This window comes from Octopus sinensis, linkage group LG8 (genome assembly GCF_006345805.1).
Source record: "Octopus sinensis linkage group LG8, ASM634580v1, whole genome shotgun sequence".
Lineage (NCBI taxonomy): Eukaryota > Metazoa > Mollusca > Cephalopoda > Octopoda > Octopodidae > Octopus > Octopus sinensis.
In genome coordinates this window covers 72,349,935-72,422,023 of record NC_043004.1, presented here as the reverse complement: position 1 = coordinate 72,422,023, position 72,089 = coordinate 72,349,935, and the positions used below count along the sequence as shown (strand labels likewise).

The window sequence follows — 72,089 nt, the reverse complement described above, 5'->3', positions numbered from 1 at the left end:
ATAATTCACCTTTGAAAACATGGGTTGTTCGTTCAACATCCTTAAACAATCCTTATTCAGGGACCTTTTGAGCGTGATGGGTTACTCGACCAGAGGAAAATTCTAACTGGGCCCGACCTGCAAGGTCATGTGCTGTTTATCTTGATACGAGATCACCATGTCGCGCACATATGGTTGTGATGCATATGCCTGGTGTACCCTTATCAGACGGGTAGTCATGATGAGTATACTGGACTTCGTATATTTTACCCCAGTGTCACTTTGATAGCATGCTCTGCTCTCTCACTTAATAATAATAATAAAATAACCATTGGATAGAATTTATAAGCATTTAATGCATCACTATGCGCGATTCCACCAAGCACACGTCTCTGAAGATCACAGTTCGTATTCCTAGAATGGTTATAGTGCAGTTGCTTAAACTTCACACAAGTAAAAAAGAATAAATACCCTCTGTTGTACAGCCATTACTGTGATATCGTACGAAGAAATGAATCAATGAAGATGATCAACGCGATACTCACGGATACTACGGTCTGCATTGTAATCATTCCGGGAATACAGACTATGATCTTAGGAGACATGTGGTTTGTGGAAACATGCGTAGCAAGGGATTAAGATATTTATAAATTCCACCCAAGTGTTATTGTTATTATTATTATTATTATTATTATTATTATTATTATTATTGAGTGAGAGAGCAGTTCATGCCATCAAAGTGACACTGGGGTAAAATATACGAAGCCCATATACCCATCATGACTACCCGTCTGATAAGGGTACACCAGGCACATGCATCACAATCATATGTGCGCGACATGGTGATCTCATATCAAGATAAACAGCACATGACCTTGCAGGTGGAGCCCCGTTAGAATTTTCTTCAGGTTGAGTAGCCCATCCCGCTCAAAAGGTCCCTGAATAAGGGTTGTTTAAGGATGTTGAAAGAACCACCCATGTTTCCAGAGGTGAATTATTCAAACCCCAAAGAATTCCTCTCAACACATGGCTATGATGCTCCCCCACTACTTCTGCTCGTGATCAGAGATGCACATAACGTCAGCCACTAAGGGACATGGTCAACTGGTTAAGGTCAAACAACTGACAAGCAAATCTGTGGTATAGAGCAGAATATTTGCTGTAGCCCATCTTTTATACCAAGACAAAACAATATGCATGATAACACTTCCAATCAGTTAAGATCAGAAGCCATGAGAGCCACTGCTGGTACTGCATCAGGGCATTTATTATTATTATTATTATTATTATTATTATATTTATCCTACATTATATCGACACCTGTCGATGTAACCCATTAAACTGTGGGCAACATAGAAGCTTTATTTGAATATTCAATACATTTCCCGTAAAAAAATTTAAAAAGTATAAATATATGTGTGAGTGTGTGTGTGTGTGTGTGGTGTGTGTGTGTGTGTGTGTGTGCGTGTGCATGTGTCTATTTATGTATATGTGCGTGTATACTTCAACATATATACGTTTACGGTATGTGATGTATATATAAAATCTATATAAGTTTGGATTAAATATTTGTTTGTTTAGTTACCTAACTAATTAGTCCACCTAATAAATAGTGGTTTTGTATGATTTATTTATCGTAGATAAATAATCATGAATTACTTCCCTTCGCTCAATATGGTTTAAAAAAATATAAATTAAGAGTAACACTAAATAACTATTAAATATATCGGTTAATAGATATTCAAATGAATAGAGAGATACTTTTGTAGAATTAATTAATAAATTGTTGGATAATTAAGTGATAATAAAATATTATATGGATTTATACAGTATACACATACAGAAAAAATAACCAGGTACCGAAAAAATATCTACGATAAATATGGTTTTAAGCATAAATGATAAGTGAAAATTTGGTCTGATATAATAAATTTTATAAGTATTTATAACGGTAATGAATGGGTTCCCAACAAAAATGTCAAGAACCGAAGACAGCGGGTTGGGAAAGGAGAAACATCGGCATCCCAGGCTCAAGGTCTTCACCCACGTAAGGTGTTGTCATCGATTTGGTGAGAGATTGAGTTCACTTTGAACTTTTAAACCCAAACCAAACGATAACAAATGAGATCTACTGCAAGGAGCTTGAGTGTCTCAAGTCAGTGCTAGAAGAAAAACGACCATCTTTGGTTTCGAGACGAAAGGTCTCCTTCCATCAGGATAAATCTCGACCATATACGAGGATGACATTCTAAGGGCTGGAACAGTTAGAATGGGAAACGATACCCACACACGCATTCCTCGAATAATGCCCCTCCTGATTATCATTTATTCCAGTCTTCAAAATCATTTCGATGATTTCTGTAGACGAGGTCAGAACAGTACTGGAGGAGTATTTTTCGTCACGGACAAGGGAATCTTGGAAGAGATGACTTGCAACTCTACAAGACAACTGGGGAGCATTGTAGAAAATGAAGGAGAGTATATTTTAATATAAAATAAACGAAAAACATGTTTATCTTAATTTTGAAAAATAAAAGAAGTCAAACAAAACGCGTTATCTAACGGATGACACAATATAGTTGGTTGGGAAGGCGGCGAGCTGGCAGAATCGTTAGCACACCGGGCGAAATGTTTAGCGCTATTTCGTCTGCCACTAAGTTCTGTGTGTTTAAATTCCGCCTAGGTCGACTTTACCTGTCAACCTTTCGGGATCGATTAAATAAATACCAGTTACGCACTGGGGTCGATATAATCGACTTAATCCGTTTGTCTATCCTTGTTTGTCCCTTTTGTGTTTATCCCCTTGTGGGTAGTAAATAAATAGGTATTTCGTCTGTCATTACGTTCTGAGTTCAAATTCCACCGAGGTCGACTTTGCCTTTCATTCTTTCGGGGTCGATAAATTAAGTACCAGTTGCGTACTAGGATCGATCTAATCGACTGGCCCCCAATCCCCAAAAATTTCGGGCCGTGTGTCTAGAGCAGAAAGGAATATAATTGATTGGGTAGACTTACTGTATATTGCTTGAGGATATATTTTCTCTTTATTCAGTCATTTGACTGAGACCATTCCGTAGCAGAGCGCCTTTGAAAGTTTTAGTCGAATAAAACGGCCGAAAAACTTTTAAAATATATAGTATTTAGTCTATCCGTCTCTTTTGCTGAGTCACTAGCTTAGTGTGACGTAAACACACCCATACCAGTTGTCAAGCGGTGGTGGGTACCAACACAGACACAAAGAGATACAAACACACACACACACCACACACACACACACACACACCACACACACATATATATATAATATATATATATATAATATATATATATATATATATATCACTTACAGGCGCAGGAGTGGCTGTGTGGTAAGTGGCTTGCTAAGCAACCACATCGTTCCGGGTTCAGTCCCATTGCATGGCATCTTGGGCAGTGTCTTCTGCTTCTGCTAGCCCCAGACCGACCAATGCCTTGTGAGTGGATTTGGTAGACGGAAACTGAAAGAAGCCTGTCGTATATATGTATATATATATATATGTGTGTGTATGTGTTTGTGTGTCTGTGTTTGTTCCCCTAGCATTGCTTGACAACCGATGCTGTGTGTTTACATCCCCGTCACTTAGCGATTCGGCAAAAGAGACCGATAGAATAAGTACTGGGCTTACAAAGAATAAGTCCCGGAGTCGATTTGCTCGACTAAAGGCGGTGCTCCAGCATGGCCGCAGTCAATGACTGAAACAAGTAAAAGAGTAAAAGAGTATATATACCTACAATTGGCGGGCTTCTAACAGTTCCGTCAACCTAATCCACTCACGTAGCTTTGTTCCACCCGAGGCTATAGCCGAAGGCACTTGTGCAGGGTGCCACGCAGTGGGACTGAACCCGAAATCATGTGGTTGGGAAGCAAACGTCTTAACACACTGCCACGCTTTTATTATAATCTCGTTTAATATGAAAGGTAAAGTCGAATACAGACTAAATATTAGCATTTAGTTTGAGATACTAAGTGATTGCCTCATCTAGTAAACCTTTTCCTAATAATAATGATTTCTAACATAAACTGAAACGAGGCAGGAGAGAGACAAAAAGAAAAGCAAAACTTTCCACTATAGGATTTGAAACCAGAATTTAAATGTACGTAACTGAATATTAAATATACTTTATAAATGGAACCATGACTTCTTCGAACCCCCCATCCTTCCTTCCGCGATCTATGGATATGGGATATGAGAATAATAAAATCAAACGTAATGAAAGTACATATCACTTACAGTATTTTTCAACACAGATTTATAGAAACTATTGCGGTTACTATCACTCATTTAATTACTAATAAAATGAATTCACTTACCTTTAAGATTTCTTGAAATTGATCAACCAGAAGTGTCCTACAGGAAACAAATCTTCTGCGTTTTCCAGTTTCGATAAACAAGATTAGTTTTTCTATCTTTTAATTCTGACGATTCAGGAAATCAGACGACGGATTAAAAACAAATATCGTCAGATGTTTTCCAACGTTTTAAAGATAGGTGAGCAACTCGAACTTACTTCCCCTCTAACTCTAGATACTGTCGTCAGACTATTTCAGCTTTCTTCAACACGTTCTTAAACTTGCGGTCGTATGCTGCTGTATTTTTTCTCTCCAGAATGCTTTGATATCAGTTTTAAGATAAGTTTCCTTTTCCAGTCTGTTTCCACTTCTATCCACCGACCTACGCAATTAAACTACTTGACACAGGTTACATACATTTATGCGCTCGGTGAACAAAAGAGCTATACTTTAACGTTGTGTTGTATTGATGGTTTTCAATTTGTTTAATTTTTAATTTGCTCTAGACAAATTATGATCAATGACATCGATAACACACAAGAGGTTGAGAATTGATTGGGGAAGGCCATGGCATGTTTTATATTTTCGTTCGAATAAAATATTGATAATCAACCCCCCCCCCCGAGAAAGGCATGGATGCCACAAATTCTCATGTTAATTAGCGAACAAACATCTGTAGAGCATTTATTGTAATCCTGCATTGTGCGTTCGGATATGGCCGAGATCACATAATTTAGCTTCGATGTTTTTATCCATATCGATCTATCCTGCAAACTTTAATCGTATTACTAGTTAAATATAGAGGAAACAGAAATTGCAGAATTAAAATTCTAAAAGGTTTTCTGAAATAACGTACAAAGGATAGATTAGATGGGGGTACAACCTGAATATTAGGAGGGGTGTCAGTGTAACAGAAGATACAGAGCTTGAAGGCTTAGCAGTCTAGTGTTCTTGTGTATCCATAGATTTCCATGAGTCTTGGTTGAGGAGTCGTTGAGTAGCTATTTTATCAAAGAAATTGTAGCCGTTATTATCTTCCTTGGGACAGTGTTCAATGGAGACCACATTTGTATAATGTGTTCATCTAAAAGGGTGAAATATGATAATATAAATATTGGAGGTAATTTCTAATAGTTTCAGAAACTGCTAAGAGGTTAGGCTCTCTCATAGATATCAACATACACAACGTAGCGTCTACAAATGTTATTTCAAGACTGAAACTGCACTCGTAATTAGTACAAAAAATCTTTAGCGTTAATATCAATTTCTTAGCGATACAGATAAGAGAGGAATCTCCGAAATAATACATTAAAACATGTAATCAGGTATGTTTCTGTATTATCAAATCTCTTTAATAAAGCATAGTCAGCACAAGCGCATTAACTATTGTGCTTTGCTCATGTATTATGAAAGCCTATATTTAACAACGTGGGGTTTATGCAGAATACTCGTATACCTATTAGAAATTTTCCAGTGATATCTCTATATATTCTGTGTATTTGAGGTATACCATCTCAGATATTACGTTCAATTCTGCAACTTGTAAGAATTTTGATCTGATATCTTTTGGATTTCTATATTTAAGCGTGTTTGGAAAAGAACTTCCAGTTATTGTAAAGCAAAGATTATGTGATTATGACAAAACTGTATTCATTTTAAAGACTAACTTTAATGATAGTTGTAGTTGTTAAGCTCCAAAGAATGCTGAAAGCATATTTTCAACAGCATAAGTTTATGTGTCCTAAGGTGGGATTTAAAAGCTAAAAGTATTTGCTGATCGAACGACCACTGGGTGACACACGCTGTTGTACTTCAGGTATAATAATTGATAATTCCTTGCGTATTATCGCTGTTTGATTAAGATATGATGTGCAGCTTTAACGGGAAAATGTTTCGGAGAACATTCTTAACCATATTTTATGGCCATGCTTTGTCTATCGAGGTAAACATTGTAATTATTGGAGTTTGGTTCGTCTGAGTAAGAAAATTTTCTATTGAAAATTGCAGTTGCATTAGCATGGTGAGTGACTGCTGTTGTAAATGTGTATATTTACACACTTACCCCCCCTACCCCCACACATATACGCGCACGCACACTCACACACACACACACACACTCACACACACACACACATATATATATAATATATATATATATATATATGCGACTCGACAATAATAGCGGATATATTTTACAAAAACATCAGACATACCAATATTTGAAGATTTACTCTAGCCATTCTTCACATATCAATTGGAACATTGGGGAACTAGTTGTTGATAAAAAAAATCAAACTTGATTTGATGAGATCAAAGGCTTCCTAAAAAGCCAGAAATTAGCCTTAAAATTTATAATGGACTTACAAAGGTGATGATGCTGGACATTACAGAAGTGAAGACACCGGGGAAAAATGAAGAAAATGCTATTCTTTTTATCAGTACACATAATCCAGGAACAACCAACATATTCCAAGTTATATAATAATCAACATTATTAAAGTTAGTAATTGATGTATAATAATAATGAGATAAATTCTATGGTATATACAGGAGAACCCCCAAAATCACAAGTGTCCATAGTTTCGAGAGTACAGATATAGAGAGCTGTGCCGTGATTATAGTGTAGTTTTTTAGTGATAGGAAAAAATAGAATATGATAGTCTGTAGATATATTCTTCAACAAATATAATAATTTTATAAATAGCAGAATGCTTAACACCTAAATAAAATATCTAATGTTTTATGTGTATAGTGCAGTTGAAAATTCGGTGTAACAATGATATTCTGATGATCTGAAGAACTAGTCTTTTATACCTGTATTTTGTAAAATGTATAATAGTACTTTGCAATTTATAGCGTAAACACAATTGCAGACATGTAAAGTAATTTATTATATTCTAAATAAAATCATCTTTGCATTATGTTAGCTTCGAAACGGCTGTCGTTTTATGGATATCGCCAGAGTAAAATAAGTACATTCATCTCATTTCTCGTGACATTCTTTAGGTTATACATACTGCTCATGAAATAATTTTCGTTCCTTGAATTTACTGGCTTTCAACTACATAATACTCCAAAGTAGACTCCTACATATTGGTTTATGATGTGGTTTGTAGCCAGGTCCAAAAAGGGGTTCTTTGAAATTATCACAGGATAATATATAAATCCAGGACTTCTCTCCGTGTATAAATCTTATACACTCATATAAAATATTTTATCTGTTATGACTGGTAATAAATCATTTTAATTTTTTACCTTTATACTTATGCAGTGAACGTTCCAATTCTGAGTTTAAATTTCCTCAGTTTAAATTTACTTACTGCTGTGCTATTCTGTCTACCCTCACACATTAAGTTGGAATCCATAATATATAAAGATGGAGCTGTCTTGCGTTTGTGTTTGCCTCGTGTTTTCTGTACGTATTACAACTACATAATAATACATTCTTTAGCGATCGTGCTGACGAGCTACATGTAGTAAATTAATTTATTTGCTCATTAATAGCGACACTCGAGTATAAGGTTAACCAATTTTTAAATTCAATCTAGTGCCTATAAGCAGCGTGTCTTAAGAATTCCATTTTTAGTGGTTTTGGGTTGTAACTGCCCTTTTTAGCATGTAAGAAGTCCTGTCAAAGGACTTGTCTCCGTATATAGATATTTATACGCTCCTAATAAATATTTAAATTCATTACCCTTAAATATATGCAATATATATATATATATATATATATATATATATATATATATATATATATATATATCGCTACTGATGTGCACATCATAGCGAGGTCCGGCGTGAGGGATGTCAATGCAGAAATACACGCAGCAAGTTTAGATGGGCTGGACACGTCGCCCGTTTCACCGATAATCGGTGGACCCGCAGTTGCCGAGTGGTACCCGCGCGAGCGGAAACGACCACTCGGAAGGCCTCCACGACGGTGGAGTTACGATTCAGAAGCAGGATTGGGATCACGTGGATTAGAAAGGCGCGATCCAGTGAGGAGTGGACAGCGTGCTGTGACCAGCAGTGTCAAATGGACGCCCTCCGGACTGGTCGGTCAAGGTGATCAAGGTGATACACACACACACATATATATTAAACAATTGAGTCAACGCAGTTGTTATTGAAATCATACAGTCAACGCAGGTGGTATTCAAATCATTTATACCTCCAACATATGTTTCAAAGAAAGCATTAGAATTATTCAGAGGGAATAAATCTCAATGCTTTCTTCCAAAAATATTTTGCATGTATGATTTCAATAACAACTGCGTTTGACTCATTTGTTAATATATATGTGGTGTGTGTGTATCACCTTGATCACCTTGACCGACCAGTCCGGCGGGCGTCCATTGACAATTTAGAAAAACTAGATAAAGCAAAACTCTCCAACACTACTTAATATACATAACGAGGCACTAAACACATGCAACTACCGCTTTTATCACAAATTTAAATTCTACCACGAATCCAAATGCCAGAATGACCGTACTGTACATTTCCGCAAATATTCTTGGGTAATCCCATTAAATTTGCACTCTAACTCATAATCCCTATCTTGTTTCTCACATATACAACCATCTGATTATATTCATATGTACGCGCATACACCCATGCGCGCGTATATATGTAAAAGTGAGGGTATGCATATATGCATGCATGTGGGTATATATAAACATATGTACACATGCAAGGTTATATATACCTCCATATGCAGGGGCGATGATACACACAGATGTGCGTATAAGTGCGGTATGAGGGCATACGCATGCGAATAAGGATTGTATATGTAACTTATCTGATATATTCATGTTTATACATCTTCCCATATATATTTTCTCAGACTACTAACACTGAACTGTTATTTCCTTAATTCTTCATATATTTGCTCACAATTAGAAGCTACTACTACACATTGGTCTTTCCTCTGCCTCTTAACCCCCGCCTCTATCTTACGCTATATACCTTTCCCCTCTTATCCCCACACCTTCTTTCAAATTACCTCCACTGACCACTGACTGATCTATATCTAATTGTTCTTTTTTCTTTAATCCCTTATTCATATCTTCAGGTTTTTATTCTTTATCTCTTTTTTTTTATTATTTGGTTATTTTTACTAATCTTCTCTATCCTTTCTCTTTCATTCTTTCTTTCTCTATTCTTTTTCTCTTTTTTTTTTCTCTTTATTTCATTCCTCTCTTCTTGTTTTCAATTTAACCATATTAATACACTCCCTATTGCTAGGTCATTTTAAATACAAACCTTGCCTCTGCAACACTGTATATAGATTCCCTTCTGGGAATGACCAAGTTTAAAAATCTGCTGGATCTCACTCATAAGGGAATCTCACATTGCTTATAAACTCTATATTTGGAAGGAGCCATATTAAACTCTGTTCGTCTTTTGGAATTTACTCAAAGGATATTGGAATATTGCATATATACAGTTACGCCTCTAAAACGGATCTACAAATTCAATACCCATACATATCCTACATCCATTTTCTTTCCTCCACCTCATTCTCTATTTTGTATGACATCGAAATTAACTATGACTTCCCTCTCACCACCGTCTTCGATGAAGGGATATTATTAATTAATATCCTAGAAATAGCTGTAAGACTTTCTATCTATAAATGCTCTAAATCTATACAGCCTTGGTTTTTATCTTATCCGCAAAAATTCTTATATATATATGAATAAATGAAGAATGGAGTCGAACGACGATTTTAACAAAATTATTTTTCTCTCGACACATGTTTCGAAGGCTGCATATTCCTAATTCCGAAGGAATAAAGGGTGCATTATGCCGCCATCTCATCAGGAAAGACAAGGACTTATGTCAGCACCATGAAGAGCAAAATGTTTAGATGACTGCCCACATGATGTCCACAGTAATAATGAGTGTTTCTTTAAAATATCCCGTTATAAGCAATGACGTCAAAGTTGGTTGGATGGAGAATGTTCTAAAGAGTTCAAGAGTTCAAATTTGGTTGGGAGGAGAAGGGGAGCTCTATAGGAAGGGGATAGAGTGCAAGCTGTATTTTATGGGGATGCGTGTGTGTATTCTATTGTTATGAGTTTGAGTGCTTGTGTGTGTGTATGTATATAACTGGATTCGTGCTGTGTGTGTGTGCGTGACTGTGTGTGTAGGTGACAATGTCAGAAACATTAGTAGTGAGGTGACAGATTTGTGTCTGTGTGTTCGATTGTGGGTATGATAGAAGAGAGAGGAATAGAGAGAGGTGGGGAGATGCAGAAAAAAAGAGAAAACATATCCCAACAAATTTAGTAGTATTCTTCATGTAATGTAGTAGAAAAAAGAAATTGTCTATGCTGGTGTTGTAGAAGTGAAACTAAATTATTAAATTCAAAGAGGTTATCTATACTAATCATCATTCATATGAGAGGAAAGTATGTCTCTGCCAATGTTTGCACTTATAGAATTTTTTCTATAATTGTGTTTACCAAGGGGAATTTGGAGAAAAGGATAAAAAGAGTTCGGAATTACAAAGCCACAGAATTTCCTGCCCTTATCAAAAGGAAAAGATACAGATAATATGGACAGTCCAGTTTGAAAGTTATATTGCTGTCCTTAAGACGCCAAACTAATTACTTAGTCCTGTAATCTGTTGTTTCTCTTATCTCGGAAAGTTGAATAATGATTGGAAATTCTCTGGGACAAACGATATATATATATATCTACATACTGTATATAAACATATACAGATATATACATACATACATGCACACACACACACACACACACACACACACACATATATATATATATATATATATATATATATATATATATATATATATATATGCAAATACTGACTTAAATCTTCCAGGAATCCACCACCTATTCCTCGAGAAAATCCTTTTCGAACTTATTAGAAATAATTAAATTCGGTAAATATAGCAACCAATTACAGAGAAATATGAAAGAAAAAAATTAAGGAAATTAAACAACTGGAATAAGATCTTCGTTAATTCTGATAAGACAAGAAACTTATGTGCACTTGATAGGGACGTTTACAAGCGTCGAATTTCGAATAGCGTCACAGATTCATACAAGAGAATAACACAAATATAGTACATGGGTGAATTTGGGAAGCATAAGAATAGCTAACAATCTTAAGATTAGCGATAGGATAGAATATCTTTCCCCAGACCCGCTTATATTACCCTAAAGACCATGAAGCCAATTTTAATAGAAAGCTCAATGTAGATTGATCATCCGGATAAAACTGAAATGGCATTATTAGCAAATATGTTTTGGATCGTATTTAACTGAGTTAGATAGTTCAATTAGATTTCAGAATTTGGAAGAATAGTAAGTCAGTTATAGAATGGTTTAAAGGGATTAACTAAAGCATAATTGCAATTTATTGACTTTTACCCATCAATATCTAGGACTTTACTCCTAAGGGCATTAGACGTCGCCATGCAGTATGTCAACATCGATAACTCGGAATTGATATTATCACCATACGAAGAAATCACTTCTTTTTTTTTTCGAGGATTCCACCTCGGTTAAGAAGAGTGAAGATTCTCTTTTCGATGTCCTTATGGGGGCATACGACGGGGTTGAGTTATGTATGCTCATGGGAGCCTATATTCTACATAATCTAAAACTAGAATTCCCGTTTATAGATGCAGGTTTATAAGGGATGACGGCCTTATAGCCACCCATAATTTGAACGGCCATGAATCAGATAAACTTAGAAAGGACCTTATTGCTTTCTTCCAAAGGATGGGCTTACGGGTTACGAGAGATACTAACCTGAAAAGTGTAGATTTTTTAGATGTAAATTGGATTTAAGTCGGGTAAATTAAAAACTTACCGTAAGCCTAATGATAGCTAACTTATATTAGCAAAGAATCAAATCATCTCCCAGTTATTCTTAGGAACTTAGTCAGCAATGTAGGTAGACGAATATCGTCAATTTTTTGATGAGGTAGCATTCCGTAGTGCTGCACCTTATTACGATAGCGCATTAAGGAATAGTGGATTCTCTGAGAAGATCCAGTATAACCAACTTAATGCTAGTAGTAATGCTGGTTCAACCCAGATTTCAATTTGGCCGTAAAAACAAACATAGGGAATTCTTGAAATTAGTCTCTAGGCATTTTCAACAGGATCATAAATTGTATAGAATATTTTATAGAAGAACTATTAAGATCAGATATTCTTGCTGCAGAAACTTCGCCTCTTTCGTTAACCAACACAACAGTTAATTTATTGATAACTAGCATTAAATACCCGTCGTTGCCGAGTCATAGTGCTAGTGCATGTATATATGAGTATATATATGTGTACATATTACATGTACATCTATATATAGACATCTACACATAAAATACAAAATACAAGTTATATCTTGATATCGCTAGTGATAACAATACTCAAAATATATAACAGACTGGAATTGTTAGCCCGTCTATTGTAATTTCGATCAATTGTATCTTGTCCTCCCTCTTGTATAGAAGTGTGGCTACAATCGAGCCCACCTCTACTTCGGGAATGGGGGGAGGGCATTTAAAATTTTTTTCCGGGACGTCCTACGTCCCAGATATAAAGGTAAAAGTAAGATATTTCCACTTTGCAAGTTCGAGTCGAGTACTCCCTTGCACTCGAACGTTGCTTCTATTGTGGCGAATTTACCGCCTCTGATTAGATATCTTTCATAGTCGCACCAAGACACTTTTCGAAGGTGCTTTCCTCCATGTTGTTTTAATTACCCACTAGGGGCGAACATAGATGGGACAATAAATCTGATGTGGGGTCAGACACACGGATGGGTTTTTAAATAAATCGAATTTAAAAATTTACATGAAATTACAAAATAGACACAAAATCGAATGATGGAACAGACCGAAGACATTACGTGGAGTGGTGCGGGTTTAGCTCGGACCCCACGAGCCCCGCCTCCCCACTGATACTTTTGGTTTCGTTTGGTTTACATTTATGTTGTATCTTTCACTCGCAACTTTCGTGCTACATCTTTCCATCGTTCTTCATACACTCTCCTAGTCAGGCATATTCTCTCCAGCCCTATCTTCCTTTTCAGGTGAAAGATGAAATAATTCATCAAATCAGGGCCGGAGATGAACTTGCCTGACTGTAGACCTTTCATTCTCGTCTTCCATATCACCTCTTTCGCAATTGCTACTACAACGAGAAAACAAAACTTACCTTCTTTCGCGAGGAAATCCGGTGGGTCAATTTTTGTAATCGACTCAGTCGACAGCTGTACTCTTCGTGTACCTGACAACAGCTGTTCGGCATAAACCCACACCTCAGACACGTCCGGACAATGAACAATAGCGTGCGGTACGGTTTCCTATCCCGCCCGCATCTTGGACATATCGGACTGTCTTGGCCACCGTGCCTTGCGAGTTTATCCGAACAGGTAGAGCTCCTCTGTAGCATTGCCATGCCAGAGATTTCTGGAAGTTGTCCAGTGTCCTCGGCTTGAACGTACGTCGGAACAGACTGGCCAGCTGATTATCGTCGAAACCTAGGGTTTCCCGCAAGTATCTTCACTTCCTCCGCCTCTACCAACCTCTATAGAAGAATGTGGTGGAACCCCCACCGCAGGCGTTGCCCGAGCGACGGAATAGCAGGAATAGCAAGTACCAAGTTTCGATCTACGATTCAGCCAGGTTTCCCATCCACCGAAACTAGTGAACTTGGGAAACATCAGTTTTGCTAGCGAAGACCACACCCGTTCACCATCCAGGTAGAGCCACAGATGTCTTAACCTCAGCGCATGTCTGCGCATCATCAGCCAAGGCATCCCTAGCCCACCCTTTAACGGTTGTTGACAGCAAGTAGAGCGTTTCACAAGTGGTTTCCGGCCCTTCCACAAGAAGTAGAAGAGCTGTCTTTCCAACTTGATCAACCACGAATCAGGGCAAGGAACGACGGAAAGCGGTAGGTGATAACGATGCGATAAACACATTGGCCAACTCCGCACTCCCTTTCAAGGATAGCCACCGCCAAGACCAGGTCTTGGCTACTGCAGCCACCTTGCTCGTTACCTCGCCCCAATTCTTCTCTATTTGGAGGTCTGGACCGAACCAGACCCCTAGCAATTTAATCGGACCCTCCGTCCAACGTCCCACGACGCTGTCAGGAGGCATCGACTTGCCTCTCCAGGTGCCGAGTTGCAAGCCGACTGACTTTTCGCGATTAACTTTTGCTCCTGTCACCGTCTCGTAAACCTCTATGACCTTGCCTACTTTATAGGTGGTCCATTTCGGTTACGATGATGGTGATGTCATCCGCGTACGCTAACACTGATTTTCCATTACCTGGCTGTCTCGGGATGCCGCTCAGTTTTCGCAGTAATGGCTCTAGAGCCATCACATACAAAAGCGGGGAGAGCGGACACCCTTGACGAACCGAGCGTTTGATTTTGAACGGCTTCGACAAGAAGCCGTTCACCCGAACTACCGAGTCGATGTTATCATAAATTTGGATAATCCACCTGAGGAAGCCAAGGCTCAGCCCGAACTGTGCCAGGCAGATACCAGGTAACGATGGTCGACCCTATCAAAAGCTTTAGATTGGTCTAAATTGACCAGTGCCCCACCCTTGCCAGAATCACTATTAAACCCCTCTATAGTGTACCGCATTAGATGGAGATTATCCTGAATGGTTCTGCCCGGAACGGCACATGTCTGTGCCTCCCCGATCAGACCATCCGCGACACGCGCCAATCTTTTCGATAACGCTTTGGCCAAAATCTTCAACTCTGTGTTTAGCAGAGTGATGGGCCTGAATTATCAATACACTCCCCCTTGCTCGGGTCCTTTCTGACGAGTGTCACTACTCCCCGGCGCACAGATCTGGGTATAAGCCCGTTCTGCTGCCAGTTCGCATAGACTCTCCGCCAGTAGGTGCCCGAACAAGTCTGGCATACTCTTATATAACTCATAGGGTAGACCATCCAAACCCGGCGCCTTGCCCGCGCCGCAGTCCGCCATTGCCTCAACCACTTCCTCAGGCGTGATTGGCCCTTCACAGCCCTCCGCATCTCGCCCCGATAAGCGCGGCAGCCCGTCGAGTAGGTCCGTCCGTAAAGGCCCTCCTCCTATCCAGTCCGCCGCACTCACCGAAAAGCTGAGCGAAGTGCTCCTGAAAGGCCTCACACATCTCCTCGGGTTCGTTTATCAACTCACCTTGTTGGTTCGTCAAAGATCGAATCGTGGCATCGTTACCATGCTGTGCTTCCACCACTCGGGCCCCTCTCACGGCGTTTTCCTTCTCATCCCATATGGAATTTCTAGCCCTGACAATGCAGCCCATGTGTTTGGCCTCGAGGTGCTGGTTTAACACCAGTCTCTTGGACGCCACCTGAGCCGCAGAGCCAGTTTTCAAGGCTTTCTCTAATTCTTAACTAGAGTAGTTTCCCTTCTAGCCTCTCTAGCCACTACTCCTATGCTATATCTAATTGACTCAAAATTGATGGCTCGTTTGAGGGCGTACCACCATTTGTTATTAATGATGGTACCAGATAGTGCCCTCTGAATTATATTCCTAATCCGGTCTTTGTACTCCTTAATCGCCAAAAGGGACGTATTAAGTTTCCAGTAACCGGATCCTCTATTTTTAACCTTATCTATGTCAAGCTTACAAGTGACCATTTTATGATCACTGTAGCTGATCGGGTAAAACTGTGGACACTTAGCTATTTTACTGTCTACTTTTCTAATTAGAATTCTATCTAAATATGACCTGGAAGATCCGTCACTGTTTGACCATGTCCACAATGGAGTGTTCGGAAATTCCAGCCTATAAGGATCTGCTAGCTCAAAGCGGCTTAGCAGATCCATGAAGCCACTGTTACCTTTTCTATCTGAACGCGAGCCAACACAATCTACATCCGCTTTGCAAATTGTGTTAAAGTCTCCTAGCACAACTAATGAATGCGAAGTACCAAGAAAGTTTTCTAGTTCACGAAAATAATCACTTTGCCCTGTATGGTTGGGTGCGTAAATTGCAACCAGTCTGATAACTTTACCATTACTGAACGTCAAATCCATGACGACCAGCCTACCTTCTGGATCTGCAAAAATTAACTTTTTCTCAGAAACCCGGTTTCTTTTTATTAGGACCAACACCCCACTTCCGCCAGTAGGACTGCCAGGAGAGAAAAAACTCTCGTAGCCGTCAACAGCGGGAGTAGACCTCTTGGCCCCTCTAACCAGGTTTCTGTAGCAACAATAACATCTAAATTACGCGACCTGATATCATGCAGGAAGCGACCTTGCTTCCAGCCTGCTCCCAGGCCGCGCACATTCAAACAACCAACATAAATGTAATCCATTACTTACCTTTATATCAGTGGTTCGGTTTTCTCTCGTTCTTCCAACTCTTTTTCTGGGCCTCGCGGGGAAGTCTGACGTAGGCCCTCGAATATATGTGGAGATGTCACCTCCAATCTAAGTGGGCCTACGTCGTGGGAGAAGTCGGATTTTATCCGCCCGTAATCCTTCCGGCCTATTCTGTAGATCACAAAGTCATTTTTCTCTTCCACTTTCTCTACCTTGGCCATAGCAGCCAACACGTTTCCTAGTCTGCTATTCGCTGCCTTTACGGCCATATATGAGTCCATTGTCTCTCTTTTCTTGCCGCAGCCGAAGCACCTCGGCCTCTTGCCCTCCACGAAAACAGTTATTTTTTCCTCTTCGCTAATTTTTACTGTTTCTGGAATTTCTTCCAGTGTTTGTGTCTCCGCCTGAATGGCTATCACTATCTTTTGTCCTTTCCAGAACTCCTCTTCTTCCACTGTGGCCTGGAGGATGTTTATTTTTTCCTCCAGGCCTACCATCACTGCTGCCACCAGACATTCTGCATCTGCCTCTGGGGGAATGTTGTTCATTGTTATTTTTGATGTCCGCTTTCCTCTATATAATGGTAATAGGACGATGTTTTCTGCTTTGAAAGTCTCCATTGATAGTTTTTTCGCTATCTCTTCAGAGGTAAAACGCACCTCCACTGTGCCGTATTTTTTACCTCTGTTTATATATGTTATTTTGTCCATTATTGGTTTCAAACATAACTCTATTTTTTTCTCCTCGATTTTCTGAATCATTCTTGTAGCTGTGTTGTACGTTTTGTAAATAATTCTTTTCCTCTCTATATCTTCATGTTTCTGTACGTCTGCGACCACAGTCACTTCCGTGCCCTCTTTCTTTACACTGTCTGCGAATTTTTCTAGATTTTCCACGTTTATTGATTTAATTTTTTTCCAGCTACTTCAGCGAATTTTTTCGCTGGAGTTGATGCTGGTATTGGTTTTCTATTTTTTTGGGCGACGCCGCCTCCTTTTTCTTCGGCGATAACGCCTCTTTTTTTCTTGGCGACAACGCCTCTTTTTTTCCTGATGTCAACGCGGGTATTCGTCCTCGCTCGTCACGGGCGAATAGGAGATGGGGGACTCCATCTTAAACAAATGGCTTTAACAAGCCTTTGGAGATTCCAAAATAATTGTAGTTTCCCCCCACGGAGGGGGGAACACCAACGCGAAGTCCTCGCGCGAAGGCTGACTTCTTCAGTTAAACAACAGTAAACAACAGGTATACAAACAATATAGAAAAACAGAGATAATACTATGAGAGCAGAATATATAACTTACTAACAGACGCAAAAATAGCTTTCTCATGTGATTTTATTACTACCCACAAGGGGCGAACATAGATGGGACAATGCAATCGGGGAACTTAAAATAAGAAAGCGAATGACATGAAAAGGAAAAATAAAAGTAAAAATGACATATGAAAGAATATTTACAATGAGATGTAAATGTCCACTCGATCCCCGGAATCGAGAGGTTACATTTTCGTCACATATATTTCACAAAATTTTCTTTTTTCTCTTTTTTCTTTTTTTTTTCTTCTCACAATTCTACACATATTCTATAATAGTTTTCACTTCTCTAAAGTCCATCACTGAGCCCTCAGGCGGCCGCTCTCTCACTCACTCGAACCTTCGTGTAAAATATTACACTCTCTCCGGCAGCTCTGAGGAACTCACCGGCTCTTTCTTCGGGGATTAGAGCAGTCTCCTGCCACTGATCGGTCATCCTGTTGACCCATATATGTCCCTCCGTATTACATGTCAAGTCTTTCATTTCAGGGCAGAAATGGAAGGTTACTAACTTGTAGTAGTAGTAATCTTGTTTCCGTCCTACGTTTTCCTTCATTTTCCTTTTCGGGCTTATTTCTTCTTGTTCTCCTTCTTGTTTCTCTCTCTTTTTCTCTCTTTCTCTCTTTTTGCCTTCTTTTCTTTCTCCTTCCTTCTCTTGTCTTTTTGTTTTTCTTTGTCTGTTCTCTCTTCTCTCTCTCTGTGTTTTATGTTCCTTTTCTTTTCCTTTTGTGTGTCGTCTTTTCTTTTCCTTTGATTCTGATCTCTCTCTTGTTTTTTTCCTGTTGTTTCTTTTTCCTTTTTTCTTTCCTCCTTCTGTCTTTTTTGGTTCTATTTCTTTCTTTTCTTTTATTTCTTTTTCCTTCATTGACTTATTATTTCCTTTCTCTTGTTGTTTTGTTTCCTTTTCTATGTTTTCTTTTGTTTTCTTTCTCATTTACAGTATTCTTCTTTTCTTCAAGTTCTTGCTCGCACTCCGCTACGAATTCGTATAACGGGCACTCTTTTTAATGTGCCCCCTTGTCCCACACAAGTAACATTTTGGTTTTCTCCCTCTACAATTACACTGAGGGTTTTTTCCTCTTCAATTTCAATTCTGTAGGGGAACCTTTCAATATCCTCTTTTGTGGCCATCAACCACAGTTCTACCCCTATCCTCTCCAGTTTACCGCGTTGGACTCCTTAATAGATTCCACCTCCACTTCCTCTTCTTGCTGCTCCTAGAATAGCTGTTGCCAGCCATTCTGTTTTCACTTCTAGGGGTATATTCGGGATTTTAACCCGGACCCCTCTTCTTCCCTTGTATGAGGGCCACATTGTGAATTTTTCGGCTCTTAGTACGGTGGTAGCCAGTGAGGCCGCAATTTCTTCCGTTGCACATCTCACCTCCACCGTACCAATTTTCTTGCCTCTACCACGTAGTTATTTTCCCCATTATGTCTCCCAGACATTTTTCAATTTCGACTATCTCCACTCTTGCCAGTTTCTTCGTATTTTTGTCTTGGTTCTGTATGTCAGTCTTGCTTTCTTTATCCTCTTTTGCTTCGCGGGGGGGATTAGCTTCACGCTATCACCCTCCTTTTGAAGAGCTTTTCATATTCTTTGAGTTTATCCTTCTCAAAGAAAACCTCCTTTATGATTATCGACGAATCGTTATTTTTCCCGGTGACCACCGCGTAAGTCGCCATGACTAGAGGGTCAATTCACCTTCTTCGGAAGGTTTCCACACGTGGAGGCAAACGCCTCGCGCGATATCAAATCAATTTACACAGAAAAAATTCCACCGTCTAGTCACAGATAACAACACACGTAGCTTTCCTCCATGTTAGGGGCTACGAAGAATGGCGGACATAACAAAACATGGGGGACATAGAACAATATGATTAAATTTATGAGCAAATGAAAATGAAAAATGATAATATGAAAGCGATGCTAACGGCCCCCTCCGCCAGCATCACTTACCTGTCCTTTTGTTTTCACTGTCACCTGAATGTTCATTCCCAATACGAAGACCATCCATATCCATTCTTACTCCGAAACTGTCCTCCATATATTCCACGAATTCATCGCTCATTCTTGTATCTTTCACCTCCCAATTCTCCCTTTCACACCTCAACACAAACTCATCTATATTTATTCTTTTTCCAGCACTGCATATCTGGTCCCATCCATTTCATACATACCATTCATACTCCTCCATTACCCTTTCAACCTCTTTCTGTTCAGTCACAATATAAATGTTCGGCCTGGTTCGTTTTCAAACTCATGTCTGTCTGTATATTATTTTTCTTTTGTTTTCTTGTTGGAGGGGAGCGGGTGGGTTCACTGTCTGCAGGGGTAGGGTGGGATTCAGAGGGTGCGGGTGGTGTTGGGGTGGGTTGGGGCTTCGCACAGTTTTCTTTTTCTTTCTTTTTCTCTTTTTCTTTTTTTTTTCTTCTCACAATTCTACACATATTCTATAATAGTTTTCACTTCTCTAAAGTCCATCACTGAGCCCTCAGGCGGCCGCTCTCTCACTCGAACCTTCGTGTAAAATATTACACTCTCTCCGGCAGCTCTGAGGAACTCACCGGCTCTTTCTTCGGGGATTAGAGCAGTCTCCTGCCACTGATCGGTCATCCTGTTGACCCATATATGTCCCTCCGTATTACATGTCAAGTCTTTCATTTCAGGGCAGAAATGGAAGGTTACTAACTTGTAGTAGTAGTAATCTTGTTTCCGTCCTACGTTTTCCTTCATTTTCCTTTTCGGGCTTATTTCTTCCTTGTTCTCCTCTCTTTGTTTCTCTCTTTCTCTCTTTTTGCCTTCTTTTCTTCCTCCTTCCTTCTCTTGTCTTTTTGTTTCTTTGTCTGTTCTCTCTTTCTCTCGTGTTTTATGTTCCTTTTCTTTTTCCTTTTGTGTGTCGTCTTTTCTTTTCCTTTGATTCTGATCTCTCTCTTGTTTTTTTCCTGTTGTTTCTTTTTCCTTTTTTCTTTCCTGACTCTGTTTTGGTTCTATTTCTTTCTTTTCTTTTATTTCTTTTTCCTTCATTGACTTATTTTCCTTTCTCTTGTTGTTTTGTTTCCTTTTCTATGTTTTCTTTCTCATTTACAGTATTCTTCTTTTCTTCAAGTTCTTGCTCGCACTCCGCTACGAATTCGTATAACGGGCACTCTTTTTAATGTGCCCCCTTGTCCCACACAAGTAACAGTTTGGTTTTCTCCCTCTACAATTACACTGAGGGTTTTTTCCTCTTCAATTTCAATTCTGTAGGGGAACCTTTCAATATCCTCTTTTGTGGCCATCAACCACAGTTCTACCCCATATCCTCTCCAGTTTACCGCGTTGGACTCCTTAATAGATTCCACCTCCACTTCCTCTTCTGCTGCTCCTAGAATAGCTGTTGCCAGCCATTCTGTTTTCACTTCTAGGGGTATATTCGGGATTTTAACCCGGACCCCTCTTCTTCCCTTGTATGAGGGCCACATTGTGAATTTTTCGGCTCTTAGTACGGTGGTAGCCAGTGAGGCCGCAATTTCTTCCGTTGCACATCTCACCTCCACCGTACCAATTTTTTGCCTCTACTCACGTAGGTTATTTTCCCCATTATGTCTCCCAGACATTTTTCAATTTCGACTATCTCCACTCTTGCCAGTTTTTCTTCGTATTTTTGTCTTGGGTTCTGTATGTCACTGTCTTGCTTTCTTTATCCTCTTTTGCTTTCGCGGGGGGGATTAGCTTCACGCTATCACCCTCCCTTTTGAAGAGCTTTTATATTCTTTGAGTTTATCCTTCTCAAAGAAAACCTCCTTTATGATTATCGACGAATCGTTATTTTTCCCGGTGACCACCGCGTAAGTCGCCATGACTAGAGGGTCAATTCACCTTCTTCGGAAGGTTTCCACACGTGGAGGCAAACGCCTCGCGCGATATCAAATCAATTTACACAGAAAAAATTCCACCGTCTAGTCACAGATAACAACACACGTAGCTTTCCTCCATGTTAGGGGCTACGAAGAATGGCGGACATAACAAAAACATGGGGGACATAGAACAATATGATTAAATTATGAGCAAATGAAAATGAAAAATGATAATATGAAAGCGATGCTAACGGCCCCCTCCGCCAGCATCACTTACCTGTCCTTTTGTTTTCACTGTCACCTGAATGTTCATTCCAATACGAAGACCATCCATATCCATTCTTACTCCGAAACTGTCCTCCATATATTCCACGAATTCATCGCTCATTCTTGTATCTTTCACCTCCAATTCTCCCTTTCACACCTCAACACAAACTCATCTATATTCTTCTTTTCCAGCACTGCATATCTGGTCCCATCCATTTCATACCATTCATACTCCTCCATTACCCTTTCAACCTCTTTCTGTTCAGTCACAATATAAATGTTCGGCCTGGTTCGTTTTCAAACTCATGTCTGTCTGTATTTATTTTTCTTTTGTTTTCTTGTTGGAGGGGAGCGGGTGGGTTCACTGTCTGCAGGGGTAGGGTGGGATTCAGAGGGTGCGGGTGGTGTTGGGGTGGGTTGGGGCTTCGCACAGTTTTCTTTTTCTTTCTTTTTCTCTTTTTTTTCTTCCTTCTCCCACTCTTGTTACATCTCCTCTTCTTCTGTCGTTTCTTTTTCCCTTTGGTTCTCTTTGGTTTCTTCCTCTTTTGGGGCTTCCGCGACGATTTCCTTTTCTTTTTCTTTGGTGGGGGAGGGCAGTAGGCTCTTATGTGACCCCTCAGGCCACACTTGTAGCACCTGGGCGCCCTACCCTCCACCCACACTCTCATAATAATATTTCCAGTTTTTATACTGTCCGTAAGCTTTTCTATAACTTCCGCCTCCGTCTGTATGTTCATTACTAGTGTGGCACCTCACACGCCTTCATATTTCATAATGGCGTGGAGGATGTCCACTTTATCTTCATTTCCTTGATAACCGCAGCCGTTATTAATTCGCCCTCTAGGTGTGGAGGTATTCCTTCCACCCTAATTCTGGTGGTCCTTCTATTCAAATACGAAGGGAACAAGTAAAACTTTTCTGTACTCACCACCTTGGCTGCTATATTCCTGGCTGCTTTCTCACTTTTAAATTGTACCGTTATGGTTCCATATTCTAATCCTTTTGTCATGTACACAATTTCTCTCCTGTCTGTTGAAAGCCTCTTCAATTGCTTCCATGTTAATCACTTCCATTTTTCTACCTCCATTCATAAATACTTTATATTTAATGGTTCTACGATGGAACCGGTCTCCGCGCCCTGCTAGAGGCAACAGCTCAACCTCTCCGTCCTCCTCCTCCTTCATGAACTCCTGAAAGTCCGTCAACTTAGCCAGGTCTATCTCTTTTTCTGTTGACTTCTTCGTTATACCTGCGTGGGTGCTTTCCATTTTTTTCACCGCCAACTCCTCCTCAGATGTCGACGAATTTTCAGAGAAATTTCTCCCTTCCATCTCATCCGTTTGGTAGAGGCGGCTCATAGTCGCCTCAGACCGAAAAACGGCCTCCCGAACAGAAAACGTGCGACGCACAGAACCAGTGCGACGCGAAACCGCACCAACCGACGTTCCAATTCCGCAACCACAATTTACTTTTTGTTCTTTTTTCTTTTTTAACCGAATTTTACAGAGCGCAAAAAAACGCGACCTTTTTTCTCTACATTGTATACTTTATAGACAATAGTCTTTTCTTTAATTTAATTTTTTATTATCTATCTGGACTATTCCATTTCTGCACGCTAATTTTATTTTTTTATTCCCATTCATGTGAAACCACTTATTCAAGTTCAAGTCATTGATGCAATTTTATACCAATTGCTATTTTTACTTTTGTTATGTTACGATTATATTATACTTTAGTTTGATTTTAATTATTACTTACTACATATAATTCAATTGTTATTATTTTTATTGTTAAAGTGAAAGTATCTGAAACGTTTTTGTTTCACTTTTAACACGTAATACTGAAATAGTGGAGAAGATATGATATTGCTATGGGCTCGCTCTAGGCAAGAAGTTGAACATTTTTTTGCCCATGACACTACATGGACCCTAAGTAAAGCATGTGTAAAATTTGAATGAAATTGCTTGTGTAGTTCTCAAGTTTTAGGGGAAAACACACAGACAGACATTCTCAGTTTTATATATATATAAAGATAAGCATAGTGCCGATCCTCTTTAAAAATGTAATTACAAAGATAGATCCTCCTGTCCGTTTGAAAGGAAATGTTTGGAAAAAGGAATCGTATAGAGATCCTAGGTGCAAATGGAAGGCTCACCTGAATATAGGACTTATACAGGGGCTTCTGAAAATTCTTTTACAACCCGATTTTATTCGCACAAAAATTCCTTTCGGTACCTAGAAAATAAGACGAAGACTAGCCTGGCGAAATATATATGGGAATTAAAAGAAAAACAAGCCTGACCTTTCAACGTGTCATGGAGTATTTTAGATAGAGCGGCACCATACAGGCAGATGCACATATAAGGAATTTCAAGTGCGACCTGTGTTTGCTAGAGAAATATTTTATTTTATTCCAAGACATTAATTCTTTGAATCAAAGAAACGAACTATTGAATTCATGCAGACACGCAACTAAATTCAAAATGTCAAATATCAATATCCGATATGGAGAGCGTATATTTTTGTTCTTTGAGTTTTTGATTCTTGCACAAGTTTTTGATCACACTGTTGAATTTGTTTTGTATTATGCAGGTTTTATTCCGCATCGCAAAGTTTTTGATATATTTCGATATATTTCTTAAGAAAAACCTTCGACTTATTTCATTTACTTTTATTGTATTTTATAAACCCACTTTGGTCGTTTAATTTATGGATAATTCAATATAGGGTGTTATATTTTGCATGTCTTTTATCTAAAATTTGTATTATTATGCACTCAGCAATTTTTAAAAAGATAATGTTTTGTATACGTCACATCCTAGACATGTTTTTATGTGAATATTTGTATTGGCATGCATATGTATTTGTAAGTATATGTGTAAGTGAGCGTGTATGTTTGTACTTATGCACATACATACATGGATGTATTTGTGTGCATCTATTCACTTGGATTTGTGTGGATGTGTTTTTACATACTTGCCTCTATATATATATGTGTTCTTATATGTGTATTTACTGCATAAATAGACTTTTATATACACATGTATACGTAATTTTATTTTGTGAATACTCGTTACACATAGTCAGACATTTTTCTTTTTTCTTTTTTTCTTTCTTCCTTTCTTTCGTTATTTTTTCTCTCCCTATTCGTTACTTGTATAGAGTCCTGTAACTTTACGTCCGTCTCCCCTTCTCTTACTCACGTCTTTAGCTTTCTGTTCCTTATAAGATCGTTACATTTTCTTTTCTTCCTCCTCTCTGCGTTTTACTTCTAGTCTATATGTATACACCAAGTGATTTTTGCAAGTGAGCAAGATTGCGTATACATATGTGTACATATATTTGTGTGTATATTTTCGTTTTGCATTTATATGTCTGTATATGTATGTATGTTATCTGTGCACATCTATCTGTGTATTTTGATATATGCATGTATATTGACGGTTTAGTATGAGTATATACTGTTGTTAAATATTTTAATATATTTTAATTTCAAATTTTATGTATTAATTGTATTAATCGAATTATATTTTCTACATAATTAATGACAATATGTATTTGAATCAACACTTCGATTTAAGGTTTTTCCCCGACTTTTTAAAATTTATTTGAACTCATTTATTTTGTTTGTTTATTTTGTTTATCGCTCGCCTATGACCATTATTTGAAAGGACCAACGAAACAAATCCATTTTTGAAAGGTATATCGTTTAGCTAGTTTTGATCAAATTGTTATCTCGGTTATATTTTAACAAAACTGTCCGACGAACGGGAACGTGAAACTCCGAGTAACAGCTTTTCTACATTTCTGCTGCTTTTAAATAAAGTACACACACACACACATATATATATATATAATATATATATATATATAATATATATATATATATATATTATATATATATATATATATATATATATATATATGTATGTATGTATGTATTTATGAATATGCAATATATATATACATACATATGAATTCATATTTTCAACCGCTTTTGTTCTGTTTACAATTTGTTATATTTCATTGCTTATCAATTAACCAACCGTAATTGAGACAAAGTAATTTTTAAAAATTGATAACCAGTTAGATTAAGTAAATGATTAAAAATAATCCCTCCCCACTTCCCGCAAGATTTAAACTACTGCAATAATAAACAACGGAGAAGAAAGCTTACCACGTTTCCTTCTATATATATAATATAAATTTGTCTGCGAATTATCCTATAATACGTATGTACATATTAGTATGTTTAAATGGAAAAATATATATGTATTATATTCTATATTCTATATTATATATATGTGAATAACAGAATTCATCTAATATTGATACAATTAGTAATAGCTGATTATTGCAGATGCTTATAAATGTAAATATGTATGTATATTTCAGTATATATAAAGGTATTTATGTATATCTATATATGTGTGTATATGTATATCTATATGTATATAAGTATTCAAATGTGGGTATATTTTATTTATTTATATTTATATTTATATTTATTTATAACTTAACATTATGTACTTTATAATCTCTGACGAAGCCTAGAGATATACTCAAGTACCTCATTTTCATCTACCACTTACTTCACTCCACTTGAGTAATAAAGGTAGAATGAGGTATGTTTATTTCTTGGTTGAAACAGCTGTAAGTTATTTTCCAAATTCATGTTTGTTATTTTCTAATAATTACTGGTATGCGTATATATTACTATATTTTATATCTTATATGTAAAGCAAATATGTTACATGTATGTATATTATTGTAATTATCTGTCTAGTAAATAAATAAATGAGTTAGCATAATATAATGTCTAAAAGTTGTCTCTCTCTCTATATATATATGTATGTGCGTGTGTGTGTGTGTGTGACTTTGTGTGTGCGTGTGTGTGTAGGAGTGGCTGTGTGGTAAGTAGCTTTCTTACCAACCACATGGCAATTTGGGCAAGTGTCTACTACTATTTCCTCGAGCAAACCAAGCCCTGTGAGTGATTTGGTAGACGGAAACTAAAAGAAGGCGTCGTTATATATATATATATATATATATATATATATATATATATATATATATTTGTTGTGTGTGTGTGTGTTTGTCCAACATCGCTTGACAACAGATGGTGGTGTGCTTAAGTCCCCATAACTTAGCGGTTCGGTAAAAGAGACCGATAGAATATGTGTGTGCGTGTAATACATATATTACACACGCACACTTCCAAGGCTTGCACATGAAATATCGAGCTATAACTTTAGAGATCTGCCTTTCCTACCGATCCTCAGGCTCCGATAGTCTTTTTCGTTAGATAAATCCTTTGTTTTTTCTTATTTTAACTTTCATAAGCTGTAATTGAAGAGTGCTCTATCCAAGGGAGAGCATAATAACGAATCATGGTTCTTTTGAAAAAGAAAAAGAAAGGAATCAATTTAGAATTAACCCATAAAAAAACGAAATAAGATGCAATATATTTATTTCAAAATAAGTTTATAAGTTTATAAATCTGTTTCAGTCATTTTAATTCTGACAAAAATAATAATAAAGAAATTTGTATGTGATTATACACACACACACACACAAATATGAACACGCTGTCCTCCTCTGTTTCTCAATATGGAACTCTTGAAACAAATGTGCAAATATTCTGTTGAACACTCTCGATACCAGCGCACCAAGTGTGAGGATAAACTAGTTGAGTCCTGTGCACTCAACGAGCCGCAATTCTTAATACATACATACATAGATACATACATACAAACATACCTACATACATACAAAAAACAAACAAACAACATACATACATACACACATACATACATACATGCATACATACATACATACATACATACATACATACATACATACATACATACATACATACATACATCGGGATAGTCAGTGGCACATTGGGTCTGAAAATACTGGTCACCATGTGACTAAGGGAGCCCTCCCGGAACTACAATACTATGATTATTATTATTATCTTTCTCTTTTGTATTAAAAGTATTCTTTTCAACTGCCTACAAATACATCGAGGTTGAAAAAATTAATGCATTCTTCCAGGGGTGAATATAAACTCTCAAACTTGAGGGAATGGGCCCCTTAGATACTAACATGGGTCCTCATATATGGATTGTAATGGCGCAGGGGCCCACTTGCCATCGGGCAAGCTGGCAACCTGGCCAGTCCGCTACTGATGATGGTAGCAGACTCTCATAATCCGAGAAAGACAGTCCTGCAATTTCTTGTTGGATAACCAGCACAAATGTTTTGTGTATAGAGATGAAATGCTTATGCTGTCCATTAGCATACTCCCTCAATCAAAACCGATGTTGCCTGAATAGGTGCACGGTGTACCACAGGTCAGGAGTTGAAGGGATTGCTGGGCAACAACGCCAGATGAAGTAACTTTCATTGGATCACAACGCACCATCCTGTCTAGGAACTGAAACCACGATTTCGCGCTTGTTAGAGCATCACTCTATCCACAAGGATATGCGCCCTCACATATCCGTGCATCCCTCATTCTCCATAAACTCCATCCTTCCATCCATACAGGCATTCAAACAACAAACAAACATACAAACATACATACATATACACATGCATCTCTCTCTTTCTCTCTCTCTCTCTATCTTTCTCTCTCTCTCTTTATTTCTCTCTCTCTCTCTTTCTCTCTCTTTCTCTCTCCTCTCTCTCTCTCCTCTCTCTCTCTCTCTCTCTCTCTCTCTCTCTCATCTCTCTCTCTTTATATATATATATATATAATATATATATATATATATATATATATATATATATATATATAAATATACACCCATATTTCTTTGTCCATGTTGTGTGTGGAGTATATGAATGAATGATTCAACAGGTAGATAAGTCTAAGGGATGTTATCGTTATTATTGTGGATAGGCGGGATGAACAATTATCTCACCTGTCCACAATAATAACGATAGCCAATTACATCACCTTATAGTTTTCTCCTTGTTGAATCATTCATTCATATACTCCACAAACAACGAGTACAAAAAATTTTCTTTGGAAAATACGTATTTAAATAAATGTTAATGTCCAGTTTAGCGAAAGCGAAACCGGTCGACAAACACAATATAAGATACATTAAAAATATGCTAAAACTATAATAAATATTTGATGTGATTCATATTATTTGTCCCTATATACGCAAATAACACAATGATGAAACGTACGAAATGCATGTGCATCTCGAAACTTCTACTCGAATGGACTTTCGGTTTTTCCTAATGTTCCAATTACTGAGTTTAGATATCCAAGAGCTAGAGTAACTCTACAATACTTCTTTATCTTTCCCTTTTATTCATTCTTTCTCCATTTTTTCTCACTTTTTACTTTTTGTCTAAGAGCGTAGGCTCGAACGTAAAAGACTTTTCCACTTTTCCCGAGCGTCAAACTATTACACCTGCTTGTTGCTCCTACACCTGTCCTCGTCTTTTGTTTTTCTCTAAATTTGGACTATACATACATACATACATATATACATACATACATACATACATACATACATACATACATACATACATACATATATATATATATATATATATTCTTTATATAAACAAGGATAAAATGTAAATGATAATATCAAGTGGCCAGCATGCGATAAAACCTCGTGGTTAGATTATACTAAAATTAATAACGATATATACAAATTTTATAATTATAGAAAGGGATAGGAATGCCCTTCCCCAACATAATATAATAATATAATTTAACTATATATAATCACTATTATAGTTTTATATACGCACATATATATATATATGCATATATCCATCTATCTATCTATAGTATATAGAGATGTATGTGTATAAACATATTGATACATATATATATACATCTATCTATATTTATATATATATAAATACATATAATATATATACATGCATATACATACATATATACATAAATATACGTACATTTATAACATATATAAACATATATATATATGTATATATATATATATATATACACTTAGGTGAAACAGCATGACTGCCACAGATGTGAAAGAAACAGACAGTTGGACAGCGTGAAACTTACATAAGTTTGATAAAAATTTAAAAAGTGGTGTATAAATTTGTGAAAACATGTGAAAAAATATCATAAGAACTTGTACGTAGTGATTGCACGCCGTAAAATTAGTAAGGAAAAGAAACTGACGTTTCAGGTGAACTCATTACCAAAGTAGAGTGAAAAAAAGAAAATAAGAAAAAAGAAACAAGTTAAAAACAATAGAAATGTACAGCACGTATTTACCATTCGGTATACATGCATGCAGACATACATATATACATACATACATACATACATACATACATATATACATACATACATACATATATACATACATACATACATACATACATACATACATACATACATATATATCATACATACATACATACATACATATATATATATATATATCTTTCATGTAGGATAAAATGGGTTTTTTCGAAAATAAATCTTATCAATGGCCAGCATATTAAAAAATACATTTAAAGGTTAATTTATCAACAACTTATAAGTAAGGGCAAACGAAAAAATTCCTAATGCCAAATATGCCGAAATTGGGCATATTGTCTGTAACCATATAATATTTTCACATATAATTTTTTTGTGTGAAAAATTATATTGTTATGGACAATATGTCAATTTCGGCATATTTGCATTAGAAATTTTTTCGTATGCCCATATTTATAAGTTGTTGATATATATATATATATATATATATATATATTGTGTGTGTGTGTGTGTGTGTGTGTGCGTGCGTATGTGTGTGTGTGTATGTATGTATGTATATGATGTATTGTGGATGTAGGAAAGAAATCCATAAACTTCAACAATTAGTTAAAAATGGGAGAAGTAAAGTATATAAGCGAATATTGATTCATGCAACGATTGTTTCGTTCAGACAGATAAAAATAATGCAAATTTATGGTATATAATATATATATATATATATATATATACATGTGTATATTCAAAGCGCAAAAACCACTAGGTGGTCAGCCGTATGCTAGAGTTAGATCACCTACGATCAAACTACAAAGAAAAGAATGTTCTCTAGAGGTGTTCCGCTGAATATAGATATACGACAAGCTTCTTTCTTTTCCGTCTAACAAATCCACTCAAGGCTTTGGTCGGTGCGAGGCTATAGCTGAAGACACCCAAGTGCCACGCAGTGGGACTGAACCCGGAACCATGTAGTTGGTAAACAAGCTGCTTACCACACAGCCACTCCTGTGCCTATAACGAAATGCTTACCGCACCTAGGTTTCCCAAGTAGTCACCCATCTAAGTACTAACTAGGCTCGACGTTGTTTAACTTCGGTGATCAGTCGAGAAACGGTGATTTCAACGTGATCTGGTCGTATTTATATAAATATCAATATGTATACATATATACTTACAAAGATTCAGACGCTCTCTCACACATAACTCTGATAGCTCTATGTGATGTGCTTCGAGAACAATTATGCAAAAAGACAAAAATATTTCATATTCTATCGGAACTTCATAAAACTTAAGATGTGAGTATAATATATATATGTGTGTGTGTATATAAATATTAAATTTCTAATCTCTCATAGAGATATGTACGGTGGTGGGGCGATAGAATGGTTGTATACTCTCAATCTAACGTGAACGTGACAGTAGGGGGTTACACCACCGCTGTTTAGCCTTAGGAAGCATCGACGCTTTGTGATGGCTTCGACACATTTTTCCTGTGTCCTTATATACATTTACGAAGGGGAGACACACACCCCAGCAGCCAGGCCTGTATCTAGAGACGCATGTTTCAGGATCATTGTCCATCATCGGTCAGTAGCAGATGCCCGCCAGACGAGAATATCTGTCCTGATTCGCAAATGTATATATCTAATTTTCAATGAAGTTTATTCACTGTCTCCCCTTCGTAAATGTATATAAGGACACTGGAAAAAATTTGTCGAAGCCATCAGAAAGCGGCGATGCTTCCTAGGGCTAAACAGCGGTGTGTAACCCCCTACTGTCACGTTCACATTAGATTGACAGTATACAACTATTATATTATATATATATATCTTTAATATATATATATATATATATAATATATATATATATAAAGTAAAACTATTTGATTACACCTGCGTTAACTCCATTTTTTATTCATATATATATATATATACAATGGTTGTATACTGTCAATTATATATATATATATATATATAATTGACAGTATACAACCATTGTATATATATATATATGAATAAAAATGGAGTTAACGCAGGTGTAATCAAATATTTTTACTTTCGACACATGTTTCAAAAATTCCACTAATACTATTCAAAAGAATAAATGGTATAAACAATGCAATCTTCTCCTCAGGAAAGTAAAAAAACGAAAAACCCGTCAATAAGACATTTAAGCAAATTTTGATGACGATATGACGAAGGCCAACTTTTTAGATATTACGCTTAATTTACACAGTGACTCTTACCTCCCATATCGTAACCGTTGACCAATCTTAAGTATATTAGCAAATTTAGTAATCATCCTGGAGCAATTACTAAGAACTTAGTTAAGAATATTTCATTTAGATTATCTAAATTATCTGCAAATGTTGATATTTTCAATAATAACGCTGAATTCTATAACTCTGCCTTAATCAAGCAGGTTATACAGAGAAAATTTTCTACATAGATTCTGCTCAGTCTAATTGTAAATTCAATAATGTAGATAAGATTTCTAGTCGTAAAATAATTATTGATAACAAATATAACTTACGCACCGATACAAAGCGAATGAAGGCAGATAACCCTTATTTAATCCCCTATTATCGATCTATAAGTAAATATAACACCTTCAAAAGTAATTACGCTATGAGTACTAGTAAAAATATTTGGTTAATAATTCCTTACGGGAGACAAATTAAATCTAATCTCCCACTGCTGTTTCGTCAAGCTATTGCTAGGAATTTTCCAAACAATTCTAGATATTACTCTATAATCAATTCACACAAGATTAGAATAGGTTTTTCAAACACAAAAACTCTCTTGCAAATTATCTCTTCTCATAATAACAAACTGTTAAATATTAATACATTTACTAATACTAACATTAATTTAGCTAATACCATCCAACTCTCTAGAAATATTAATAAACAAGGTTATTGTATCTGAAGTCAATTCCAATAGAATTAAGTTTATGTCAAGTAACTCTAAGGTTAAAAATTCTATATACCAGTGTATAATCAGTACTCGTAATAAAGTACGATTTTACATTGGAAGCACATTGTTAGAGTTATCTAAAAGAATTTCTATCCATTACTCAACGTTTAGGGATAGAAATAAACGGAATAGTAGCGGTCTCAGCAAACTGATTTGGGATTTAAAAGACCACAATGAACAATTTCATTTAGAATGGTTGATTCTCTCAATTTCGATACATATGACAAAAGGCAAGAAATTCTGTCTTCTCTGCAATTCTGAGCTATTTTCATTACTTTTTCTAAAAATACTCTAGTAAACACGGTTTTATAGAGCGAGCATACAGATGTAAGCATTGGCAAAAACATACATTTAGTGCATATAAGTAGTCTCTATCATTATATATAATTTAAACTTTAATTTCCTTTATATTTAACATTCACTATTAATATCCCTACTGTTTTTGTTAGCTACTTATGACGTTCTATCATATAACGTTTTTTAAACAATATTAATAGCGTTCTGTCTATCGCTATACAAATCCATCATCTTTTGCTAAAATGTTTTATTGACGAGTTTCGTTTTTTTCACTTTACTGAGGAGAAGATTGCATTGTTTATACCATTTATTCTTTTGAATATTATCAGTGGAATTTTCGAAACATGTGTCGAAAGTAAAAATATTTGATTACACCTGCGTTAACTCCATTTTTTATTCATATTATTCAAAATATTCAACGTAAACACAAAGTTTCTACCTTTATAAACAAGGAGTTACAACACCTTTACGTGAGATTTTTGCTGCACTGGTAACTATTTATTAATTTTTTCCGTGTTAACAGTTAACAAGGTAAAAATACCAATCATCTATTTATATATATATATATATATATATATATATATTATATATATATATATATATATATATATTTAATATTTATATATATATATATATCTTTATATATATATATATACGTGCACGTATGAAGTAAGAGTGAGAGAAAAAGGCAAAGAGACTGGGAAGAGAAAGTGGAGAGAGGGAGAAGGGAGGAGAGAGAGGGGTGATGAGCGAGAGAGAGATTGAAGAACACGGAAAGAATTTGGGATTAATTAACAATCAAAAGTATTAAACAAATGTAAAGAGTTGTTATAACGTTTCGGACATTTGTTTTTCTTCGAATGTGAGTGGAGTGGAAAAAGAAGTAAGACGAAGAAAAACCGAAAAAATGTAAGTCACACTCGTGGTAAAAATGTGCACTTTGGTCTGATGTACGTGGTAATATGGCGATGTTTGTATGGATGTATGTATGACTGTATGTATGTGTCTACATGTGCGTGTGTATGTATGTATTTATGTTAGGTATGTATGCATCTATGCATGTGTGCATATACTTATGTATGTTTGTATGTATATATGTATGCATGTATAACTGTATGTATGTGTGCGCGTGTGTGTATGTATGTATGTATGTATGTATTTATGCATGTGTGCATGTTCTTAGGTATGTATTTCTGTATGTATGTACGTGTGTGTAAATATGTATGTATGCGTGTGTATGAATCTGTATGTGTGTATGTATGTACGTATTCATGCATGTATTATGTATGTGTATGTTGTATATATGTATGTATGTATGTATGTGTGTATAGGTATGTAAGTATGTATGTATGAGTGTATGATGTATATATGTATGTATGTATGTATGTACGTGTTGTATATATATATATATATGTATGTATGTGTAGGTATGAATCTATATGTGTGTGTATGTATATACGTATGCATGCATGTATGCATGTAGTGTATGTATGTATTGTATGTATGTATGTATGTAGTATGTATGTATGCATGTATGAATGTGTGGTGTATGTATGTGTGTGTGCCTCAGTTTTAACGTTCTAGCTTACTTCCGCTGTTTACATCATTGGTTTGGAAGGACGGTGTCTAGTGTGTGATCGGCGCACTGACTATGACAGAAAGTTGTCATGGTAATACTGCTCAGAGGCCTATCGCTGTTGTAGAAAGCATATGGAGAGGAGTGTATGGGCCACACACAAGTGTAGGAGTAGTTCAGACGTTTCCGAGATGGACGAGAAAATGTCGATAGTGACTAACGTTCTGGGAGACCCGTAACCAGCAAAAGCAGAAAAAACACATCACTGATGTTCGTGCAGAGTGAGGGGAAATGGACGAATCGCAATCCCTGAGTTATGAGAGGATGTTCAAGATGAGTTACGGTTCAGTCCATCATCACTGAAAATTTGGGTATGAAACGTATGTTTGCCAAGTTTGTATCAAAACTGCTTTCAACTGACCAAAATGACACTCGGGTTTCAATTGCACAAGATCTCCTTGATTGTACGTTATTTATATTTGACGGATATTTGTTCTCATCTTGCTGGTTGTTAACACAACGCTTCGGCTGTTATACCCTCCAGCCATCATCAGGTTTGTTGGGGAAATTTCGAACCTGGGTTATTTGTTGTTGTTGTTGTTATTATTATTATTATCATTATCATATATTATTTATTATTATTATTATTATTATTATATTCAGGTCACTGCTTGAAATCGAAGTCAGAATCTTGGGGGTTAGAAGCCCGAGCTCTTAACCACTACGCCATATACTCAAGGGCAATTATAGAGTGAATTTTAAGGCTTATAAATCCAATATTTTCCTATCCTTCCTTAATACGGGTGCCCATCTGCTACACATATCTGCACTCAGTCTGCTTAGGAGATTGTTGTGTCCTAGCATATGTGTTGCTTCTTTTAGTTTTCGTAGTTTCCAGTGGTGTTCGCTGTCTGTAATTTAATTTCATCTCACGGAGGTGTGTCCCTATTTTTCCATACATGATCAACTATAACCGATTATCAATATCTCCTCGTGTCACAGCTTTGCGATATTCGTCTACGCTTATGTCGAGGGGGCGGCATGTTTCGCATTTGTATAACCTACCACAACTTCATGGGGTGGAATACACGCAGTTCTTAGTCATATTCTCTTCTATTGGCGTGTTTTACTCGAAGGAGATATTCCGAAGTGTTGTATTACACTTGAATACTGACCTGATGTCACGTATATCTTTTGTATCTTTTCGGAGAGGCCTTTCACATAGCGTAGACAGACTGTGGATAGTTTATTGGTTTCTTCCTCTTTTCTTCGCAATTGGAGTGGATAGTATGTTTTTGGATAGCTGTTGCTTAATCGATTGTTATTAAACTTGATAATTTCTCCGTGGTGTGTTTCCCGATCGCTACTTATATTCTTTGCTCGATGTTTTAGGCACTGAGCAATCCCTCTCTTACACCCTATGGATTGTGGGAATTGAAGTTGAGGTATCGTCCAGTGAAGGTCGGCTTGCAATATACAGATGTCCTGAATTCATACTTGGTGCGTGCTATTAATACGTCCAGGAATGCTAGCTGATTGTCTTTTTCCCTTTTCATTGTGAACTGTATGTATGGCTTTATTGAGGTCACACGATCTAGCAGCACTTGGACATCTTCCTAATGGAGCCAGAGTATACTAATAAGAAACTTCATGGAAATGTTGAATTTCTGTGCAGAAACTACCTACTTCAGTATGGACACTGATGTATATATTGACAAAAAGCGGGTTCAGCTATGGGTTCGCCATTATCACCGATAATAGCGAATATATAAATGGAATAGTTTGAGAATTGACGTTAGGATCAACACCACTAAAACCAACCCTATGGCTGTGATATGCTCATGACACATTTATACTCTGGCCCCACCAGGAACATGTCCAAGTGCTGTTAGATCATGTGAACTCAATAAAGCAATCCATAGAGTTCACAATGGAAAAGGGGAAAGACAATCAGTTAGCATTCCTGGACGTATTAAAAACACGCACAAGTATGGATTCAGGACATCCGCATACCTCAAGCCGACCTTCACTGGACGATACCTCAACTTCAATTCCCACAATAGTGTAAAGAGATGGATTGCTCAGTGCCTAAAACATCGAGCAAAGAATATAAGTAGCGATCGTGAAACACACCACGAAGAAATTATCAAGTTTAATAACAATCTATTAAGCAACAACAACCCCAAAAACATACTATCCACCCCGATTATGAAGAAAAGAGGGGATGAAACCAATAAGCCGTCCACAGTCTGTCTACGCTATGTGAAAGGCCTCTCCGAAAAGATACAAAAGATATGCGACCCATGTGACATCAGGTCAGTATTCAAGTGTACTACAACACTTCGCAAATATCTTCTTCGAGTAAAACCACCAATAGAAGAGAATGTGTCAAAGATTGCATGTATTCCATCCCATGCAGCTGTGATAGGTTATACAAAGACGAAACATGCCAACCCCTCGAAATAAGGGAAGACAAACATCGCAAAGCTGTAACACAGGGAGATATGATAAATCGGTTATAGTTGATGATATATGGAAAAATAGGGACCCACACCGTGGGATGAAGTTAAAATAACAGGCAGCGAACTGGAAGATACGAAAACTATAAGAAGCAGCACATATGCTAGGACTCAACAACTTCCTAAGCAGATCGAGTGCAGATATCAGTAGCAGATGGGCACCCTATTAAGGAAGGATAGGAAAATATTGGATTTATAAGCCCTAAATTTCACTCTATAATAGTCCTTGGGCATATGGCGTAGTGGTTAAGAGCGCGGGCTACTAACCCCAAGATTCTGACTTCGATTTCAGGCAGTGACCTGAATAATAATAATAATAATAATAATAATAATAATATTAATAATAATAACAACATCGAAGAATACCTTAGGAATGAGAAGACACCTGATGAAGGCTGGAGGGTATATCAGCCAAAACGTTGTGTCAACAACAAATAAGATAACGACAAATATCAGTCAAATGTAAATAATGTAAATAATGTACATTTTCCTCATCTCTTAAATATAGAACTGCACCCCTTGATTGAGTCGAGAACGATGAAAAGTTTGCGTAGGCCTCTGAGCAGGTATCGCCAAGCTTTTAGTAAAATTTAATGCAGATTCTCTGTTCAACTTCTCTGTCATGGGCAATGCGACAATCACACACTACACACGTTCCTTCCAAGCACTGTTGTAAACAGCGAAGTGAGCTAGAACGTTAAAACCTAGTGCACATGTAGAGCAGAGTCCAAGGTCAATCTGTGCTGAGTAGCTTTACACTGTGTGCTTCAGCTTCGTTACTATGGCAAGAGTTCGGATACTTGTTGATGAGACCACGTATGCAAACAAAGTATCGTGAACGATGTATTTTACATGAGTACGACATATATTCTCATTAGAGTTAATGGTTGCAGGCCTGAAAAAGCTGAAATGAAAAGATTTGCGAAAAAAAATCAACTGAATTATGGATTGTTGTCACAAGCATACAAATGGTGCATAGTCGGGTAAATCAGGAATATTTATGAAATTACAAAAATAGTATTTAGAGAGTAGTTTTAAGCATTGCACCTACTTAATATTAGTTCTGAATGTATTGAAAATTACATTATAGACATACATATATATATGCACAGATATAAATACACACACACACACACACATGCAGTAGAAGATATGAAGATGAATTAAATAGATCGAGGCAAATCAATAGCACAGTAATGAAGGACACTGCGTCTTTTGGTTGACAAAAACAGAAAAAAAAATCGGAGAACTCAGTTAAATAAACTATTTGAATTGGTGGCAAATTCAAAAGCATATCAATCGACCAACCCACCTACCTATCTACCTACCTACCTACCTCGCTACTTACCTATATTTGTACACAGAACGTAGCGGTAGACGAAATACCTATTTCTTTATTGCCCACAAGGGGCTAAACACAGAGGGGACAAACAAGGACAGACATAGGTATTAAGTCGATTACATCGACCCCAGTGCGTAACTGGTACTTAATTTATCGACCCCGAAAGGATGAAAAGCAAAGTCGACCTCGGCGGAATTTGAACTCACAACGTAACGCAGACAAAATACCTATTTCTTACTACCCACAAGGGGCTAAACACAGACAGGACAAACAAGGACAGACAAACGGATTAAGTCGATTATATCGACCCCAGTGCGTAACTGGTACTCATTTAATCGACCCCGAAAGGATGAAAGGCAAAGTCGACCTCGGCGAAATTTGAACTCAGAACGTAACCGCAAACGAAATACATATTTCTTTATTACTCACAAGGGGCTAAACATAGAGGGGACAAACAAGGACAGACATAGGTATTAAGTCGATTACATCGACCCCAGTGCGTAACTGGTACTTAATTTATCGACCCCGAAAGGATGAAAGGCAAAGTCGACCTCGGCGAATTTGAACTCACAACGTAGCGACAGACGAAATACCGCTACGCATTTCGCCAGCGTGCTAACGTTTCAGCTAGCTCACCCTACCTATCTATCTATCTGTCTGTCTGTCTGTCTTTCTCTCTCTCTCTTTATCTCTCTCTCTCTATCTATCTATCTATTCATCTATCTATCTATCTATCTATCCATCTATCTATCTGTCTGTCTGTGTGTCTGTCCGTCTATCCGTGTATCTTCTGTCCGTCTATCCGTGTATCTTTCTGTCCGCCTGTCTGTCTGTCTGTCTATCTGCCTATCTACACGTACAGGGATGGGGAAACATAGATATACATTCGCTTAATATTAGTGGAATGTTCTTTTCTAAAATAGAAATATCATTATTTCTAATTCTCTCTAAAGGAGACTACGGCAGCGGTACTGGATATTAATAGTTATCGCCAAGCTAATATGGCAGTCCTGAAAAATAGGACGAATGCTGCCGTTGATTAGCTCCAAGAGACCATCGCCTCTAACTAGCTATGTGACACACAAACCTGTGTCCATTATAACCTTCGTACAGGAGAGGTCAGCAGCTTCCCCTTGCTGTTCGGGCATCCACAGTGATAAGGAGCAAACACCTCGAAACTATTCTATGGATGCCGGACAAGCAAGGGGAAGCTGCGGACATCCTTTGTTCCAAGGTTATAATGGACGCAAGTTTGTCTGTCACATAGCTAGCTAGAGGCGATGGAGCTAATCAGCGACAGCATTCGTCCTATTTTTCAGGACTGCCATGTTAGCTTGGCGACAGCTATTAATAATGTTCTTTTCATTTCTCTTTTTCCTTTTTAGGATAAGAATTCTATGATTCTATGTTCTTTTGAACTAATTATTTCTATTATAAAATAATTATCCATAGCTTCAGATATTTATGGTTGGAAATTTGACTAACGATGAGCGAAATTAGATTATCAAGCAATACTGGGAAACAGAATGTAGAAATGGTTAGACAGAAATGGACAGAAGAATATCAAAGACCAATTCCGTCAAAATTAGCAGTTTACAGAATACCTAACAACAGGGTCCATTTGCTATGCACAGAAAAGGGGGACTGGTCGGTGTTGGCGCTGAAGAAAATGAGTTGTTTGAAGATCAAGCATTCACTCAAAGTCCTCATAAATATAAAAGAAGAGGGCTTGCGATGAACTTAGCATCTTCTGCAGTTCCCTTAGTTGACTGATGAAGAAATAGTGAAATGAACATTTCATTCATATTAAGCAGCCATATACCTACATTTGCCCACTGCTGTATATGTGTGTGTGTGTGGTGTGTGTGTGTGTGTGGTGTGTGTGTGTATGTGTGTGTGTGTGTATGTATGTGTGTGGTGTGTGTGTAATTGTTAAACAGGACAGCAAACATTAAGGCAAGGCAAATATCTCAAGTAACATACAATATTATTTTAGGAAAAATTCTAAATCTACAGCTGTTTCTGAGATATCCCCGAGTGTGGGATGTTATTCCATCATCAGAGACAAAGAGGGAAGAAATAGGGAAATGAGAATGGTATATTAATGAGATGATGACATAGAGAACGGGAAAAAGAACAAGGAGATGGAAAGAAAGAAGAGAAAAGAAGCACAAACGTTCATAGTTCAACTTTCTGAGTCATGGAAACCAGAGCATGAGTCCTTCAGTTCAATCCTGCATAGATCCAGTGGATTAAATTCCTGATATAGTAGACAACCCCCCCCCCAAAAAAAAAGACGCGAACGTATCAAAGTTCAATAACAGTTATTGAACGTTGGTATGTGTCGCAAGTGAGTGTCCTGTTTTTGCTCTTTCCAAACATCATTTCTCTCTCCTACTTTAATTCTGTCGGTGGGACGTATAATGATTCGCTTGTTTGCATCAATAAACTCATTACATGACTGATGGTCTTCCGTAAACCAGTTGCCTTATTTCTGTCTTCAAAACTCATGATGGTACTTTCTTTGTTATTTCGGTTTTGTTTACCTTTTAAATATCATTCATGTTCTGTTTTACAGTAGAAGACAGAGCATATAGACAGGTGTTAATCTGTCAGAATGTGGCCTCATCACGATGTTGTAAATACTTATCACCAATTTCATTAACAACTTTTAATACCATATCTGGTGGGTTTTTTTACTTACTGTGATAGAGAATACTCTCTCCTCGGGAGAGCCCTTCAAAGCCAAATTAGTTTATTTCTCGGAAATTTCAGTAAGGGCACATTTCACAGGCATATAATCCTGACTACCACTACTACTACTATTACTACAATAATCGTTGCGGTTGTGCCTGCTAATTACCATAGTCGTAGTTGGGGGACAATGGTCAGTTAGTTGAGCCAGTAATGTAGTTTGGTTGGCAGGGATTATTGAATCCGCTGGGATATCACTAATGTGAAACCACGAGGTGGTCTTATATCGTCCACGTTTTCGTTTTTGCTTATTGAGTTGGTAAGAAGGTTAGTTTTCGATTTTTTAATAAAGTTACAATTACTAACCTTCTTTCCATGTTCTGCAAATGTTGCTTCATGGCGTAGTTGTTTCGCAGTAAAATGATTTAATTCTGGATGCAGATCGTCCCAATATGATTTCAATCGATTCGTATAGCCAACGGCGGGTTTTTGTTTCGCTTTTGCGTAGCAGTTAAAATAGATCAGTATTCAATTCATAACTCCAAGAGAAATCAGCTTTGTTATTACGCTTTCTTCTATTACAACAGCTAGAAAGAATCTGTTTATCTGTTGAGCGTTATTTTCGTTTTGTTCCTCGATTGTGTTGTTGATTTTGTGTCCAGTCATGTTGTTTGTAGTAACTCTCTGCATGCTAAGTTCAAGTTTCAGTCGAAAATCACTACGATCGTGAATAAAAAGTTCCCTCGGTTAATTCATCTGAAGATTAACCAGTTATTTAACAAGGCTGATAGGTGTGGCTCCAAAGTTGGAGATATTATTCATCGTATTTTCGATTAATAGTCTTCCACGCCAAATACGAGACGTGTCGCTTCTTATGTACTTTAGTTTGTCTGAATTGCAATATTTTAATATGGAAGATCTGTCTCTTGTTGAAGAGAAATTCGGGGCCTCCTAATAGGTCAGTTGGATTTAATAGCTTTAGGGTTCATCGTTTGTGTAGGTAACTTATAGTTGCTCAATATCCTTTTTGGTGATTTCGTTTTCTCTTATTTTATATAAGGGAGCAGAAAATTACTAAAGGCATTTAGCAATGTATTCTTTCTGTCCAGGTTGAAATCTCGCAGTATATTTACTGCTGTGTTTTCTTTGTGTAGGTCAGGCATTTTGATCTACATTTTTCAGCTCACCTACTAGTTGAAACGAGATACCATGTTTTGGAAGGATGGTGGATCAAACTTCTAAAATTGCTTTAGTTAAATAAGCGACATATCCAGGTGGCACTTTCTCTTCCTCACTTTGCGCTTCAAAACTGGAGTTAATAAACAGTTACCCACACCAAATACGCGACTTATCGCTTCGAATGTATGTGTATGTTGAAATATTTCGTATCATGTCAAAACAATTTATTTTTAAAACCTTTACCCAATAAATCCCCTAACTCTAACTCCCACTCATAAATAATATAACATTCAACTAGCTCTTCCATCCTTGACTAACTACGTACCCACGACCCCGTTGATAAAAAATAACTCTACAGCCACTGACCTTAACCAAAACACAAGAAGTTACAGCTAAATTTTCTCCACAACTTTAGACTTTAAGACTACCAGACATCTACCTCTCTCTCTCAATTCTTTTTATTTTGCTCTATCTTTTTACCCTATTTTCCTCTACCTCCTCATCCTCTCTCTTATCTTCCTGGCTGCTCCGTACGCAATTCTTAGACACAATGCGCCTATACACTTTACTTTATTACAAGGCCAACCCTACACCCTCACTCTATCTATCTCTCTATTTCTTTTCTTTCCTTTTACCACTTATAACCACTCCGCTACCTTTCTGTTATTGAACATTGATATGTTCGCGTCATTTTTTCTTGGGATGTCTACTATATCAGGAATTTAACCCAACTGGATATACTCAGGATTGCACCTAAGAACTTACGTCATAGATCTACGCAGGATTGCACCTAAGGACTCATGCTCTGGTTTCTTCTATAACTTCGGAAAGTTGAACTATGAACTTTCATGCTTCCTTTTTCTTCTCTCTTTCTGTCTCCATATTCTTTGACTCCATTCCACTATGTCGTCATCTCATTAATTTATACCATTCTCATTTTCCTTATTTTTTTCTATTTCTCTCTGATGATGGAATAATATCCCATACTCGGGGATATCCCTGAAACAGCTGTAAGATTTTGAATTTCTTCCTATAATAATATTGTATGTTACTTGAGATGTTTACTTTGCCTTAATGTTTGTTGTCCTGTTTAACAATTATATCTGCTGCATCGAAAATCCGCAATGGCTCAATAACTACCGTTTCGTCTATAACCTTGGACCCCTAGTAATCCGTTACAGTACTTACCTAGCGTATCTAATCGTTTAGATCACCTGCGAACTAAACCCCCATATTTTGTGTGTACACACACACCACACCACACACACACACACACTGACACACACACACACACACACAGACACACACACACAGACACACAGACAGACAGACAGACAGACACACACACAGACACACACACACACACATTGAGAAAAAAGACATCAGAATTTGGGGAAAAGATTTTTATTTCTTTATTATTATTAGCGCTTTCGTTCCTTTTCCGAATTTTTCAAATAAAATTTTGTGAATGTACAAAGAGCTTGTTCATTTATATAAAACAGATGTTTTTTTTGGGTGGGGGGGTTATATAGATGAACAAGCTGTTTGTACATTCACAAAATTTCATTTGACAAGTTTGAGAAAGGAACGAAAGCGCTATTAATAATGGGGCTAAATAACAGTAGCATTCTTCCCTTTCATGGGACTGTCACATTAAGTTGGCAACAAACCATTACTTTATCGTCCTGTTACTGTATAACTCCCTTCGAGAGATTTAGAAATGTAATATTTCTAATAAAAAGATGTTTTTTCCAAAATTCTAACGACTTATTTTCTCAATATCCAATTTCTATACATAACACCTAACACACACACACACACACACACACACACACACACACACACACATACATACATACATACATACATACACACACACACTCTCTCTCTCTCTCCCTCTCTCTCTCTCCCTCTCTCTCTATACATATATATTGGGTTGTCCGGAAAGTTCTTGCCTTTCGACTTATTTTAGAACATGGTTGAGTCCATAAAAAACACCTTTGACTACACCTCCATTTAGAACACAGTTTAAGCTATCTTTTCGTGGAAGAAGATTTATGTTCCTATAACCTGCGTTAATTCTGTTACACTTTAAAATGGAAGATAAGAAAGTTCATTTTCGGCACTTGATGCTTTTCTTTTTCTGTAAAGGGAAAAATGCCTCACATGCAACCAAAGAAATATGCGCAGTTTACGTTGATGTTTCTTTATCCGAAAGAACTGCACGCAAGTGGTTCGCAAGATTCCGAGCTGGAGAGTGTAGCCTTATTGATAAAGAGCGATCAGGCAGACCATCCACAACAGATGATGACCAAGAGAATAACCCTCATTGCACAACCCGAGAATTGGCAGAAAGCCTCAACCTATCAAAATCCGTCGTTCCTGAGCACCTGGTAAAGCTTGGGTGCACAAATCGCTACGATGTTTGGGTACCACATGAGTTGAGTGAGAAGAAACTTTTGGATCACATTTCCATCTGTGATTCGCTTTATAAACGGAATGAAAACGCGCCTTTTTGAAAGCAAATTGTGACAGGTGATGAGAAATGGATTATCTACCGAAAATGTTCAGAGAAAACGATCCTGAAGTAAGCGTAACCACCCCAAAAGCGGGTCTTCAACCTAAAATAGTCTTGCTTTGTGTCTGGTGGGACTGGGAAGGAATTCTGTACTCTGAGCCTGTGTCTGGTGGGACTGGAAAGGAATTCTGTACTATGAGCTTCTCCCAAGTAACCAGACAATTAATTCTGAGAAATACTGCACACAACCGGACAAGTTTAAAGCACCAATTCAAGTGAAACGTCCAGAATTGGCCAACAGGAAGGGTGTTGTTTTCCAACATGATAATGCAAGACAGCACGTTTCTTTGGGAACCAGAAAAACATTGCTGCAGCTCGGCTGGGATGTGTTACCCCATCCTCCATATTCACCAGTTATTGCTCCTTCGGATTTCCACTTATTCTGGTCTCTGCAGAATAGTCTTAATGGTAAAACTTTCAATTCCTTGGATGATGTGAAAAGATACCTTGATGAATTATTTGCCATGAAACCACCTCAATTCTGGGAAGAGGGTATTTTCAAGTTAAAGGAAAGATGGAGACGCATTGTGCAACAAAATGGCTCATATTTTGTTGATTAAAAAGGTAATGGCAAGAATTTATTGACTTTTTTCTTTCCTTTAAAAATCGGCACGAACTTTCCGGACAACCCGATATATATAAACACGCACGCACACACACACACACACACACACCACACACACACACACACAACACACACACACACACACACACACACACACATATATATACACACTTATACATATACATGCTGCACAAATGATATGTTAATGGGAATGAAATACTTGTGCTGTACAATGACACTGTAAACCACAAATAATTAGAGACCAACGTGAAATGTGTTTTGGTCAAGAATAGAACGCATCATTCACGCGTTCACATCATCATCATCATTGTTCGACCGTGGTCGAGACAATGGAATTTACCATGCTACGCCAGACTTCACGGTCCATCATGGCATTACGGAGGTCCTGTTGCTGGATGCCTGTATCCCTGGAGATTACATCAGGGTAGGAGAGTGTGCGCCCTCTGGTATTGCGAGTAGATGGCTTCCAGAGGAGAAGAGTAGAAATTACTTCTTTTTCAGCTCTACAATGTCCAGCAAACTGGACTCTCCTACCTTTCACAAGAGATGACACAGGTGGTAGTTTCCCATATATTTGCATTTTGGTTGGATGGCGCTTCCACGAGAGATTTTGAGCTCTCATAAGGAGGCGAGTGTAGGTTCCATCCAACCGCCTCTCAAGCTTCTTTGATAACGTCCAGGTTTCTGAGCCATATAGTAGAATTGGTTCGACTGTGGCTTTGAATATTTCAAGTTTGAAGTCTCTACTTAGATTTGATGACCAAATCTTATGCATGTCATTACAGGTTGACCAGGCCATACCCTTTCTAGTTAGAAAGTCTTTTCCAGATGATGATATGTATGACCCAAGATACTTATAATCAGAAACCATATTTAAGGGCGCGTTGTTGAGAGTATGGATGATGCAATCACTGTTGGACAGGCACTTGTTTATGTATTCAGTTTTGGTCTCATTGAGGTAAAGACTTACACAATTTGAGGCTTGTTCAAGAGATTGTAAAAGAGACTGGGCATTGGAGAGAGAATCACTGATAAGAGCGATGTTGTCAGCAAAGTCAGTGTCTGTCAAGTACTCAGCTGGGTGTCTGGAACTTCTTCTTGGTTTTATTTCAAAGCCCTTGCCAGAGATGGTATCAACTGACATACGTAGCACATAATCAACAACAATGATGAAAAGAAATGGGGCGAGTGTGTCTCCCTGCAGTATTCCGGCTTTGATTGAGAAAGATGATGTTTCTCCGTCAGGGGTTAAGCTGGTTGAAGACGTATCTGTGTAGAGGACCTTGATGGCAGAAATGATTTTGTCTGGTATCCCATAGAGCTTAAGGATTTCAAACATCTTGTACCTATCTACAGAATCGAACGCTTTAGAAAAGTCTACAAATACCATTGCAAGATCGCGATTAAATGCTTTTGATTCTTCAATAAGTCTGCGTAGGCATAGTATCTGGCTCAGCGTTGAGCGCCCATGTCTGAATCCATTTTGGTTCTTTCGGAGCACACACACACACACGTTCACACACACACACATTCACACACACACACGTTCACACACACACACGTTCACACACACACACGTTCACACACACACACACACACACACACACACACACACACACACACACACACACACACACATTCACCTTGTTCGATTTGTTTTCGTCACAACCTAATAATCTGCAATATTTCCGTGCGTCTGATCTGTTTTCGACAAGAAGAGCTGACCTTACTGAAAAGCAATAAGGTTCGACATTATCAATTCTGCCATCATATTTCACTGTTTAAAAAAAGGCGTATAAATAATCACATTCATACGTATGTCTGCATGTATGTATGTCTGTACCTACGTATTTATGTTTGTTTGTATGTATGTATGTATGTATGTATGTATGTATGTATGTATGTATGTATGTATGGTATGTATGTATGTATATATGTATGTATGGTATGTATGTATGTATGTATGTATGTATGTATGGTATGTATGTATGTATGGTATGTATGTTTGTATGTATGGTATGTATGTATGTATGTATGTATGTATGGTATGTATATTGTATGTATGGTATGTATGTATGGTATGGTATGTATGTATGTATGTATGTATGTATGTATATATGGTATGTATGTTTGTATGTATGTATGTATGTATGTATGTATGTATGTTTGTATGTATGTATGGTATGTATGTATGTATGTATATATGTTTGTATGTATGTGTATGTGTGTATGCTTACACACACACACAATAAGAATAGTTAACAATACAAAATTACCCGCAGCTGCCTCCTTTGGTGAGTACTTCATCATACCATCGCATAACAGAAGCCATTGCCTTAGACCGCTCTGCGTGAATTTGTTTCTAATTTCAAAGCAAGGTTGACTGAAACTAACAAATATGAGAAATGAGAGTTTAAGCATAATTCTATAAAGTTTATTATGAAGTCTTTTACGATTGTTCTTATCAGTTTTGCCACCTTTCCACACACACACACGCGCGCACACACACATACACACACACGCGCACACACACACACGCACACACATACACACGCACACACACACGCACATATATTATAAGTTGTAATGTTACCGTGCTATTGTATAAATGATATTACAGTTTCTAGCGGGGTATATAATTTAGTCGAAAGGAGATTTACTTACATAAAGCCATTGCAAATATACATAATATGATCAGTAGGGTAGAACATCAGAGAAAGGGGAAAAAGGTGTAATCACCAAAAATATGATGAAGTCAGACTAACTAGGCAGGGGTTTTCCTATAGCACATCGCATACCACAACATATAGCTTATAACACATGCAATTTATAACTCAATACCCCATGATTTTATTACATATATAACTCAATACCCCATGATTTTATTACATCTAATACTAGAGGGTAAGTTTACAACGGATACGACACCAAAATTAATTTCCACCATCAAAGTTCGAGTTTGGCACCTATAATCACTAATTTCGAAAATACTTAAATGTATGGGTGACACTATGCACGCATGATACCCTTAGGTCTAATCTATTATTAATCAGGTTGTTCTTGACCCTATACTTAAAAATCTCATAAGTTTCTATAGAACACAGCTGACACTCGTATCGACTATCTCTATAAGACTGCGCTTTCCGTATTATATCCCATTTAAGGCTAAATTCGATCCCGCTTTCCTTCAGTTCCCAAATCTTGCTACATTAGGACGTACAATTGGCTTTATGTTTGAAATATGGTTATTGATACGTTTTTTCATATTTATCGAACATTCTATATATACAAAGTTACCAGCCTCAGTTATGATTGTACATTTATAAATTACGCTTTGGATTAGACATCGGCCTAATAAGGGACAGTGAGATTTAACTCTACAGTTGCAACCAAGGGCATTACTACTATTAATATCACTGATATTCCTATTATTATTATTATTATTATTATTATTATTATTATTATTATTATTATTATTATTATTATTATCATTATCATTATTATTATTATATTATTATTATTATTATTATTATTATTATTCAGTAGTCTTATTTTTATATCGTGCTTTCACTTCACTACCGAGCGCAGCTCTGTGTGCCTTGGTATGAGCTGTGATTTGTTGTGATGCTCTGATAGTTACTGTATTGAAAGGGTTTTGCGTAGTATGTGTGCAGTGCCCAGTAGTGCAATTTTCTGTATGTTATATGTGTTTGTAAGTCCTGGTGTTTTTGTTATGTATTTGTATGAATATTATTTTTATCATTCCTAATGCGCCTACTATGATAGGAATTGTTTCTGTTTTTAGATTCCACATTCGAGTTACCTCTATTTCCAGGTCTTTGTATTTTGAAAGTTTCTCCATTTCTTTTAGTGACACATTGCCGTCGGTTGGTATTGATACATCAATTAGAAAGCATTTATTTTCTTCATGATCTATGACAACTATATCTGGCGTATTGGCCTTAATTTCTTTATCTCTGTATATTGGCTATCCCAGAGTATGGTTGCTTTCTCGTTTTCTGTGACCTTTTCTGGTGTGTGCCTACACCATCTTTTTCTGTTGTTATTCCATAATGTTGGCATAGCTTCCAGTGTATGTAGGTCTCAACACTGTCGTGTCTCTGAACATATTCCTTCTTAGCCAGGACTGGACAGCCAGAGATAATGATTTATTGTTTCTTGTCCATCTCCACATATTCTGCAGTTACTTGTTATGTTTCTTTTCATTATATGTTTTTCGTAATTTCTGGTGGGAAGGCTTTGGTCTTGTGCTGCAATTAAAAATCCTCCCGTCTCTGCTTTGAGTTCTGAGCGTCTCAACCTTTGATGGGATTTTTCTTTGTCTATTTCTTTTGCATTCAGTTTAGTCCAGTATTTGCCATGAAGAGGCTTTTCTTGCCATCGTTTTATCATGGTCCGTTGCTGTTCTAGTTTTAGTTTGGATTTCATTTGTTTTATAGCCTTTGTTCTTTCTTTCTTCTTCTTCTTTTTCTTCTTCTTCTTCTTCTTCTTCTTCTTCTTGTTCTTGTTCTTGTTCTTGTTCTTGTTCTTGTTCTTGTTCTTCTTCTTGTTCTTGTTCTTGTTCTTCTTCTTCTTCTTCTTCTCTCTTCTTCTTCTTGTTGTGTTGTTGTTGTTGTTGTTGTTGTTGTTCTTCTTCTTCTTCTTTTTCTTCTCTTCTTCTCTTCTTCTTCTTCGTCTTCGTTTTCTTCATATTGTTAGGTGGTATGATTTCTTGTTTGTATTTGTCAGCTTCTTTAATACTGAGAACAGTTTTTTTTGTTTTGCTCGTGTTTTGCCGCTATTTGTATAAGTTTTCCTTGCCTCTGAAGTAGATATTTTTGCAGTCCTATGGTGGTTATTTTATAGTAGTTTTCCAGCTGTATAAGGCATCTACCCCTTTTATACGTTGTATTTATAGCCTTTCTATGTTAGATTTTGGGTGGAACATCCTAGATCCTGTCATTATTTTTCTTGTTTTCTATCTATTTTGGTTAGTTCATTTAGCTTCCAGTTAAGGATATTGTAGCTGTAACTTATAAGTGGAACAGCTAAAGTGTTAATACCTATTATCTTGTTTTTAGCATTGAGCTCTGTTTTTAGTATTGATCTAACTCTCGTCTATTGTATTCTTTCTTCATTTTCTCTTTCATTTGTGTGAGTTGGATCATATCTAGTTCATGGATTCCTAAATATTTGTAAGTTTGGCTTTGGTCTAATTCTCTCATTTCATTGGCTTTATCCAGTGTGATGTTGCTACTTTTAACTAGCTTCCCCTCTTTTCAGGGTTACTTTGGCGCATTTTTCTAATCAAAATTTCATATCTATTTCTTTGGTAAATCCATGAACTGTCTGTAGTAGTGTTTCCAGCTGTTTATCATTTGTAGCGTATAGTTTTAGGTCATCCACATAGAAAAGGTGGCTGATCGTTTTGCCGTAACATTTGTATCCGCATCCAGTTCTATTTAGCATATCAGATAGAGGTGTCAGTGCCAAGCAGAAAAGGAGTGGAGAGAGCGTGTCTCTCTGGAATATTCCTCTTCTAATGGGGATGGCTTTGGTTTTCACCAGTCCCTCTTTTGTTTGGAGCTGTAGCACTATCTGCCATTTATTCATAGTGTCGTATGTATTATATAATTGTTGGCACTACCTCGTTAATGGCTAGTGTTTCGAGGATCCACGTGTAGGGAATGCTATCAAACGCCTTTCGGTAGCCGATCAAGGCCATACTGAGGCCTTTCTTCTTTCTGCGGCTGTCTTCAGTTATGGCTTTATTGATCATTAGTTGATCTTTACAGCCATATGAGCCCCTGCGGCATCCTTTCTGCTCTTCTGGAAACAGGTTGTTTTTGTCCAGGTGCTTGTTCAATCTTTGCGATATTACTGCAGTAAAGGCTTTGTACATTGTAGGGAGACAGGTTATAGGTCAGTAGTCTTGTGGTTTTGCCGTTTCATTGGATTTGTGGATTAAGATGGTTTTCTCTTTCGTGAGCCATTCAGGCATTGTCTCTTGCTCTGCCAATTTGTCGTTAAAGTTTTCAGCCAGCTTTTTGTGCATTCCTATAAGATATTCCAACCAGAAGTTGGGGATCTTGTCGTGCCGTGGTGCCTTTTCAATTGCTTAGTCTTTGCAGTGCCTGGGTAACCTCTTCAGTGTTATGGGGGTCCAAAGTTGTTCAGATGCTAAGTTTGTTGTTTTAATACCCTTTTTCTGTAGTTGTTCATTCGTCGACCATATTTCTTTCCAGAATTCTTCCACTTTTGCCGTTGGTGTTGCAGTGATGTCTATTTTATTTTTTCCAAGTTCTTGGTAGAACGTTTTGGGGTTGGAGTTGAACTGTTTGTTTTGTTCAAAGAAACGTTGGCGTTTCTCATACCGGTGCATCCTTTGTGCTTTGGCAAGGATATCTTGCATTAGCTTTTCTTTAATCTCAGGTGAATCTTTTTCTGTGATGTTGCATTTGCACCGTATTTTTGTTTTCTTTTTGTTGCTTAGTAGCGTTGATTGTCTATTAATTTCGTTAAGAATCGACAGATCTTTCCTCATGTTTTGTATTTTTTTGGATGTTATTTATGTTATAATAATATAATAATAATAATAATAATAATAATAATAATAATAATAATAATAATTATTATTATTCCTAGTGCTAATATCGTGTGTGTTATTTTATTTCTGTTATTATTTATACTTCCTTTAACTGTGGTATCATTTAATTTAATCTCAGCATCAACAGGCATTGTGTCAGTAATCCCTGTGCTAGTATAAACCTCGGAGTTACAGTCTATATTGTACATCTTAGATGTGTTAGTACTGTTGTTTCTAAATCCTACATCACCATTAACATTGTTCTCATTGTAGAGGTTTTTAGCTAGTGTTGACAGTAATATTATTATTATTATTAACTCTTCTTGCCGATTTTATATTCTTTCTATTTAACTTGGTTATGATGGTACCCATACTGGAGAAGGTAGAATACGAGGTTCTAACTGTTTTACAGGGAAAATTCTGTTATATCTATGTGAAGCAGGGAAGTTTTTCTATGAATTCTTATTTTGTTTTCTTACTTTGATATCCTACCTATTAACCTCTTATCCCCTATAAGTTGTTACTGTTCTTAAATAGATATTTTTCAGTTACTTAGGTCTATGCGAGATGGCTATACTATATCCATGTAAACGTATAAATATTTGTATATGTGTATATATGCATATATGTGCAGAACCTATTAAACTCTTATCCCTTATAAATTCTTGTCTTTCTTCTTCATAAATAGATAATTTTCATTGCTTAAGTCTATGCGAGATGGTTATGCTATATTCATATAAATGCATATTTGTGTATGTGTACATTGCTGCGGATAGATAAATACAAGCTATGACCCCAGTGGGCTTCATGCCTTTCCTGGGAGTGTAGTCTATTCTTAGCTACAATAGCGATAACATGAATTTCTTCCATCTTCTTGCTCTGTTAAAGTATTTGAGAAAAATTATATTAATGTGTCCAACTGATTAAAATTCTATTCATTTGTGCAGCTGATGATAGCTTTGCATATAAATTGATGTAATGCTTGCATTGTTCAATTAAATGGAGTCGCTCGAAACGGTCATACTGCATCAATTCTTGATATCCTGTTGCTTATTTTGATTTTATTCTCCTTCGAACTGTGTGTATAATACCGGACTGATTTGGCGCTCAAATTTAAACACATAATTCAACTGAAATTCAGTTATTTCTTATACATACATACATACATACATACATACATACATACATACATACATACATACATACATACATACATATATACATACATACATACATATATACATACATACACACACATGTATATTTATATATATATATATATGTATATATATATATATAATAGAAATATTAAAATTACTAAGTCTCTCTAAAGGAGATTACGGCAGCGTTACTGGAAATTAATAGTTATCGCCATACTAATATGGCAGTCTTATAAATATAAGACTAAAGCTGTAATTTTAATATTTCTATTATTGAAAACAAGTCGATGTATTCCACTGAAACTAGGTAAATAGATTCTTCGAACAGGGACAGTCAGTAGCGACACCTGCTGGGTCTGACTACGCTGCATTGATAAAGGGCAAATACCCTGAAACATGTCTGCAGCTGTCTGACTGGCAGGATGAAGCGGCTGACCTCCCCTGTTCGAAGGTTTATAGTGGACGCAGGTTGTGTGTCAAATAGCTAGCTTGAGGCGATGGCCCCATGGAGATAATCAGCAACAGCTTTAGTCTTATATTATAAGACTGCCATATTAGTATGGCGATAACTATTAATATATATATATATATATATATAATATATATATATATATATATATATATATATATATGAAATACAAAAATGGGACAAAAGTGCAAAACATCCAGACAGACGATACAAAGAAAAAAAGGACGGGACATTCGGAGTTTTCTATCCTCAGTCGAGTTCCAGATTATCTTTGCAATTTCCGCTGGGTATACTCGAGATTACTCCAATCTGGCCAGCCCCATGAAAAAACTAAGCTAAGAGCACTAGATTCCTTGGAAGAAAGCATATGAATTGATGTAATGATTGCATTGTTCAATTAAATGGAGTCGCTTGAAACAGTCGTATTGCATCACTTCTTGATATCCTGTTTCTTATTTTGATTATATACATATCAATGTCTATTGAAAAGGTTGCAAATTGCAATAATAAATGAGTGGAACTGAATCGCTGAGTGTGTTAAATAAGACACTAAAAGAGAATGACTCTCCACCAGGCACAAGAATATATATATATATATATATTATATATATATATATATATATATATATATATGAAATACAAAAATGGGACAAAAGTGCAAAACATCCAGACAGACGATACCAAGAAAAAAAGGACGGGACATTCGGAGTTTTTTATCCTCAGTCGAGTTCCAGATTATCTTTGCAATTTCTGCTGGGTATACTCGAGATTACTCCAATCTGGCCAGCCCCATGAAAAAACTAAGCTAAGAGCACTAGATTCCTTGGAAGAAAGCATATGAATTGATGTAATGATTGCATTGTTCAATTAAATGGAGTCGCTTGAAACAGTCGTATTGCATCACTTCTTGATATCCTGTTTCTTATTTTGATTATATACATATTAACGTCTATTGAAAAGGTTGCAAATTGCAATAATAAATGAGTGGAAACTGAATCGCTGAGTGTGTTAAATAAGACACTAAAAGAGAATGACTCTCCACCAGGCACAACAATATATATAAATACATACATATATATATATAATATATATATATGTGTGTGTGTGTGTGTGTGTGTGTGTAGTATCTATAGTTATATATTATTTGTATTATAATATATGCTCCATTTAGAGCACCTAAACCTAAACAATTGACTGGAAAAGATGGGCGAACGACTGGGAATCGAACACATCAACATTTACATGGCTCTGTGCGCACCAATTCAAACATAGAGCCCATAGTTGTTATTGAAAAGGTGCTATGTGGGTCGCTCTTCTCTGATTTACAACCTTCGGGTATGTTTACAACTTTATATATATATATATATATACGCGTGTGTGTTTATATGTATATGTATGTATCTGTGTGTGTGAGGGAGTGTGGTGTGTTACGAATACTTAGGTGGCAAGCTGGCAGAATATTTAGACATCCACTAATCCCTTACACAATTTATTCCCTTCTCTCAAAATCGCTGACCTTGTGCATAAGACAGAAGCAATTATTGCAATCATTTATATAAAGGATGAATTTCTCGTGGTTGCTTGGTTTCTGTCCTCAGTTTTGAGTGTGACTTAGTGAAATCATTTATCATCAAATCATTGTGTTACTTAAAAAAAACGTAAGAAAGAAACAGGATAATATATACTCATTATTGAAAAGGAATTCCTCTTTGTCATTAAATGTCCATGTGCCTGGAGAAATAACTTTATCTACCTCGAACCACGATGAAGCATTCGACCCCGTTCCATTGAAAGATAACGTTGAACAACATCGGAATCGCCTCTCAGATTTAATCTCACCTGCAAGTAGAAAGGAAAGGAGGATTAGGAAATAATCTGAGATAAAGGGGACGGGAAAGAGAGAAAGAGAAGGAGAGAGAGAGAGAGAGAGAGAGAGTTGGAGGGAGAGAGGACGCAAATAGAAGACACGGATAAAGAGTGAGAGAGTGTGAGTGAGTGTGGATACATAAAGAAAAAAGAGTGAGGGTAGAGAAGAAAGTGACAGAAGAGATAGAGAGGGAGAGAAAGGTGAAGAAGGAAAACGGTAGAGAGAGCAACTGTTCGACCTTAGCTCCACCAATCCATGATGCTCGTGCAGGACAGTTTCGTTGCTCTGCTCGCATCTCGGACAGGTATGACTTATGGCACTACCATACCCGAAGAGTTCATCTCAACCCAGCAATGCCGATCTAGTACCACTTACCACTGCCATAACAGACATCTTTGTATATTATCCATAGACTCTGGCCCGAAAGTCCTCCGGAACAGAGCAGCCAGTGGATTCCCATCAGAAGTTCTCTGATGACGACATCGCTCTTACACCTCACTAATCCTCTATGGAATACGACGAAATAGCATCCATCACTGACTGCGTTGCTCTAATGGCAGAGAGATGCAAGCATCTGAGGACTCTCCAGCTGTCAGGCGCCCAGACTCGGTTAACGTTTCATCTAGTACTGCAGCACTGACAGAGAGACTAGCAGCAGAAAAGTGTGTCTAACAAACGGCAACTATACCTGCTCCCCGCCACAGAAACACTGGAGATGTCGTAGCCTCATTGCATGTCTGCAAGTCATCAGCCACGGTATACCCAGTCCTCCACTCAGCTGATGTAGACTGCAAATGGAGTGCCTGAGCAGTAGAATGCGTCATCTCCATAGAAAGCTGAAGAATTAGCACGCCATTTTCACCATCCACAAATTAGAGGAAACCAAAACAGAGGGTAGTAAATTATAGATGCGATGAGAGCGTTTGCCACCCACTCCACATACTGGGCAAGTGGATATGGTGTTGAAACACCCCGCCCTTCGGTCTGATGTGGAGAAGGATATCCTTTGTGCTTCTATTCTGAAGGCATGGCCTATGATGTAAGTCATGTCCAGCTCCACCGATTTATTTTCTGAGTCTAGGAAAATGGTCCGTATTCAGAGATCAAGACCTTTCCGAAACAACGCAACTATTCCATCATGCATTCCCGGAAGTTTTGTAGATGCAAACAGTTCGTAGTCACCGAAGATGGGTACAAATGCTCGTGCCTCGGAAATTCTGGTCACGCCGATAGCCACCACATTGATGTCTAGTGACTTGAGATCATTGAGCATCCAAGGCGACTCCAGATTATATGCATTCACATCGCCTATTATGAGTATGGAAATTTTTGCAAAGAGAGAGAAGGAGAGTGAAAAAACCCTCACTCTATTTTTGTGAAGGGATAGATTTTCCACCCTTCCAGCTAGATATGGGTATCTCTGCAAGCATCTCGTTGTAGAATTTTTATTGATAGCTCTTGGAATTTTCCATCCCCTTGGGATATTTTGTTTTTAGTTTGTTGTAGATTGCACTGTTTTTATGATACTTATATGAGTTGGGATGTTATGTGGATTAGTGATAAATTCATTGTGAGTATTGAGGAATATGTTTTGTTGTTCGTTCTGTGTATGGTCGTATATTTGACGATACTTTTTGATTGCAATGTTTGAGGATGCTATACATGTTGTTGGCTTGCATTGTGATGTGTCTTCGTTTGTCGATGTGTTTATAATATTGGTGGTGTTTCTAGTGTTGAAAAGGTTTGTGGTTGTGTTGATGTGAGTGTTGTTGATGTGCCTGGTGTGATGGTCTGTCTGTTTCTGTGTCTTGTCGTCTAGTCTCTTCCTGTTTTGTCTGCTGCAGCATTTTCAATTCTCCATTTTTTAAAATCTCTTTTCCTTTACGAGTATCTATTCTACTTGTCACTCCCAAACTAAGTTCGTCATGAGTCGAGTTTTCAATTTCAGAGAAATCTGTGAGAGGTGTAAGGGGTATTTTGCGCATTCTTGTATTATTTCTATGTCGGGAGTTTGACTGAGTAAAGTCACTTTGGGTGGTGTCGCTGTACGTCACATTCTTCTTTTCCTTGGAAGTGGCATTGCTGTCTGCTGCCGATATTGTTGACTGTTTATCTCGTTCTTTTAGTGCATCCGTTGTTGATATATTTATATTGTTGCTTTTCGGACAGCTGCAGTTGATGCTGCTGATGCTGCTGTTATGGTGAAGTTGATGAAAACAGAGGCTGGAGGATTCCTCATTCTTTCATTTTGTATGTGTGCACCGGACATAAAGCTTTTAGATGGTTTGCATCTCCACACATGTGGCTTCTCGTCATTCTGACCTCAGCTGCTACGAAAAGTTGCTTTCCATTTACTACAGAAAAAGATGCGTTCAGATGGCGGGGTAGTAATCTACTACAGCACTAAGATTTCTGATATGTGTTTTTCTGTGCAATGAAAAGTAAATTGTCCCTTTTCTGTACTTAAAATATCTGTGTTGTCTCAACTTAGAAGCCCTAAATTTCCTTTCCATAGGTTTTGGTATGAGACAATTCTCTTATAAAATCTTTCAAACCCTCACTTCACTCTTTCAACGCTTTCACCATTTCTTTCAAGTTTTCGCGATAAGGCCTTTGTATTTTGAAGCACACTTTCACAATTTTTCTTCTATATTTCTAATCAGATATTCTCAACGAGAATACGCTCCTTCTCTCTCTCCCACTGTCTATATCTCGCACGCACACACATGCATACGCGCGCACACACACACACATACCCATTTATGTGTATGTTATCTATCTTTATATGTATGCATACACGCACGCATAAATACATACATACATATATATATAAACACATACATACATACATACATACATACATACATACATACATACATACATACATACATACGTACATATATGTACGAGGGTCGGCTGAGATACTCTCATGGAATGTGACCAAATGAAGTCTATTTTTCAATATAGTGCCCCTTGCAGATCACATACTCCTTCAATCGGTGTTAGTCAGTTTTCCTGGGTTTTTGGTCTCGATAGCCTTTCGTAACTGCCTCAGCAAATTGGCATAGTACTCTCCCTATAATGCTCCTTGCAGTCCGTCCACATACTCCTTCAATCAGTGTTGCAGTGTTTGGATCCCAATGATGAAGAACCTTTCATCCTGCTGGTCAAAAACGTCATCAGCAGCAGATACGAGATCATCATCACTGTGATGCTGGCATCCAGCCAAGTGTTTTTGCACGTTGGGGGAACAAATGATAGTGAAATAAGGCCTAATCAGAAGAATAGGGACTGTGATCAAGCAATTCAAAGCTACAGCCACGCTCAATAGCCATTGAAATCAAGGACTTGTATGTTGGAGAGTTTTCCTAATGCGACAAGATCCCTCTGGTCAGTTTTCTTGGGCCTTTGGTCTTGATTGCCTTTCGTAAGTGCCTCGGCAAGTTGGCATAATACTTTCCATTGATAATTTGGCCCATTTGAAGATAGTCAATAAACACAATACTTTTGCAGTCCCCACAACTAAGGCTGTCACGTCCTCCGCAGATGAAACAACTTCGACCTTCTTTGGAGAAGGCGAAGAAGGGCATTTCCACTGCATTCATTCTCTTTGTCTCTGGATCAAAGTGATGAAACCAACACTCATCCTGAGTTAGAAATTACTCAGGGAAATCAGCTGAATCTGCTTCAAACAATGTCAGATTTTGCCATGATGTGATCGACCTGGTGTGCTTTTGATCAAGTAAGAGAAGACTTGGCACCCACCGAGCAGAAGCGTTCGTCGTGCCAAGTTCATTGCGCAGAATATTCTGAACGCACTTACAAGACATGTGATGATAATAGCATTGACTATTTGAATAGAAATCAACCGCCTGCCATCCATCATCATGTTTTCCTCGGTGCTGGCAGATGCAGGACGTCTAGACTTTGGGCCCTCTCCGTTCCACTCTTAAATTCTGCTAGTCACTTTTACACCGTTGATAATGTTGGAGATTCCGTTAAATAGTTAACCCATTGTGAAATACATAATAAATTAGTGTAATGGAACCAGGTCATGTGTTTTTAATTGGCCGTAGAAGTGGCTGTATGGTAAGTAGCTTGCTCACAAACCACATGGTTCCGGGTTCAGTCCCACTGCGTGGAACCTTGGGCAAGTGTCTTCTACTTTAGCTCGGGCCGAACAAAGCGTTTTGAATGGATTTGGTAGACGGAAACCGAAAGGAGCCCGCCGTATATATATATATAATATATATATATATATATATATATATATATATATGTATGTATGTATATATATATATATATATATATATATATATATATATATATATGTATGTATGTATATATATATATATTATATATATATATGTGTGTATCTATGTATATGTTTGTGTGTCTGTGTTTGTCCCCCCAACATCGCTTGTCAACCGATGCTGGTGTGTTTACGTCCCCGTAACTTAGCGGTTCGGCAAAAGAAACCGATAGAATAAGTGCTAAGCTTACAAAGAATAAGTCCTGGGGTCGGTTTGCTCGACTAAAGGCGGTGCTCCAGCATGGCCACAGTCAAACGACTGAAACAAGTAAAAGAGTAAAAGTGTAAATAATGACACACCTTGAGATATACCGAAACTTTGATTCTACCCACGAATTTACATCAGGAATCTTAGAAACCAAATTCAAAAGAAGCAGGCGATCTTTGTGTTATTTTGTTTACCTTTTTTAGAAGACAATCATTTAAGAAAAACTGAAAATTGTTTTACCTCTTTAATAGGCAAACTGTCCCAATACAGATAAAGAGGATTTTTTGTAAAGCCATCTGCAGTCATTTCAAACATGTTCACATAATTATCTGGACCTGTGTGAAGGATAAATTATTAACGAATGTTTTAGTTGTAAGATTACAAACAAGGCTTTAAGCTAAAATTTCATATTTTAGAGAAAGAGTTACGAATAAAAAGTCTAATTGATAAATATCATGGGAATACAGGTTCTTAATTAATATTAGAAAAATGATATTTCTTAATGACTAATTCATATATGCCATCTACCTGAAAAACAGTTTAGGTAGTGTTGGGCAAAGGAAAAAATCAAAAAAAAAAAATCTAGAACATTAATATGTAGTAGTATAATTCTAATTTATTTCCTCAAATAGAGGAAATAATAACTAACATGCTTCTGTTTTATTACGTCCTCATCAGTGGGGTATTGACTTCCATGTACTTTCTGAAGTGGCGGTTGGAGAAGTGCTAAGTAAATATACAAGAATGTACCCTTGTTGGTGTAGAAAACTAACAGTTTTTCAGAGAATAAATTATTCAGAGAAGATATCTATCTACAAAAGATTTGATTTAGTCAGACTGAATACAGTTTTGCTGGTTACGGTCAAGCTGGAGCCATGCTATGACACAATCTTGTAGTGTTTCATTGCTTAAAAGCAGTTTTGTTATGAGAATAAATATATTGAAGAATTGATTTTGTCACTTTAATGACTATAAGAGTTCATTTGAATTAATTGTTATACGAACAGTTTTTGTAATTATTTTTCGATTAAGACCGTAAGGTGTTTTAATCGTCTCAGTAAGTTCATTTAAAAAGACTGATTGATAGAGGAATATTTACACCACTTACATTTCTCATAACTTGTCCTTCAGTAAAATTTCCCTTTTAGTTGGAGAGGGAGCAAACAAAAACCTACTGTTACCATTCCGTGACTTTGAAAGGAAAATGGAGATAATTTCAAGAAATTTAAAATTTATTTACCTGCAGCAAGGAAAAGAACTGCCGTTTGCTTCCCGGCAAGGGGACACCTACGGGTATATTTTAGTCTTGTTGGTCCAAAATAAGGAAATATCTTCAGTAGATACTAAATCATTCTACATATGGTGGTAATCTATTGCAGACCACCAAAATCCCAGTTACATAACCGAATGAAATAGTAAAGTAGACACGTAGACAATGTATTCTACGTTCGATTTGCCCTGATATTTTGTAATATTTTAAAACGAAATTATTGGACCTAATATTAATTTGTGATTGGGAGAGTTCCATAGATTTAAGGAGAGGGTACAGACTATCTCAAGGACCATAGTAATTAGCTGGTGCTTAGATTATAGACGCTAGCGGACATTGATAGAATTGAAAGCGACGTTATTAGATACGGCACTGGATTGTATCAGTGGCGCAACCGATTCCATTCGGCCTTACATTTGACATTATACTAAATAATGAATTTCACGAATGAAATCTACAGAGTATTCTTCTACACTTCTGCTCAGAATTTAATGTATTTTGTAATTCTAATGAATTACCAAATTCAATTGTCTTGAAGCAGTGAAAGACAAAATTCTTTGTTGCCGTTGAATTTTGCCCCAGCGTATTTTCTTTTGCATCTTATTTTCGTTGTAACTCGTAGTTTGCCAAAAATGTCCAAATAATTTGCTAAAGTTAATTTTTCAAAACTAAAACGCAAAAGACACAAATTATAAGGAGAAATATTTAATCTTTTCTACTCTAGGAACAAGGCCCGAAATGTTTGCGGAGGTAGGGGGGTCTGTCGAAAAGATCGACCCTAGTACGCAACTGGTATTTAATTTATCGACTCCGAAAGGATGAAAGGCATAGTCGATCTCGGCGGAATTTAAACTCAGAACGTAACGGCAGACGAAATACCTATTTCTTTACTACCCACAAGGGGCTAAACACGAGGGGACAAACAAGGACAGACAAACGGATTAAGTCGATTATATCGACCCCAGTGCGTAACTGGTACTTATTTAATCGACCCCGAAATGATCAAAGGCAAAGTCGACCTCGGCGGAATTTGAACTCAGAACGTAGCGGCAGACGAAATACTTCTAAGCATTTCGCCCGGCGTGCTAACGTTTCTGCCAGCTCGCCGCCTTAAGAGAAATATTTATTAAAGTTTATTAAGCAGTTTTTGTTTAATAACTTCAACATTGTAGATTCAATATTTTCTGATTCAAAGGCGGCGAGCTAGAAGAATCGTTAGCACGCCGGACGAAATGCTTTTCGGTATTTCGTCTGCCGCTACGTGCTGAGTTCAAATTCAACTGAAGTCGACTTTGCCTTTAATCCTTTCGGGGTCGATAAATTAAGCACCAGTTACGCACAGGGGGTCGATGTAATCGACTTACTCCGTTTGACTGTCTTGTTTATTCCCTCTGTGTCTAGCCCCTTGTGGGTAGTAAAGAAATAGGTATTTCGTCTGCCTTTACGTTCTGAGTTCAAATTCTGCCGAAGTCGACTTTCCTTTCATCCTTTCGGGGTGGATTAAATAAGTACCAGTTACGCACTGGGGTCGATATAATCGACTTAATCCGTTTGTCTGTTCTTGTTTTTCCTCTCTGTGTTTAGTCCCTTGTGGGTAGTAAAGAAATAGGTATTTCGTCTGTCATTACGTTCTGAGATCAAACTCCTCTGAGGTCGACTTTGTCCTTCATCCTTTCAGAGTTGATAAATTAAATACCATTTGTGTACTGGGCTCGATCTCATCGACTGACCACTTCACCCAAAATTTCGGGCCTTGTTCCTAGAGTAGAAAAGAATATTTTCTGATTCAAAGACGGGGAGCTGTCAGAAACGTTAGCACACCGGGTGACATGTTTAGCGGTATTTCGTCTGCCTTTACGTTCTGAGTTCAAATTCTGCCGAAGTCGACTTTCCTTTCATCCTTTCGGGGTCGATAAATTAGGTACCAGTTGCATACTGTGGTCAATCTAATCGACTGGCCCACACTCCCCCAAAATTTGAGGCCTTGTGCCTAGAGTAGAAAGGAATATTTTCTGATTCACTACAAAATGGACAAATGAATGAATGAAGAATGAAGAAATCAACCTATCAACTGATTTACTGAGTAGACAAACGAACTGGAAAAGAAGACAGATGCAGCCTAAGTTTGATACGCGACCAGAATATTTCTTGATTGATTCATGCTCTTGCTTGATGAGACGAGGGTCATCTCAGGTCAGTGGTTCTAGAGATGTCATCATGCGGAGAGCCGGCTTGCTTCATCAGTGTTCTCCATACCTGGCAGTTCGAGCCAGCTACTTTGCATCCTCGAAGGCGACGTGAAGCCTCTCGCGATCTTGCTTTATCATGTCCAGCCATCTGGTGCAGGGCCTGTCACAAGGGCTTAATCACGCCCAGCCATCTGGTGCCTCTTCCAGCCACGAGGCCTCTTGGATCCCGCAGCTGCTGCGTTGAATGAAAGTAACGCCCTGGTCGGATGATTTAGCGGGAGATGGCCAGCGTGTCCGTACCGGTGCATGCGACGGATAGCTATGAGGTGGGAAGCTGTGGGCTAATGCATACGCTCCCGCTACGAGAATACTGGTTAGTATATCTACACGTAGCAGGTAGATACACTACCATTGTATCTACAAATGGTAGTGTATTTACCTTGTACTGCATAAGGCATAACACCTGAAATGAAATATAATGGAAATAATTTAATTTCAAGAAAGTGTTATTTACATACCGTCAGTGTCTAATTTAAAATACAGGGTACACGAGCAGATCTTAGGTCCCATCATAATCTTTCCCTTGTCCTTTTCATATAGCATACATTCGTCATCGCAATACCTAAAGGCGGTATATTTGCTTCGCAAACAATATGAGGCACATTCAATTATGGATGCCGCCGATTTTACTACTTTCGTTTGTAAATCCGGCAAGCAGTTTGGTTCGGATAGTTTTTCAAAGTAACTTTGGGCTACAAAATCCTGTGGGTTTCCACTTGCCAAATTCACAAAACAGATAAGGCCCAAAGCCAGCAACACTTTAAGAAGATTTAAATGATATTCATTTGATATTTCCATCTGTAAAAGAAATATATTTATATATATATATATATAAGCGAGAAAGAAGCAACAAGAATGGATAGGTTTTTAGTACGATCGTTTCATACAAGGACAGGTTTTATTAAAAGTTGCAAAGATTACAGCATATAAACGAGTCCCGTACTCATCAGCTAAAATACATGTAAGTTCTCTAGACATCCTAGTGTTTGAGGCTATACTCATGAAGTAATGTAGATAATTAAACAGATTTCTAAAGTTCATTAAAGTTCTTTAAAGATGATGTACAGTCTTATCACAGAATTTTAAAAAAGTTTTGATAGCATCACAGAGAAGGTGACCTAATCCATATGAATTTCATAGATATGATGAGGGATTATATACTCACAGAAGACAAATTTATCCATTGTTAATTACAACGAGGTGGGTCTCAATTCCTGCTTATTAGCATTACAGAGAGGGTGAATTAATCCTTGTATATATGCACAGATTCCAATGGTGTAGATGTAAATTTCCAGAGAAATGGAGATGAATTTCATATTCACAGGCGATAAATTTTACAATGGTTGAACACAATGAGGTAGGTATCAATCCTTGTTATATGATTAGGTGTTTGCCATATTAATCACATTACTGCTATTCACAAGAGGCTGTAGAATATGAAATTCATCTCCATTTCTCTGGAAATTTACATCTACACCATTGGAATCTGTGCATATATACAAAGGATTAATTCACCCTCTCTGTAATGCTAATAAGCAGGAATTGAGACCCACCTCGTTGTAATTAACAATGGATAAATTTGTCTTCTGTGAGTATATAATCCCTCATCATATCTATGGAAATTCATATGGATTAGGTCACCTTCTCTGTGATGCTATCAAAACTTTTTTAAAATTCTGTGATAAGACTGTACATCATCTTTAAAGAACTTTAATGAACTTTAGAAATCTGTTTAATTATCTACATTACTTCATGAGTATAGCCTCAAACACTAGGATGTCTAGAGAACTTACATGTATTTTAGCTGATGAGTACGGGACTCGTTTATATGCTGTAATCTTTGCAACTTTTAATAAAACCTGTCCTTGTATGAAACGATCGTACTAAAAACCTATCCATTCTTGTTGCTTCTTTCTCGCTTATAATCACCCCACATTACTGTATTGTTAAATCAGTATAGTTTTTTTTGGTGCATCTAAGTTAGGTACCATATTCAAGTAAATTTTTTTAAAATTAACTTGAATCTTTATTGCTCTTTATATATATATATATATATATATATATATATATAATATATATATATATATACACTTACAATTATAAAGAGGCATATAAACACATATACACAATAATGTAGTCACATAGATAGATATATAAACAGATACATTGGCAGATAAGCAGTTAATAATCATAAATAAATCCAGTAAGATTATGGAACAAGGAAGTGACAAGCAAGAAAATAATGCATAAAGTCAGACGAATAAAACACATGGTGGAAATATGAAATGAAAGAAAACAATGTAAGAGTGTGGACAATGAAAATAAATGCGTGAATGACCCATCCCCTCGAAAATCCAATGCTTTGGGTATACATATTATCAAAGAGAAGGAAAAGAAATGAGAGAAACAAGAAATACCGGAATATAATAAGTAGAAGTGAGACCGTGTTTTCGACGCTCATTTATCTAGCAGTAAATGTGTGTGGATGTGTATGATTGTGGTTGGGTGGGTGTTGTAATTATTTATAGACCTGTATATATACAAAAACACTTTCTCACTCGCTTTTTTCTCTTTTATACTCACACACACACATATTTTGTTGTGTCTAGAGAGAGTCATTAGGACAATAGTATTAAGACACGCACTATGTTAATAATATTGGCATAAACTCTCCCTACACACAACAAAATATGCTTGAACACACGAATTTACATGAAGAATCTTGCAGACCAGATACAAAAACGAAGTATACACACGCGCACACACACACACACACACACACACACACACACATTCATTGATGGATTTTAAATAGGAATGGCGCTCTGTGTTCCATCTCGGAAATTTACTAAGTTGTCATTTATAACATTTTTTAAATCAACAACTTTTAAAAATCAAACTAATCGAATTCCTGTTCTATATTTAAGAGATGAGGAATTATGTACATTATTTACATTATTTACATTCGACCTGGTTTCTCTTTCCTAAGGTACTTTTTTGTATTTTTCGATGTTATTATTACTATTATTATTGTTGTTGTTGTTATTGTTGTTGTGGTTGTGGTGAGGACAAATATCAAGAATATTGTTAAGGACAAGATGAGGATAAATATCCGTTGAATGTAAATAATGTAAATAATGTAAACCACTACGCCATATGCCCACGGGTATATGGCGTAGTGGTTAAGAGCGCGGGCTATTAACCCAAAGATTCCGCGTTCGATTCCAAGCAGTGACTTGAACAACAACAACAATAATAATAATAATAATAATAATAATAATAATAATAATAACATCGAAAAATACAAAAAATTCCCTAGGAATGAGAACCCAGGTTCCAAATTTCCCCAAGACACCTGAAGAAGGCTGGAGGGTATATCAGTTGAAACGTTGTGTTAACAAACAAGATGAGGACAAATATCTGTCGAATGTAAATAATGTAAATAATGTAAATAATCGAATTCCTGTCATTCTGAGTTTGTTCACTCTCATGGCCATTCACATTACGTGATGATCCATTAACACTATCAATTCTGATTCTGCTGGATGACGTTACTATTTCAAGTTTATGTAAAATGTGTACTCCAACTATATCCAAAATTTCTGCTTCGTCGCAGCTATTCTTGCCGACAATAAAATGTGCACATATATAGAAATCTATAGAGTGGAATTTAAGTCTGTTGGTTCAACCAGCATTCAGATTACACTGAATTTCAGTTAATAAGAGTTGATTAGAATTTAATCCTACTCTCAGTATTCTGACTACCCCTACCCACCAAGAAACGTTATACTTGGTTTAAAATAATAACCTTAATTTTATACATACATACACGCATATACACGTAAATACATACGTTATAAATACGCACGTAAACAGAATAAAAATTCATTGAACAAATTATAAACATTAAGCTGAACAACGGCGAAAATTGTTCTTGGCCAGTAAAATATGATATTCCTTCCACTGCAAAACTAAAATTTATGCAGGAAAACTTTTTTTATGCGAAAACTATTTTCGATACGAAATCATTTAAGTATTATAAAGTTTGCTCTCTCTTTTTTGTGTTGCGCATGTAAGATAGACCTTGGGAAAACAATAATATTTTTACAGTAAAACTGTTATATGGGAACAGTTGTAATCTGATAAAAAACATAGAAATAAGAATTATTTTTTCATTGAGAAGTAATCGTTATCGTCACTGACACATAACTGTTCCGTAGGAGCCAACGTTTCTGCCATTTTAACCACATATATTGTAAGCTGGGGAGTGAATACCTATCATCTTCCAGCCACGGGGCCACCAGACTTACGATTTCGACCAATTTGTGGTCATCCTCAGTGGTGGATACTCGTCCGCTAGAGACAGCAGTAGTTCACTCCAGATCGCAATATACAGAGAACAGGTGACAACCAGTCGCTGATCTTGCAACAAGCAAAGTAGCGAGTTAGAAAATCTCGATAAGAGATGAAAGCAGTGACTACAGTGAGAAGTAATATTTGTCACCACTTAAACATGGCTGTTCCGTAGGAACCGACGTTGCTACCATTTTTAATTTCATACAATTGGCACAATGCCTGAAATTTGGCGGTGGGCATAGTCGATTAAATCAACCCCACTACTCAGTTGGTAATTATTTTATCACCATCGGCACGCTGACAAAGATTTTGAGAGTCTTCAACGCGATGTTCCTTCTGCTCAGTGGTCAGCAAGCGGGGGACAAACTTGGAAGAGACACGCCGCATGTCAGTCTAGATAAGCTTGCATTTTCAGAGAAAGAAATCAACCAAGTTAACTGCACATTTCAAATACAATCTGTTAAGTGCAAAAGTATGCAAGACTTCTCTCATGTTTGAAATGTGACATTGTTTTGTTATCTACATTCCACCGATGGAGATTTGAATTTGTTATTTCTGTATTTTTTTTGTATTTTGATTATAATTGTATCTTGTCTGTCACTGTATCTATGGGTTTAGCATTTTGTCTGTAAGCTACAGAAAATCACAGAACAACTTGGGTATGCATTGCCACACGTAGGATCTAACGAAGGACTTTTTTAAAACAATCACCTGAAGAGGCACATTCTACACCTTGGATGCATGATAATGATTACACTACATCTCATCCATGTACTATGGGTGTAAAAATGTGTCGAAACAATTGTAATGATTTTTAAAGATAAAGAATGCCGCTTATTCCATTCGCTATCCTTTATTTATTTCTATAAACTCTACAGATATTAGGAATGCCTGATGTATATCCCATAGCAGGATCATTTCCAATGTATGATGAGATCAGGCAGCTAATAAATATAGTCGGGCTTGGCATAGTGTTCTACAAAGTTCTTACTCGAATCTGATGTATGTATGCATAAATTTTGTTGAGGTGTGCAAGTCTTTATATTGATAAAAGAAGACAGTGAACTAGCAGAAAAGTTGGCACCGCTGGACAAAATGTTTAGCGGCAGTTTGTCCGCCTAAACGTCTGAGTTCAAATGCTGCTTGGGTCAACTATACCTTTCATTCTTTTATTCACTGGGGTCGATGTAATCGACGTGATCTCTCTTCAAAAACTGCTGGCCTTCTGCCAACATTTGAAACCAATATTATCAAGAGCACTCAGAAAGCGAAAAACCCCTCCAAAGTAACACCTAATTCCTCTCAAAATCGAAGATGTTTTTTGTGATGAGAATATCTGAAATAAACTCCATTGCTCTCACAAGCGAGAATACTAAAAATGAACCCGATAGCTCTCAAAAATTAAGTAACAAACAATCCTTGTCCGGTACCGGATCGATCCTTAAATCTAATCAGTTCGTGTCAGTCACGAGACCAAAGATCCTTGAAAGTTTCATTCGAATCCATCCAGCGGTTTTTGCGATATCTTGTCCACGGGCAAACAAATACGACTGAAAACAATACCTCCGCCAAATCGAAGGTGTATGTAATAAAAGAAAGTAGTCAGAATTTAGAAGAATATCATTTATTGAACGCTTTCATTCCTTTCAAGAATTCTTTATGAATGTTGGACTGTGGAAAATTTTATATATTTTTGAGTTCGTTGAAAAAAGTCAACAATCCAATGAGTTCTCTTCGGTTTTGGAAAAACAATATTTATATGGACCAATACTTCAAGTCCATACCCCCACCAGTTCACCTCCGTAGTTCTTGATATTTCTATTATCTAAGTGTCCTCCTCTGTGTTGAAGAGAATAGCTGCCACCAGCAACACCTCATCAATTTCTGGGGGAACTTTACCTATTCTTACCCTGGCCGAACGTTTGCCACAAGAGGTCGGTATCAGCGCCCACTCTGCTGATCTCAAAGGCACAGTGGTGTATTTCTTCGCTCCTTCTTCATTCACAAAGCGTACCTCCACTGTGCCGTATTTCCTTTCTCTGGTATAGTACGTGACTACGTTCTTAATTTCTCCGAGGCACTCCTCGACCGCTGCTATTTCCACCTTTTGTGATGCAATCTTTCAATGTTACTTTTTCCGATCTTTCTGTTACTTCTTTCGGAGCGTGGGCGTTAACCTCAGGCTATCTCTCTCCTTTCTTAATAAATCATTGTATTTTTTTCCTCTTTCAATTTTATTTCTTTGACTTGAAGTCCCTCCGCTGACGGGCTTTTGCCAGTCACCGCATCATAACTGCCCGCTTGCACTGCTGGTGTACTTTCCATATTATTCACAACGTCACCCATAAATGGCGAAGAAAATTAAAAAAACGGTAACAAGTTCAACAAGTAAGAACAATCCAACAATTCAATAATTAACAGTTAAACAAAAACGGAACTCAGAAGGAGCGTATACACTTCCAACTCACTAACTCAAACAGAACACTAACGACAGCGGGCTAACGAGTTTGCCAGCTCGCCGCCTTGAGAACATCATTAATAATGTCGAATGATTATTTGGTCTGATTCATTTGGAAAAGGAATAATTTGAATAACTTCTCATATTTTAAAAATATATTTAGCCATTTATTTTGGGTAAGAATTTTAAATGAAAAATGTATTTCCATTTCTTTCCGATATCTGATATTTGCACATATTTCTATAGCTTTGATCAATGGAATCTCAATAATTCTATTTGTTTCGGGGATGCTGTCTGTTTACTCACAAATATATAACAGGGATAAATTTCCAACAGGGCAAAGTTCAAGATGAATGCCAAGGCAATGATAGAGCTCAATAAATTTTATTTACTTCATTGTTACCTTATATATATATATATATATATATATTATATATATATATATATATATATATATATTATATATGTTGCTTCACCACATACCGAAATTTAGAAATAGCAGTAAAATACTATTCTACTACCATAAGATATCTCTCAGACAGCAATACTGGGAGATATGTTATGGTAGTAGAATAGTATTTAACTGCTATTTCTAAATTTCGATATGTGGTGAAGCAATTTTGCTGGACCCTAATTATAATTATGCTTATAATTATAAAATTTATATATATATATATATATATATATATATATATATATATATCACGTGATCACGTGACCAACCAGACCATCAGATATTGTTACACATGTTGTTACACATCGCTGGTCACAATGCGTTTGCATTGTTTTACCCTTCGAATGACGCCACCCCGCTGGCTAAGCGAGCAGGCCAACAGAAGAAAGAGTGAGAGAAAGAGTGGTGAAAGAGTACAGCAGGGATCACCACCCCCTGGCGGAGCCTCGTGAAGCTTTTGGGTGTTTTCGCTCAATAAATACTCACAACGCCCGGTCTGGGAATCGAAACCGCGATCCTGCGACCGCGAGTCCGCTGCCCTAACCACTGGGCCATTGATCCTCCACACACACACACACACACACACACACACACACATATAT

General features: G+C 37.1%; 1 pseudogene; it reads right to left on the bottom strand.

Moving 5' to 3' along the window:
• Positions 1-31,374: 31,374 nt before the first annotated feature.
• Positions 31,375-31,493, bottom strand: LOC115215320 (annotated as a pseudogene).
• Positions 31,494-72,089: the final 40,596 nt, after the last annotated feature.